The sequence below is a fragment of the Falco peregrinus genome, chromosome 3, assembly GCF_023634155.1.
Source record: "Falco peregrinus isolate bFalPer1 chromosome 3, bFalPer1.pri, whole genome shotgun sequence".
In the NCBI taxonomy this organism is placed as follows: domain Eukaryota; kingdom Metazoa; phylum Chordata; class Aves; order Falconiformes; family Falconidae; genus Falco; species Falco peregrinus.
The window spans coordinates 118017784-118087264 of record NC_073723.1 but is presented as its reverse complement, the minus strand read 5'-3'; the positions used below and the strand labels follow the sequence as shown (position 1 = coordinate 118087264).

General features: G+C 53.1%; 2 protein-coding genes across 2 annotated transcripts; one reads left to right on the top strand and one right to left on the bottom strand.

Annotated features, from left to right (window-relative positions):
- Positions 1–24962: 24962 nt before the first annotated feature.
- Positions 24963–39673, bottom strand: COL9A2 (collagen type IX alpha 2 chain). Its single transcript, XM_005239800.3, is given in 33 exon segments — positions 24963–25764; positions 26391–26468; positions 26662–26850; positions 26928–26982; positions 27563–27709; positions 28027–28059; positions 28284–28328; positions 28555–28590; positions 28684–28755; positions 29400–29453; positions 29532–29585; positions 29962–30015; positions 30190–30234; positions 30414–30467; positions 30735–30788; positions 31001–31054; positions 31240–31293; positions 31381–31434; positions 31665–31718; positions 32416–32469; positions 32778–32831; positions 33349–33405; positions 33704–33751; positions 33959–33982; positions 33984–34013; positions 34346–34399; positions 34546–34569; positions 34799–34834; positions 35085–35138; positions 36510–36572; positions 36667–36702; positions 37529–37603; positions 39495–39673. Coding segments are annotated over 33 exon segments (2073 nt in total). The 5' UTR covers positions 39567–39673; the 3' UTR covers positions 24963–25558.
- Positions 39674–42970: 3297 nt separating this feature from the next.
- Positions 42971–62203, top strand: SMAP2 (small ArfGAP2). The gene is made up of 10 exons (XM_055799484.1): positions 42971–43150; positions 56476–56609; positions 57189–57274; positions 58140–58218; positions 58589–58675; positions 59135–59216; positions 59712–59812; positions 59930–60095; positions 60357–60679; positions 61066–62203. Exons 1-10 carry the CDS (start codon positions 43048–43050, stop codon positions 61189–61191), a joined length of 1287 nt encoding a protein of 428 aa, XP_055655459.1. The 5' UTR covers positions 42971–43047; the 3' UTR covers positions 61192–62203.
- The last annotated feature ends 7278 nt before the right edge of the window (positions 62204–69481 follow it).

Sequence of the window (69481 nt, the reverse complement as noted above, 5' to 3'; positions counted from 1 at the left end):
TTTGGGGGGTGAGTGTCCCCCCACAAGTGAACGACTGGAGCCTCGGAATAAGCTGAAGGTTGTGTTGCTGGGGCATTATTGATGAGCCTCCCTGGAGGAGCTGGGACCGCTTCCCTGGCTCAGTGTCTGGGCACTGCAGCGCAGAAATGATTGAGCATCCCAAAGTCCAACCTGCAAGGGAATAACTCTCTTTTAGTTCAGACCCTAAAGAGACTTAATAACTAACTGAGCTTCTGCAGAGGAGGTGCCCTGCCTGCCTTGCCTCGCTGCATTATCAGATGCCCCGTCCCGCTGTACCTCAGTGCCCAGGGAGAGCCCACAGCACCTTGATTACACAGTCATTACTAATGAACAGTTTTGCTCGTGCTTGAATGCTGTGATGGAGGCACGGCTCATGCACACAGCTAGGTATTGCCCTTCTCCAGAGGAGCCACGCTTTAAACAGGCAAGATAGAGCAAGAAGGGAAACTGAGGCACAGAGCTATGAAAAGGGTAACCTAAACCAGCAGCAGCGCTAACTTATCTTCCGAAGCCGATGCCTCTCCAAGAAGCCAGCGTGACCTTCGAGGAGTCTTCCTGCCTCGCTCTTTGCCTTTGCACCGCCGCGCAGGGCAGGAGGTGATGCCCTGCTCATCACCATGCTGACAAGAGGAAGAATCACCCCTTCCCCGTGAAGAGCAAGGCATCGCCGTCTGCGACAGCTCTGCTGCAGATCTAGTTAGACCCCAAACTTTCCTCTGAGTTGGTAAATCTCCTGCTCTCGCTGCCCATAATCTTCCTGCTGATTACTCGAGCGGCACCACTGCTGAGGAGTGAGGGAAGGCTTAAGCAGGCAGGGACTGCAGCCCTACACATTTAATCAGATTGTTTTGACCAGATTTGCTTTTTAAAGCCTCAGAACTTCAGTGGGGCTTTTTTATGTTGAACCTCTCCCTGTGCAGACACCGGATTGTTTCTGGCCAGCTGAAAACCTTCTGCTACATGAAGTAATTTTCTGTTAGAGAAGCTTTTGCAGTGGAAAACGTGGCTCATCGGTAAAATCAAGCCAACGGGATTGTAGCTATTGATTTTTTCCCCACTTCTACCACTATTCAGCTGCCTAGAAAACATTGCTGTAGCAAATGATAGTCACTTTGGGGCAGCCTTGTAATTGCAGGAGCTCAGCAGACAGTGTACCTGCATGTAACCTTGCTGTCCTACCAGCAAAATTTTCAAAAAATTGAAAGAAACTGTTTAAAATCTGTGTACAGACACCACAAAAAAAGAGCCAACTAGCCACGCACAGGCCTGCACTCTGGCCGAGGCTGTACGGGTCAAGAACGATGAAGTCTCCTTCCTTGTGGTTTTTAAACAAGAAGTTGCCAAACACAGCCGTCCTGGGGAGTCAGGACTATAATCCCGGGGGATGCATCTGTACGGCCAGGAAGGGATGTAATTGCACTGCAGACAGGGTTGAGCTTGCTTTAACCTGGAGTGCTGGGGGCTGGGACACAGGGTCAGCTGAGCGGGGGGCTTCGTAAGCTGCCAAGGTCAGCTCTTCCATGGGCGCATGCTCCATGACCCACCCGCGCAAGGCGAAAGGGGCTAAGGCACACGGGGAAAGCGCATGAGCACACGCATTAACGCCACTGTGCCACACTGCCAGCAGCTGAAGCGCTGCGGTGGGCAGCCGTGCAACATGTTGCAGCTTGACCTTGGCTCTGACCTGCCCGGTCCCGCTGGGAAACAGCTACCGCTGAAATCCCACAAGGTCCTGCCTTCGGAAAGCTGCTCTCTGCTGTTTCATCATCTCCTTCTCCACGCTCCTCAGCAGCAGCACGGGCTCCCCTCTGCCGGCAGCTCGCCCCATGCCAGCCCTGCCTGGCACACCAGTGAGCCAAGGTGTGTCAAGCAGGGACCGCTGGAAAAAAAGCATCTACATCCCAAAGTGCCGGCTCCCTCCAGCAGCGTTCCTCAGAGCGAAGCCATGAGCTCTGCCCAGCCTGAGCATTTGGCGCGGGACGCCCGATGAGCGCAGCACCTAACGACGCTGCGCCGAACTAATGGGGAGAGATGGTTTTGGAGCAGGATTGTGCTGCCAAATTGGAGCTGGGCTGTGGTGACCTCCTTCGGAAAGCCCCTGCTAAACAGATGGGAGCAAAATTATGTTGGCAGCATAGGATGATTTAAAGATAACTGCATTCAGATTTTGTCTCCAGCCCAAAGAGATGACAACAGTGAGTGACAGAGCTGCCAGGATTTGAGGTCGATGCAGGGTAAATGGCAACCAAGGCCCAGAAATCCTGTACCCTGGGAACTGGGTTTCTTGTGAACCCCTCCCCAGTGCCGGGCTGCCTCGCAGCATCCCGGACCCTCCTCTGCCCCCTCCCCTCATCAGTGCAACAGCTGCCCCGCTGGGATAAGCCCCTTCCAGCATCTGCTGAGTCTCAGCGTCTGGTAGCTAATTAGCTCTACAGCAAGCCATCATTAGGAGGCCCAATCAACGTTATTTCATTTATAAACAGGAAACAGCTGTCCCTTTCTTTGCCATACAGAGCTAATTTTAAAGTGCATTAACCCCTTTGGGGAGAGGGGCTCCTGCAATCTGACCTTGGGTGCTGTGGGGCTGCGTTACGCTCGTACTTGTCCGGTGCCTCCGAAAGCTTTTGGACGCAGCACATCCCCACAGCACATCCTCGTTTCAGCACAGACGTCACCACCTGGGTCCACGTGAGCTGCGGCCAGGGGGACAGAGAGGAACTCTGGAACCTTCCCCCGCGCTGGAGCCCCACAGGAGGGTTACACAGCAGAGGATGTTTTCCTAACCCTTGGAAACATCTCCACATTGCGGTTTAGAGAGACCTTTGGGTAAGAATTACCCAGGGCGTGGGCACTGGCTTCCCAGGGAAAACAGATAACGAATTTTGCAGCTGGGTCAGAGGGGAAGAGTCTGACCCTGCAGCCAAGCTGTCCCAGAGTTAACTCCGACGGGCCCCGCGCAGCCAGGAGAGCAGCAGCAGAGGCACGGCGTGAGCTGCAACGAGCCATCCATCACCGTCTCCAGCAATTTGTCCTGTGTCTTGGAGCTGTCACGGACCTCATCGGCTCCTGCAGCTCACCAGCCCACGTGCTGCTGGTGCCTGCCAAGCAGAAAGGACATCAGGAATAAGCCTGCCATGGCTTTCCAGGGCACATTACAGATGCCCCAGAAGGGCAAAGATCCCGGTTTTCTTTGCACGCCGTGGCATCACGGCTGATTTTGCCTTCATTTAGGATCTGCTGCCCACAGAGGTGGAAACATCTCCTGCAGCACTTTGCCCTGCGCTGAGCCTAGCTGCAGGAGGGATGGAGCCGGCTGGATGCACAGCGCTGTGACCATCCTTGGAGCTGCCTGGGTGGAATCCTTGCGACCTTGCGATGGAGATGGCTCACACCGCTCAGACATCCCTCCTCTGGCAAGTCAGCACCTCCCAGATGACAGGGAAGGTGAGTTGTGCAGAGGAGGTGGCTGGACCGTGGCATTTTGCCTTCTAAATGGAAAAGAATTGATTGTTGTCCCACTGCAGCTCAGCTGGAAGCTTCACCAGCCTCCTCAGTGCCTGATTTTCTGTACCCCGTGCTTAAAGCAGAGAGAAATTGGCTTCATCATATAGTTTCTACCCACCACCCTCAGTGGTTGGTCCAGTTTAAGGCACCTGAAGACTATCATAGCCTTGCAATGAGCTGTTTAAAACAAACTCCTGGACTGTCCTTCTGCTCTGGGAGCTTGTTTCCCCTCCGCCTTCACAGAGCCAGCCGGGAGCGAGCAGCGCTGCAGGGACCCACACTGCTGGGGGGGCTCAGCGCGGGGCACGGTGGAGCCGATGCACATGGTGAGAGTGGGGGTGAGCCCGATGTCGGGGTGCCTGGCCGAGGCAGGTGAAACCCTGGGTGTGCTGCACCCATCAGCCGCTCTGGGCAGGAGCGATGGGAACGCACCTCGGCTGCTTTCCAGGTGAGATGGAGCATGGATCCCATGTGGGAAAATTCGGCAGTTTGCCGGTGCGGAGATTAACATTCAGCAGCGCAGGCAGCGGCAGTGAGCTGGGGTTATTCCTAACGCATAAACACCATCTGCACCCTCGGAGCGGGGCCCAGCGCCTCTCGCAGCGGCACAGGTTGCGGCACCTGCTTGGAGAAGCTCGCAACGTGGGTGATGCCCTTGAAATCCTGCCCTGCCACCCCCAGGTCTGCCCAGAGCAGAGGAGAAACCAGCTGGATAAAAGAGAGAAACAGGGAGTGAGTGGAGGGGAAGGATGAGCTGGGAGCCCATCAGCCCCTGGAGATGCTGTCATGGGGGCCGGTGTGCTGGACCACGCCAGGCACTGGTGTTCCTCCATTGCTGGTGTCGGGGGGGCTGCGCAGGCTCAGCTGAAAGGCTTTGGCATTAGTGTCCAGCCCAAGAAAGTCCATTTTTACATCCCATTTGAGGTATTCTCCCAGGTTCCCAAAGGGCCTTTCTGAGAAAAATTTTAAAAAATTTATGTATTTACAGGGAATATCAGACAGGACAAATTTTTCTGCCTTTTTCCCATTTATCACCCTGAAGATAAAAGCTTGTGGCCTCCTTAGCCTACATTCACATGCCGGGATCTTTTACTTTTCTTTTTTTTTTCTTCTAACCTAGTTACATTCCCATAAATGTAGTCTGGCCTGGAGGTATTAAAGATGTAGTGAGCGGCAATGCAGCCCGCGCGCTCCCAGCTTGGCGGCGGGGGCTGGGCTTTGGGAAGAGCCTGGTGGATGGCGGGAAGCCGGTATACTGGGATTCAATGGGAAAAAACAGGGGGATTCAATGACGAAGCCAGAGGGGACAGGGATGTTTTATTTGAATGTCTGAGAACAAAAATGAAATGCAACGATGATTTGCAGAATGGAGAAATTAGGAATGGGGAAGGGAAAAACTAAGAGAGTGGATGGAGGCGGTGGGCATCGCTGTCTGGGGGCTTTGGCAGAGCCTTAATTAAATTAGGGCTCTTTATAATATAATAACCAACTTTCTTCCCGATCACTCGTAGTTTATTCATGCGTTGCTCATTATTTTTGGAAACCCTCCACTTTTCCCCCCTCAAAAGGCGCTTTGCTTGAAATGTTAATTATCACCTGAGCTCCGGGTGCCGGCTGGGGCTCTGATCCCTGTAGCGAGGCTGTTCGAACTCTGCCACCGCCGCCTTCCAAGGCTTTGGTATTACACGGAACTTCTTCCATCGCCATTAGCATATGCAGTAATTTATACAGGGTTTTTAATTGAATACTCAGACCTCGGGGTCACGTAGGGAAATCGAACACTACCAGGAGTGGCTTCAGCTCCTGAAATGCCTGGGGGTGGGTGCAGCATGGAGGGTGGCAGGGGGTGAGCTCAACCCAAGGAAGATGCTGATGGCTTTAGGAAGGAGAATGGTACCCGTGGGGGTCAGGAGGGTCCCCACTGCCCATGATGGGGCAGTTCCTGGCCAAGAAGGGGAAAGAGGAGAGCGAGCATCTCCAGCTGCATTGGGGAAACTGAGGCATGGAAAAAATTTAAAGCAGCTTAACACAGGCTACCTGTCTGTGGCTGTTCTGTTTTTCCCTAAAGACCCCCGAGTGCTGGCTCTGATTTGTTTCCATGGTGTGTTTAGCATCATTCTGGGAAACGCGGAAATAATAATAACTATTAAAGGTAATAATATGCAATGATCTGATGACTCATGGGTTAACTCTCACTCACAGACAATTATTCCCAGAATGTAAAACATTTTAACAATATTAATGGTGAAAAAGAAATGGTGGCCCTTTTGTAGGGATTTTTTTGTTTTAAACTTCCATTAATTCTTTGTTCAATTTGATGCATATTCAAAATGGTGTAAGAGGGGCCCTCACTGTTTCAATTAGCATTAATGCACAATTATTTTTCTCCATATTTATGCTGCTCTTGCAGGGCATGGTTTTGGTTGTTTCTGGGAAGGGGGGGGGGTGTTGATATTTGTATGTTAATTCAGCATTTAGAATATCCTTCTCCCCAAACTGTTTGCATGGTGATAACGTATAATGAGAGGGAGAGAGATTTATGGCTAAAAGACTAGAGGAAGAAAAGGGCTGCCTATCAAAGCAGGAGATAAATCCTGGCTTTTACCAGATCATAAGATATAATTGCATCTAACACAGAGATTGCACAGAATCAATTCATTCCTCAGCACTGTTTACTGCCGGGAATTTGCAGCAAATAAACCAGCCTTAAAAATGTCTCGACCCTGCGGCACGGTGGCGTTTCCTCGCCGTGCTGGGGCTGGGATGAGCGCCCTGGCCACGGGCTGTGCCGCCCTGCCCTGCCGCTGCCGGGGGTCTCACCCCCATCCCGCACCCGTGGGTGCCGCACTGCTCTGCTCTGAGATGCGTGATGGGGACAAACTGGCTGCCAAAGAGCTCCTTGGGAGCTTGGGGGTTTGTGACACCTCTGCGCGCTGGGATGGGAATGGGGGGATCTCCGTGCACAGTTGTTTTGCCTGGAGGAGATATTAAATTTTGAAGTGCTGGTAGTCACCTCCCTCCCACGCAGCGGGGCGAGTGGGAGACTGAAACGAGCTTCCCCCATCCCTTATCTTTAGAGATACAAAACCTTGATTTTGAAACACCTCTTTTTTTTCTTTATTCCTTTGAAATATTTTTTTCTTTATTCTTTTACAACACTTTTTAAATTTTATTCTTTTTTAAAACTTCTTATTTCTTTATTCTTTTTGAATGCTTCTTTTCCTCTATTCCTTTAAAGTACTACTTACTTTTTAAAATGTGGGTTTTTTTCCTTAGCCCTTCTGCATCCCAACGTAAGGACATCGGGGTACAGAGGAGGGTGCCTCGGTGGCAAAGCCAAGTGTCCAGCCCTCGGTCCACAGCAGGGTACCAGCGCAGAGCGAGGGGCTGGTGCAGGATCCCACCCGCAGCTCAGCACCGTGAGGCTTCCCAGGCTTCAGCAGTGATGAACCTCCCCCCCATTCCCTTCCCATCAGCTGCTAAAGAAGTCTTTTACTTTTTTTGAGCAAAGAGACAGACGAAGGCTCTGGGGAGTGGCACAGGCGAGCGCGGTGCATCAATCTTCCCACGGCCCCTTTGCAGCGGTGCTGGCTGGGCGGGAGGGAGCTGAGCCCAATTGATGCTTGTTAGCCATGCTTTAAAAGGAAAATAGTTTACAGCTTCCACTCGGGGAGGGAGATGAGCCTGCTGTTCTCTTCTCTAGAGGTGGGAAAAGGGCTGGTGTGGAGATGGGGAAAAGCTTGTGCTAGCGGGGCTGCAGCCGAGGGACAAGCTGCTGGCACCCGGGGTCCGTGTGCTCTGCTCCTCGGTAGGGAGGCTGCTGCAGGTCTTGCGGGTCTGGGGGAGAGGGGCTGGGATCTGCTCCCCGCTGCCTTCCACTCGCCTCTCCTTTCTGCTCCAGAGAAGGGGGGATTGCGAACCATCGGGCCGTTTCACCCGGGCAGGAGCCGAGGATGCTCCCACGGAGGGGCTGCACAGCATCCCTGTGGTCCACCAGTGCACGGCTCTTGGTGAGCCCGTCGCCAGGCTCAGGGATGCTCCAGCCTTTGCCTCTCCTCCTGCGCTGAGCCCACCCCAGCACCCAGCAAGGACTGGGGATGGGACCAAGCAGGAAGAGTTGCAGAGGGGTCTGGTTTATTCCCCAGTTTAGGGGCTGAACGTGCTGCAGAATTCCCTGAACGGAGCCATAAAAGCAAGCCAGAAAACCCCTCCCTTTCCCACTCGGTTCCATAAATCACACGTTGATTCAGGGCCCTCTCAGCCATGAGCTGGCGGCTGGGAAAGCCTGACCTGTAATAAATGCAGCAGCAGCGATCCCTCTCCCTGCGGCGCGGGTTTATGGAGGCACGTGTTGGGGAGGGGGATGCTTGGGTGACCTGGTTACTTTGGGTGAACTCCTCATCTGCCTCACCGAAACCATCACGAAATCTGCTCAAGGAGCTGGTGCTCCACATACCCCTTAATTCCCTGCGAGTCACCCGTTGCCTCTGGTGTAGGCTGCATTTTAATTGCGGTTTCAGTCCCTTACAGTTAACTCCTATTTGTACACCAGGGGGAACAAGCCTCGGTACAAACCTTGGCTTGCTGTTGAGGGTGCTGCCATAATTAGCACCACTGAAATATTTCTGCTGGGCTCCAGTTCACCTCAGCTGCTGCATGGTTCTGAGTAAGTACATGAATCCAACTGGGCAGCTGTTCTCTGGGTCTCAAAGCTGGAAAAAAGGAGGAAAGAAGGAAAAGCCGAGTGGCAGCATCTGCCTGTGGCTGGGGAACCTCCCGACGAGCTGCAGACAGTGCTAATGAAAGGGAAATAATTACAAAATTATACCTTTCTGGCAGATATTTAGGGCTTGTGAACGATGATGGTAAATGGAGCGGGTAATGTCCCATCCACTGAGTCTGGAGCCAGCAGCTCCGACTGCGGTTATGGCAAGGGTGGGTAAAAAGCAGAGCCAGGATTCTCCAAGGAAGGTGCCAACGTGCAGAAACGCTGAGTCCTGATCCTGCACTTGGCCTTGGGCCAAACCGTTGCCGAACTTCAGAGAGGGCTCCTGCAGCCAGCAAGGAGATGGAGGATTTAAGACCTAATTTCCCATTAAATGCGTACAAGCTAAAAAGGGCCAAGGGGATTTCTAATGCCAAAGAACATCTGCAACGGCGAGATGAAGAGTTAGGGACAAAGATATTTATAGATTAATTTATTTTGGCTCCTTTTAAGAGCTTCGGAGGCATCCTTTTGTCCCCTAAGAGCTGGTTTCTGTCAAAGGCAAAAAGCTCCAGCAAGGCAGGGGCAAGAGCGGAGCTGAGCAAGGACCCGGCTGCGCTGGGGAGCCCGGGGTGTCCTGGGCTGCTCTCCTGGGGCTCAGGGAACGTTATTTAAACTGAAGAGCGCGAACCAGCACTGAAAAAGCACCAAGACAGACCCTGGGGTGCAAACACAGAAGGTTTCAGCCTAACCTCCAGACCATGGTCCCAGCAACCAATATTTGCCCTCTAATTGCTGATTTTTCCCTTCCCAAGAGCCAAGCGATGACATTATTCCTTCAGGCGAGCAGCAGGAGCTCATGGCTCGAGCTCTGAAGAGCTGGAGGTTCAAACCTCATCCTTAGCTCATTAGAGTCCCTCAAGCAGAAGATATTTAAATATTGGGACCCTACTGTTCCAAGCTTACAGGGAGGTGTATATTAAAGCTTCCCTTATTCCCTAACCTGCCGTTGTAAGTCGCATCAGCTCAGCTCAATTTCCTTGCACCTTGTGTTATGATGGGGAGTAAAACACACCCTGGAGAGAGCGTGTCCAGCACTGGGGACACCGCACAAGGGCAAGTCACCAACCCAGCTGCAGGCACGGGGGATACACAGCTCGGTCTGAAAGCAAACATGAAAATACAGCAATTTTAGGAAGTAGCCAACAATCTTTTAGTAAGTTAAAAACGCAGTTGTGAGTGTTCTTCTGGTTCTGAATTTTGTCGAACATCTCTCATCGCTTGGGAAAGATCCTGATGACAAGAGCTCATGCGCCTGCCATGCGGGCTCCTAATTTCATAGTTCACTGTATTAGAAAATAGGAGGAGGATTTGAAAAAAAGGAAGAAGTAGTTTAAAACACCTCACAGCTCTTTATGGCAGAGCAGACCTGGGTCCTGAGTCGCAGCAGATGTGGGAGCGAGACGTGCATGCAGAGATACATGCCACAGATGCATTTATTTTAGGATACGCTTAGCATTAATGCACACACGTATGTTTGGGGGCTGAATACAGTTGTAGGAAAACTGAATACAGTTGTAGGGCACCGTCAGGTTAGGAAGGGGGTTACTGTCCCCGCAGCCCCCATTCCAGGTCACGGAGCTGCAGGGCACACGTGTGCACACACATCCCCTGTGCGAGCCTGACTGATGGTGCCCAGCTGCTGCTCTTTGATGCCTTTTCCAACAAGCCTGCCCCACATTGGCAAACCTTGGCCATCATCATCATCACCCAGACCCTGCCCGAAAAATTCCTTGGCTGTGACGGCTACGGGGCAGCGCACAGTCCCTGCATTTGCTGATGAACCGTTGTATAAAGCGTCGTGTTGCCCTGCACATCAAGCATCTCCCACAGCACCTACCAGAGCAGGATCCCAGATGCCGTGCTCATCCTTGCCACGCAATGATGCACAGCCGGCAAACACCAATCCATATTCATGTCTATTCATGCATATGGATATATAAGCAGCTATGTCCTAAATGCATGCAGGGGTGTATATAGGGGTCGGTCTGCGTGTTTCCCAGGGATCTGTAGGCTTGTGTGAGTGCGCAGCTGAGAAAAGCTGCTGCAGTCACAGGTGCGCATTTGCAAAGCTGTCCATACCTATATACCTACATGCACATTTTTAACGTCTACAGGGACTCGAGGCTTACAGCTCTTACACAGGCAAGTTACAACGTTCTGGGCTGCTTTTGTAAGATGAAGAGACTAAGAAATAGTGCTCCTCACCAAAGCCCATTGAAAATCCCACATCTTTGGGAGATATCCATTCCTTTCTGCCTTGCTCTCTCCGCAGTGTTTGAATTTCACAGGCACCTGAAGAGGCACTGTAAGCGGATGGGGAAAAATAAAGTAAAGCAAGATCGATACAGAGCAGTCGGTGCAATTCATGTACATAAGAATGGACTCTGCATCTCTCTCATTCTGTATATTTTTCTGACAAGTCCCACAATATGAAGGAGACGGGTATTTCCCACCTGTTCAGTGACTTGCTGTGAGCAGTATCGTAATGGCACCCAAAGGGCTTTGGCTCAGACCGTTGTGTCTTACCAGGGAGGGGGAACGGGGAGCAGGGGCTGTAAATCCCTCCTGTGATGGGGATCTGGGGACAGGCTGGAGCCCTCCATGGTGGCAGGCTGGGGTGCTGGTCAGCTGCAAGCACCTGCTTACCTCCATTGCTACTATTTCTCCTAAATAAAAAGAGGTGCTGAGCCAGCTCTCCCATCTCCATACCAATGTCCGAGGAAAACTGGGGGGTGAGAGGGCTATTTAGCTCAAAGCAGGGAGGCAAGAGACCTAAAGGGCTGCTGCAAAGACCAGAGGGAGCTGCTGTTCCCCACCCCCATGCTGGGATGGGAAGAAATCACAACAAAGGGAGGATAGTAAGAAAACCCTGGCTGTGGGAAGAGTGAAGATGCTCTGAAGGCTTCCCCAGGGTGCCAGACAGCATCTCAGGGCTTGTCTACGCAGCAACAGCAGGAGCATGCATCTCAAAAAAGCCGTGTGATTTTTAAGGCAGATGAATTCAGCTGGGTTTTGGCTGGAAGCTGGAGGAGGTGGAGAGAGAAATTCCTTTGCAAAGGAATTCCAACCTTTAAGCTCGCCAGCGCTGAAGGGTGCCAGCCCAGGGTACACAGCCCCACGCGTGGCTGCTCCACACCGCCCGTCCCAGCCCCACCGCCGGCCTCGGCTGCATAGAATCATAAAATCGTTGAGGTTGGAAAAGACCTTTGAAATGATCAAGTCCAACCGTTAAGTAGGCTTGGTCCCCCCCCTAGTGTCAGAGCGACGGGGGAGCCCGGGCACACGCTGGCACCAGCTCTGCCTGCAGCAGCAAGGGTGATCACAGGATCGCAGAATCGTTTCGGCTGGAAAAGATCTTTCAGATCATCGAGTCCAACCGTTAACCCAGTTGGTTAACTGCCAAGCCCACCACTAAACCCTGTCCCTAAGTGCAACATCTGCACGTCTTTTAAACACCTCCAGGGATGGTGACTCCACCACATCCCTGGGCAGCCTGTTCCAGCACTTGACAACACTTTTGGTGAAGAAATTTTTCTTAATATCCCACCTAAACCTCCCCTGGTGCAACTTGAGGCCGTTTTCTCTCAGCCTAAATATCAGCAGATGAGCCTCAAGTGCCATTTTCAAGTTACTTGAAATACAATGTTCAATCATAAACAGACCACAGACCTTTTCCTCTAATAAACAGCAGGAAATTTCCAAGGGATTGGTTGTGCCGTAGCTCCAGCCGCCTATAAAAATCTACAGGAGCAAGTAGTTTGTTGCAGTGCTACTAGATCAGTAAGTTGAAGTAGTGAGTACACAAGCTCCTATTTCTGCCCTGAGTGTGCTTTGGGGCTCTATTTTAGACCAGACTCTTAGACCTAATGGCTCTTTACACGCATGGATCGAAGGGGCACTCGTTAGTTCAGACCCAGCTGCCCCCAGGTCATGCTCCAGGCTTCATCCCTTCCAGCTGTCCATCATCTGCAGCATCAGAAATAGAAGAGGAGGGGGTTGCTCAGCTGTGTTTGCAGCGTCTGAGAGCTTGGCGGGGGAAGGAAAAGCAAGCCAGAAAACTCCTGCGACCAGAAAATACCCTTTTTCTCCTCTTTTTCCCCTCCCAAACTGATAACATGCCCACCCAGCCCTGGAAGGAAGGTGTAGGTGAGCTCCCTGCAGGGGGAATCCGGCCACCAGCCAGATCGGTGCAGCGTGCCGGGCTGCCCTGGGCAGACAATAGGGAATTTAGTCCGGTTTTCCACAGCTTGCAGGAGGACGGATGATACCTGATCTAGCATAAAGCTGTCATACACACATAGCCTATCAAAACTGCCTGAGCAAATATGAACTGGCAGAGTGAATTTATACTGGATCAGTGTGTTATGTCATATAGCCACAGAGGCTTTTTATCTGGTGCTAGAAGCCCTGAAGCTGGATTTACAGTGCCATGAAACCCTGTGCCTGCTCTCTAGAGATAGGGAGTCAGTTTATCCCAGGAGGAGCAGAGCACCTTTCAATCCATCTTTATGCAAAGATGGATTTTTATGGGAAGTATTATATTTCTCCTTTCTTATAATGCTGTTGACACAGTTTGTTTCGATTTTGACTTGCCTCACCCACGCCAACGTGCAGCGGCGCAGACACAGGCACGACAAGTGCTGAGTTTGCACCAGTATTTATGTACATGCAAATCTCTTCACTTTGAGGCAAGCCGTGAAAATCCGTCTCTATCTTGAGCCAAATCCTTAGAAAAAAAAAAAATTCTTACGTATCCCGGGGTCGCCCCAAGCACCTTTGGCCGTTGTGTGTCTGAAATGTGGGCTTTGCGGATGATGCATCCAAGATTTAATGCCATGCAAGCAGTAAATAAATAAATAAAGGAAGGGGAGTTAATGCAAAATGTTAGTGTTTCTCAGACTACAAAGTGGAAAATACCGACTTGAAATAAGCAAGAGATTTGCGGAGCTAGGCTTGGAAGGAAAGCTGGCTGAAGAGCCGGCAGAGATGACGTGGTGCCTTTGAAGATGCTCCCTTGGCAATAGGAGCTCAGCAACCTGCAGGAACGCACATGTCAGGCCAGAGGTGATGGAGAAATGGACCGATGGAGCGGTGAGCTGCCATCAGCAGACAGACAAGAATAAACAAGGAGAGGTGCCTGTTCGTTTGGACTTCCCTAATATTTTGTGCCTTTTGGTCTTGACCACTGCAATCAAGCTTTTTGCAGCATCCCTGGGTACTCACTACTCCTTCTGCCAGCACACACACACGTCTTTTCTCCCAGCACAGCCTGTAGCAGACCCTGGGGTTTCAAAGTGACCCCCTGGGCCACAAAGAAGGAAGAAGCGAGACAATCGGATGTGATTGCAACCCCTGGGAGAATCTAGGCTCTTGACGCAGAACTCATCCAGGGAAAGCAAGGCTAAAGCATCCTTCCTTCTTTTTAATGGGAGAATCTATGGGAGTTTCCAACAGCCCATGAACTCCAGAGCTGCCACAAAGGTTGCAGGCAGGACCAAGCCCCTGGATGCTGCAGATGACCCAGCGTTACGTGCTCCCTGGTCCTCTGATTTCTCAGCAGCCAGCAGGAAGCTGGTGAGCACCGGGCTGGGGTGGGAAGGCTCCAGCTTAGGAATTTCTTTCTGCCAAGGATATTTCCATGGTGGTCTCAGAGTCTTGGTGGGTGGCAGCAAGTCCCTGGGTGTATCTGCAGCAGGATGCTGGGTCTGGGGAGCTGCTCCCACCCCACCAGCAGGCACTGCCTCTATAGCTTGCTTTAACAGCATCACGGGGAGGGTTTCTCCCAGCAGACAGAGACCAAGGCAGCAGCTTTAGCAATCAGCAACAGGGGTCTCCTTGCAGGAGTAGAGCTGCAGGACCTTGCTTTTGACATGAGCAGGGAACACAGGGTTTCTTGGTGCTTCGAGAGCTGCTGTTGCCTTGAAAAGAGAGAGAAAAAGGGGAATTGCTGGCACTATTTGCAGCTTGAGCAGTTTTTCTCTTGCAAATCATAATTACCCTCATTAAATCCATCACTACAGGAATGGAGACACAAGATGAGTAATACAGACGAAAAGATTCAAGCCCAGATTCAGGGCCTCATAAAGCCCAGGCAATGGCAGGGCCCTGATGCGAGGGAGGATCGGGGTCATCAGCAGAACAGCCTTTAAGAGGACCCCTGCCACCCCGAGACCTTCCAGCAGAACCAGAGGCAAAGCCGCTGCCTACAGACTGAGCTGCTCGTTCTCCTCCCTAATCCCACCATTGCGCAGGAAAACCTGGGGGCAGCCTGCCTGTGTACCACAGGGAAGGGGCTCTCCCATTGCACCCCTATTATTATTGCACTTCTATTATTATTATTTATTATTATTATTGCGTTCCTGTTATTGCTCACCTGCTATTGCACCTGCAGTAAAGCCGGGGCTGTCACTTGCAAAGCTCCCGCAGAGAGATTTTAGTGGAAGGTGTTTCCAAACCCCAGTAAACAGGTCCCTAATAACTTCCCAACACACTCTTAACAGACCATAATTCTGTTTTTAAACTGCAATCAAATCCTTTCGTTCAGGCAGCAGTTTCAAATGTGGCTGGTAAATACAGCATAGTGGGTTTGCGTGGCAAGGGTTTGGTAGCCGGGAGGGATACGGGGGTGGCTTCTGTCAGAAGTTGCTAGAAGCTTCTCCCATGCCCGATGAAGCCCGTGCCAGCTGGCTCCTGGCCGGACCTACCGCTGGCCAAGGCTGAGCCCATCAGCAACTCTGGGATAATGGATTTAAGAAGGGGGGAAAAAACCTGTGCAACTGCAGCAGGAGGGAGGAGTGGGAATAAGTGAGGGCACAGCCCTGCAGACCCCCGGGCCAGGGCAGGAGGGGGCAGGGGGGCTCCTGGCCCTGGAGCAGAGGTTCCCTGGCAGCCTGCGGGAAGCCCCCAGCGAGGCAGGCTGTGCCCCCAGCCCACAGGGGAGCAGACATCCCCCCCCAGCCCATGCAGGACCCCACGCCGGGACAGGGGGTGCCTAAAGGAGCTGTGACCCATGGGCAGCCTGTGCTGGAGCAGCTGCTGGCAGGACCCATGGCCCGTGGGGAGAGGGTGCTGGGCTGGGGCAGGGATGGGGACCCCGTGGGGACCCGTGCGGGAACAGGCTGTGCCTGGGGGGCTGCGCCCATGGGAGGGACCCACGCTGGGGCAGGGGGAGAGGATGAGGAGGAAGGAGCGGCAGAGACAGCGTGTGGGGGACTGAGCACAGCCCCAGCCCCAGCACCACTCAGCGGGAAGAGGGAGAGACATCGGGGTGAAGTGAAGCCTGGGAAGAAGGGAAGGGCAGGGGGGAGGTGGTTTTAAGATTTAGTTTTATTTCTCATTATTCTACTCTGATTTGATTGGAAATCAACTAATTTCCCCAAGTCGAGCCTGTTTTGCCCGTGACAGGAATTGGTGAGTGATGTCTCCTGGTCCTCATCTCGACGCACACACCTTTCGGGACACCTTCCCTCCCCTCTCCAGCCGAGGAGGGTGGTGATAGCACAGCCTTGGGGGGCACCCACCACCCAGCCAGGGTCAGCCCACCACATGCCAGGATTCTCCGAGGCATCACACCTCTGAGGCTTGAGCTGCTTGCAGCTGCTCTTTGCAGCTTTGAGATGTAATGACCGTTTCATCTGATAGTCCCGCGCTTCCATAATACCCTCTCTCTGCTGATAGCTGCTCTCAACCAGTGACATCTCCTTCCCCGGGGAAAAGTCACCATCCCAGCTGGTCCTGGGGCTCCAGCACAGCTCCAGGCTGCAGAAAGCACTGGTCTGTGGGATGCAGAGGGCCAGGACTTGCCGCTCCCCAGCAGAAAGGCAGCATGAGAAGCAAGAGAAAAATTTACTAGTGAGGACAATTTGGAAATCTGGGTGTGTTTGGGATGGAAATACATTGTGAAGGGCAACAGAGGCTGTTGAGAGACATCCAAAGGGCGTTCTATCAACTGTGCAGTCATTAGCTCTCTGCCCATCAGTGATATTTCTAAGCCAGTCCTCACCGGGGGACCTAAACTGCTTCGGCATGGAGGTGACAAAGGATGCCTGCCGTGGCTGCCCGACGTTCCTGCATCCGACAGGTGATGCCTCCCGATTTATTGCTGAGCTCAGCAAGGCTGCTGCGGGTCCCACCGCCCGATATCACCCCAGTCCTCACCTCGAAGCAGCAGCTGGGTAAAAGCTAGGTGGTGCCTTTCCTTCTTGGTGTTAGAAATGTGTTTCTTTTGGAAAACATACAGAGGGAAATGAAAGCTGACATGACCTTGATGGAATTATTAAGGCTATTGATCGGGCTGGGAGTTCAGCGTTGCTAATTCCATCAATAATAAATATGATATTGCAACAGTCAGGCCCCATGATTGATGGTTCGTCTATGGGTTTAATAACGTTTGCCTCTCTACAGCACCCTTCATTTGTGGATCTCAAAGTGCTTTGGGAACGTTAATGAATGGGTGCTTGCAATCACAAGGTGATGTGCCCAGCATCGGTCCTGAAGGATGTTGATGGATCTACTCCCATGGGCACCGCTCCTGCTAGAGACCAGACCAAGAGGCAGTTAAAAGCTGCTTTCGCCTGTCATAAGCCGGTGACTGGTGAGAATTGTTCCCATTTAATGAAAATCCCCCTTTGTTGGTGTAATTCACAGTTGTACCCATTGCATTGATTGCTGTCTTGTACAGCATGTGCAGCTGGAGCAAAGCCAGCACGTGGCTTTGAGTCCTCTGCAAGCGTGACTCCACCGATGACATCTCTGCAGGAGCTTTTGGTGGGGACCGACTTCAAAGAAGCAAAATCTGATTCTGCCAAGCGCCTGTACCAAAAGCTCAGGTCCAGCCACCTTTGCATGTGGTGGATGCCAGCAGCCCCACACCAAACCCCGTGCCAGCTCCAGCCACCCCAGGTCTCAAAGCATTCAAGGAGCACGGGGAGCCCTCACATGCCTGCATGCCCACAAGAGATTTGGGCACAGAGCATAAAGCAGCTCAGCAGCAGCACCCAGGACCCCTGTCACTCCTGGCCAGGCAGCTTTGCTCCCCTCAAAGTGTGTCCTGACCCCAGCCAGGCTCAGTCCTGCCCTTTCCCCCCTGTCCTCACCTCTGTGTCCCCATTCCCCTCACCAAAATTCCCTGTCGGAGCATACAAGCTGCAGGATGACGCCTCCAGCCTGGCCGAAATTGCCTGTGACCCCAAGCCACAGAATATAGCACTGGTGGGAAGAGAGACGAGAAATTTAGAGCTGTAATTAACCCCTGCAAAGAGATATTTTGGTTTCATTTCAGGCTGCGATCCAAAGGGTACCTGAACATGACAGGCACCTGGCTAAATTGCCTTGTTTATTCAAGGCCCAGAATCACACCGTGAAGTTTGTTGTATTGATTTCCTCGTGTTGAACACGACTCTATAAACAACAAATCTGCTGGGGATTTTTCTCTCCTTTTCCTGCAAGACAGGGAATAAAGGGCAGAAGAGAAAGGAAGGGATGGAGCAGGCACAGAAAAGGCATTTTCAGTGGGCCATAAAAATGGATCTGACACCAGGCTGCCTCCTGACGGGAGCAAAGTTATTGCAATGGAAATCATCTTTTAAGGGAAATGCAAATGGTGCTCAGGAGCCAGAGCCAGAGCCGGGGTGAGCCAGCACCACCGGGGTGAACACAGCACCGCCGCGGGGCTCCCCAGCCTCCCACAAGCCAGCACCCCAGCCCCGCCAGGGCTGAGTCACTTTTTCCTCTGCTTTTCTCCATTTACCACCTTTATCGTACTCCTGAGTCCAGGAAGGCAGATTCTACCCTGAGTCACACCGGAGCAAATCCCACCGGAGCCAGGGAAGGCAGCAGCACCAGCACCAGCATCATCCCCCAGCCCTGCAGCCCCGCAGCAGCGGCAGGGAGGGCAGGATGATGCTCCGTGTGATGCAGATCCAAACAGACGCAGTTTTTGGAGCCAGCACCGCAGCTGTGTCTCCGAGGATTTTTTTCCCTTTGCCGTGCAAGCCCACATCCCGGCAGCATCCCGGTGGAGTAGGCAGGAGCACGGGGATGGGCAGGAGTCCTCGTCTGCGCGCTGCTGGGCTCTGTGGGAGGACGAGCGCAGGAAGGGGCTGAGTGGGCTCGTACCCAGCGATTTGCATTCGCCCAGCAGCAGGCTGTTTACCCAGACTGCGCTTGCATAAATAGAGGCTTCTGCAGCCCATACGTCTGGATATTAAAATACGTATGTTCTACATAAGGGGATTAAATGTTTATGAGCCATTATAAATTTGTGCTTTTCATATTTCATTCGTAGATGCTTTACTGAGCTCGAGCTGGGCTAATAGACCTGTTTCTGATGTGTTTCCCCCTTTTCCTTTCATGGGGCCGGTTTGTCGCTCACACATGGAGTTCTTCTCCTGCCACACACCGTGTGGAGGATGGTATATTCATGTAACTCCGACGTCGCAGGCGGAATACGAGGAAACACAGAGAAAACCTCTTCCAGAGAAGAGGGACTTTGGGTTTTCTCCTTGACTTTCCCTTTCCTGGGAGGACACGCTCCCCATTTAGAAAGCAAGCATGAGAAAGCCCAGGGAATGACCAGCCTGAAGCTAATTACCGGGACTGACGAGTTTCCCTGTGGCACCTGCCAGGGTGGGCAGCACCCACTGCTGCTGCCTCCCCTCCCCAGCTGCATGCACAAGGCTGCTCTGCTATAAATGCAGGTGCTGTGGCTCTGTCCTGTGGTTGGCAGCTTGCACTGGGGACCTGCAGCATCTTTGTGGAAAAGTTGTGGGTGTTTGGTGCCTGGAAAGCCTGAGAGCTGGGTCCCCCAGATGCTGAGGGGATGCGGTCGATGCAGCGAGGTGGAGACTTCTCTGTGAGCAGGTAGTGCAGCATGAGGGCACAAAGGGGGGCTGGGGATGGAGGTGGCTGGCCAGAAGCCACCTAAGCACTGAGTGCTAGGGCAGGAGGGAGAGGAAAAGCAGGAGAGAAGTGTGTTTTCCTGCTCTCTGCTGTTTGCTCAGTCAGAGCCAGGGTAGCCTGGCAGCTTGGCCCCATCCCTGGAGCGGGGCTTGGTGTGGTGGCAAGCGGAAGTGCCAGTTTCTCAGCTGAGAGGAGAATGAGGTTGAGAATTAATCCTGCTAATGAGATGTCAGGATTAGTTTGTATGCCCTTGTCACCAGGGCAGGGTGACAGCATGTGAGAGGTACTGAAGGGTCCCCGAGGCAGGCAGCTACTTGATTTTTCCTGGAAGGAACCCAAGTTGCTCACCACCAGTGCTGCTGGGGGCTGTGAGACACCTCTGAGCTCATCCTTGAAGGTTCCCAGGGATGAGGGAGCCGAGGGCTGCAGGCAGGACCTCCACCCATCAGTAGCAGGGTCTCCTCTTGTTTTGCCTGTCAAGACCCAGAGCCCAGTGTCCTGGGACAGCAGTGCTTGGACAAGGATTAGCATCCTGCATCCATCCATCCCCCTGGCCATCCACGCAGCCGGTGGCTTGGGCTGTCCTGCAGCCCCCAGAGGCAGTGCATTTCCAGGTCCCCCAGTGAGACCTTGCCATCAGCAGGTACTAAACAAATTCTTGGGTTTTTCTCTGCTGAACGGAGACTCTTGAACCTTAGGAGACCTGGATGGAAAGCTAGTGCCCTGTGTTTGCTGGCTGCTTCAGGAGGATGAGTAAAAACAGGATTGGTGGCATGTCACAGAGCAAGCAAAAGGCTGAAGCACTAATCCTGACTCTGTGCCTTGGCTGAGGCTTGCAGGTGCTGTTTAGGGGCTGAGGTCATGAGTACACGTGTGGACAAGGGCCAAACATCTAGGAAGGGAGCTGAGGGGCCCTACATCATGGGGTATCCCAGGCAAGCCCCAGACCCAGCTCCCCCCCCAAGGCATCGCCCCGCTCCATCCTTCCAGTTGCTTTCTATCAGCATGAAGTAATTAAGTTCATAAGGCATCAGACAATCAGCTAGCAGCCCACAAGACGTTGTGTTTAATCATGTACTAATGGCATGTTCTTGGCAATAATTACAAGATAACAGTGTTTGCAGGCTGTAATCAGAACAATTCTAGTAATTAAATCAGCCTTTTGTCAGCATGCTCCTTCCCCCTTTGCCGGGTGTGGGAGAGCCGTGGCAGGACCCCTCCAAAGGAGGAGGGTGCACCCCAGTGAGCACTGGCCGTGCTGGTGGCCCGTTGGCACCGCTGATTGGAGCCAGAGAGAAATGGGGCTGCTCACGTGGAGCTGGCTGCAGCAGAACCTGTTACCAGCCCCAACCCCCCCCCCCCCAGGGAGGGCTCGGGGGCTGTGCACCCCTTCTGAGGGCAGGTGGCCATGCCCTGCTCTACCCAAACGTGCCCCTCGGCTGGCCTCAGTTATGTGCAGGGTGGCCCCTCTGCCCCTAAGGGGTCAGTGGCACAGCACCCCCAGCCCCTTCCTCCCCCACCTGCTTGGGGATGCTGCAGGCATCCGCCGCAGGACAGGCATGGAGCGATGGCAGCGGTAAGGGCAGGAATTAATCCCGTGTGTCTTGCCTTCAGCATCCATCCAGCCCCCAACCCACCCTTCCCTCCTGTGCTGTACAGCTGAGCGTTTGCATTCTGTCCAGGTGTGAACCCATGTGCTTCTCCCCCCAGGAAGCCCCTCTCTCACATTCAGGCCCACTCCTGCACCCGCTCACCCACAAACCTTTAATTTGGTCCCTAATAAGATTTCGCAGCCTCATTATACCAGCCAGGCTCACCATTTACATTTAAATGAATGGGCTATTAACAAAGTTAATTCCCTGTGACACCCTATAGCTGTGTCCCTGATCTGGAAGAGTCTTGTCACTTTTTTTGGGTAAAGCCAGTATCCAAATTTGACCTTTTCCTTGGAGAAACAGGATCAGCTTCTCCAGCTGCCTGCATGCCCCTTGGGCATCCTGCTTGTCCTGGCTTGGGGCATCCTGCCCACAAGGCATGGATGGGGCTGGCAGCACCATTCCCTGCAGTGGAGGAGAAATTCATTCCCCCAGGATATTGCTGATGGAGCATGACCTTCATTTTCCCCCACACGTCCCGGCTGGTCCAACTCCATATCGCACTCTGGGACACAAGCAGCAGAACAAGCCATTTTAAAAATAACTCCCTCATTTTAAGAGGCAAAAACATCAAACAATAAACCAAGAATAAAAATAAGCAGTTTTATGGCTCCTCCAATAATTAACTTAGTTCTCAGCTGTTAATTTACGTACCCAAAGTCCTCTGTTTAATATTCTAATTTGTGGTTAATCATCTATCAAGAGAGAACAAACGGTGATTAGCTCATTTTTACCTCCTTGAGGGTGAGGGAGGCAATTTGGTCTAATCAATGCATTAGCTTGCTCAAGGAAACTTTTCTCCCATTTCCCTGAATTATTCATCTGGCAGCGCTGCCCCTTGCCACGGGCACATGCAGTGGCCTTGTGCCACAGAAATGTTGCTGGGGTGGGATGCGAGGATGATGCCGAGAGGTGGCCGTGGGTAACCAAGCAGGAGGCAATGCCTCCCCTGGGCAACACTCTGCTAGGGATGCCCGGGGGTACAAGGGTGGTCCATGAGATGCTGGATGTCCCCTCTCCCAGCCGCTCGCTGCCGGGGTTCTCTGGCTGCCCGGAGCTGGGCAGGTGGGTTTCTCTCCTCCCGCAGCACACGTGGGCAGGGTCCAGCCAGGATGGAAGGCAGCCGTTCCGCTGCCTCCTGCCAGGGCTGCGCCCCAGCGCTAATAGCACATTCAGCTGCAGCAATGGTGCACGTGGCCCCGGAGTGGAACTAGTGGTGCTTGTCCAAATGCAAACTGCAGCCAGCACTGCCGGCCTCATCAGCCTTGAATGGTAGTAATCAGAGGCTCCCTAATTACTCCAGGCTACAGAAATTGGACTTCCTTCCCCCCACACACACCCCCACCCCCACCCACCACCACCCCATGGCTTTCAAAGCAGAAGGGAAGAGAATGAAAGCTGTGACTCCCGCAGGATGTCTCAGCAGGCTTGATGGGGCAAGCGGTGTGAGCCCAAAGGGATCTGCCTTCATCTCTTTTCATTTCTTCCCTTTTGTCTTTCCCGTCACATGAAAGCCATGCGATGATGCTTGACTCCACACCTTCATGTTTCTGGAGCCTTTTGTAGCTGCAGGGATGAGCTCGGGAGCAGGTTCTTAAACCCCTTGAAATAATTTTAGAAGATTCCACACATTTTTGCTTTGACAAGAAGTCATGAGTGGCCATGGCCTGGTCCCTGATAGTTGAGTGACTACAGACGGTGAATAGACTGGGCTGCTCTCAGCTGCTGTGGTTTTTGAGCCCCAAGTCCCTTTGCCTGTCACCACAGGGACAGAGGTGACGGGGCCCTGGGCTGGCTCCCCATGGTCCCATCCACAGGAGAATCCATGATGTCAAATTCAGGCAGGAGCAGGTGGAAGAGAAAAAAGGAAGAGCTCCAGACAGCTGCTTCTTTAGCACTTTTAATTAAAACCTGAGCTTAATCTTCCCAGACACTGGCCTTGCCAGCCTCCGACTCCGAGGCTGCGCAGAGCCCGGCTGTGGCTGCGCTGCCTTGCAGCATCTGCAGGGCAGGGGAGCAGGGATGTGCTGAAGGTCACAGCTGCCCCTTGCTGAGGGGGACCTCGGCCACCACGGCAGCTGGCACCTTTGGGGAGGCTCTGAACACCAGTGGGCTCAGCCAGACCAGTGTCCCTGGCTGTGCTGGAGCACTTGCTCCATCCCATCCCCGTGTTGCCTGGGGATGTGTGTGCTCAGGTGCAAGAGCAAGGAGCCCCTGGGCTTCTTGCAAAGCATCCTGCACCCCCGCACACCCCGCCCGGGCAGCCCAGGACCCTCTGCAGGCACAGCGGCAGCTTCGTCCGCCACAGCCTCTCCTTGCTCCGGGACCACAGCTCAGCTTCCAGCCCTCCTCCTGTCCCATCCCTGCAGCAAACTTCGGCGCCCCTGGTTCCCCCCCTTCTCCTCGTTTCCCCCCCTTCTCCTCTGCGCCCCTCGTTTCCCCCCTTCTCCTCCACGCCCCTGGTTCCCTTCCCCTCTGCATCTTCCCACCCTGCTGTGCTCATCCCAGAGGTGGGGGGGGTAGGGGGTGGGTTTCTCCCTTTCCCCTAATGGCGAGGGGGAGAGCACAGCCCTGTGCGGGGATGGGGGGACCGCCAGGGGTGACAGCCGGGTTTGGTGGCAGTAGCCCGGGGGTGGCTCCCTGGGAATGGAGGATTCAGCGGGCTGCAGCGCCCTCCTGTGGCGGACAAAAATACGGACATGGGTGTGATTCGGGCTGCGCAGCCGGGATGTGGCCCCAGATGTGCTGCACAGCTGGAGGCAGGGGTAAGCCCGGCCCCTGGCTGTCCCCGAAAGGGTTTAATAATCTGAATTCCTCCCTGAAAAGAATGATGATGAATCTCCCCATTTGTCCAGAAATGGAGACAAGTGCTCAACAAGGCTATTCCTTCACCCCTCCTAATAATGATTTGTTATTATTTGGGGCAGAGATTGGACGCTTTCCAGCTGTTTCATTTCCACAGATACTTGGGTTTCAATCTCTCTTGTCTCTGTAATAGCATCCAATCTGCTATTTATTGGATGAATATTTATGAGGGCTCTGATGAAGAGGCAGATTCAGAGCGCGTTTGCCACTCGTTGGAAGCAACTAGTCTGGCCCCTAATTAGTATGCAGCCTTCTTAATTCCTTGATTAAATTCCAGCTTGCAAATAAAACATTTGCAATTCACTTCCAAACTTACTTTTTTTTTTTTTAATGAAGGACTGTCCCCTCAAAGTTAACTGATTGCACGTTAAGTGACAAGGCAGGGGGTTGCAAAGGACACAGAGAAGGTAATTTAAATGGAGGAGGAGTGGAGGATACTTCTGAAGAGTCTGGGGACATGGGGACAGATATAGATCCATGTGGGAAAGCGCTTTGCTACGCAGCGAGGTGTGTAAGGGAAGAGTAGACGGTGCTGGGTCTGCCTGGGCTGGGAGCTGGTCCTTGCCAGGATTAGCCCCCTCCTGCTGAAGCGTGCCCGGTGGGGCTGCGACCTGCGGGTGGTCCCAGGGCTGGTGGCAGCGATGCTCAGTGCCACGGGAGGAACACAGCCAGCCTTTCCCACCGCCACTCCCTGGGATTTGTTACCCTGCCAAGCCGAACATGCTTTGCTAATAAACAAAAATTGATTTTTATTTATCTTACAAAGCGAAGCCCCATTGCTCCCGCCACACAGCTTTAATCCTTTCTGCTGTCGATGGCAATAATGAGAAAGACACCTGCGGATCCTCTTAGAGCCGCAGGCTTCCTTTTTAACTATTAAAAGATCAATACCCTTTGCAAGGCTGCTAATAGTTTTCTGGCCCATTTGATTGCGAGGGGCCTTGGGCCGACTTGGTCTAACTTGAAGGTGCCCGATGCATTTCTGGTAACTTTACCCAGTCTCCAACCCAGGGAGTTCAGGGGCAACAAATTCCTCTGCACATTTGCAGTGGTGCAAGAAGAAGAAAAAAAAAATAATGAGTTTTTGCTTAAGCAACCTATGGAGCAGTTGAAATCATCCTCGAGGATGGGAATGAGCAATTGAGACACCCAATAAGAGCCTTAAAGCAAGAGAAAAGGGAATTTCAGCCCTCAGATAATCCCCCTTCCCAGTATAGTCCTGGTTTAATGCAAAGAAATCAACACATCAGTTCATTGACAATTCATCTAATTTTTATTGTCCATTTTTTAAAAAGTTGGTGGGTCTCTGTTCATAGTTATAAAATAATCCTATTTTACAAAGATTTACAGCTCTGTGAGTGCCCAGCAGTGAAGAAGGCTGGATCTGGTAAGTCTTTTAAATTATCAAAACACAATTTTTGGTTGTTCTTTTTTCTTAAAAAAAAAAAAAAAGGAGGGGGGGAAAAAGGAAATGAGCAATGAGCCGATTCAGCACCAAGCAGGACATAACAGTGAGAGGGTTTGTATAAAAGAGAATTTATTTCTTTGGGAAGGGGCACAGGGAGCGGAGGGCGGGCAGGTAATGAACCCCAGCAATGAGGACAGGACTTGGCGTGACCTTTCTTTATTCCTCCCCGTCCCCCCAGCTGTGGCAGGGGGGTGATGCCTACACCAAATTAAATTCCCGAGGCTGCGTTTCCCCTCTGGCAGCTGCCCCAAGCCCAGCACCCTCCCACAGCCGGGATGGGCAGAGGTCGCTCCCTATGGATTTGCAGTTTTCTGGTCTTTTTGCTGCCAGCCCTGGCATGGGTTTGCCAGCCAGGTCTGCTGCAGTGCTGGTGCCTCTTCAGTAGATGGGTCCTTTGACGGCCCCGGGCTCGGTCAGGCGTGCAGCGGCGTACGCCGAGGCTCCCAGGCAGGCGGCCGGCTCGCAGAAGCCCGGCAAGCCAGTGGGACCCGGCAAGCCCGGCCGGCCAGCCTCTCCCGGGGAGCCCGGCAAGCCCCGCTCACCAGCCTTGCCATCCAGCGCGTGGCCAGGGATGCCGGGGAGACCTGCAATGGGAGCGTGGTCCTCAGCAGGTGAGTGGGTGCTGAGCCCAGGCTGTGCCGGGGCAGAGCAGGGGCTGGGATGCAGGGAACGCTGCCAGTGAGGATGGGGATGCGTTAGCGGAGCAGCACGGCAAGTGCTCTTCTCCCAGGCAACAAGCAACAGGACAAGAGGAAAGAGCCTCAAGTCGCACCGTGAGAGATTTAGAATATTAAGAAAAAATTCTTCACTGGAAGGGTAGTGAACAGGCTGCTCAGGGATGGGGTGGGGTCTCCATCCCTGCAGATGTTTAAAAAACATGTAGACGAGGTGCTTAGGGACGTGGTCTATTGATGGACTTGGCAGTGCTGGGGTAATGGTTGGACTTGATGATCTCAAAGGTCTTTTCCAACCTAAATGATTCTAAGTGAGCAATGCCGAGGGGCCAGGAGAGCAGCTGGCAGAGCTGTGGGCAGCGAGGAGGCAGCAAAGGGCGCTGCAGGTCAGGGATGTGCGGGATGAACCCATGCAGGTTTGCAGGGATGGGCCAGAAGCTCCCGAACCACTGCTGGGTTCCTCATCCCACCAAGGGGCGCAGGGCTGTGCTGCCCAGCAGGGACCCGTGGTCCATGCTGGGGGCAGGGGGGCTTACCTGGGATCCCCGGAGGTCCTGGCATGCCTGGGTGGCCACGGCCGGTGTCTCCCCGCTCACCCTTCTCGCCTCGCTTCCCTGCAGGGAAAGAAACCAGGAGGGAAGGACTTGCAGGAGCTGCAGATTGAAACACAGACCCTGCAGAGCTGGGGAGGGGGCTGCCCATGCTCAGGGACTGGGGTGGGGGTCAAGTGTGGCAGGAGGAAGCAGTATCAGCCCCAGGGAGGGTATTTTGTCCGGCATGGTGTGGGTACGACCACCCCCCACCTACCTTTAGGTCCTACGTTGCCGATCTGCCCAGCAGCACCCAGGATGCCGGGGACACCTCGAGGTCCCATGGGTCCATGTGGGCCTTGCTCACCAGGTGGCCCTGGGGGACCGGGGGGTCCAGGGGGTCCCATGGCACCGACTCCACCCAGGGCAGCTCTCTTGGCACTGACTGCCACCTCTGCCAGCTGCTCTGTAGGGCAGAGAGAGGATGCGGGATGGGACACGGAGGCAGCCACCAGGCCAGCGGTGCCCCACTTGCCCCCTCACCTTGCAGCATCTTCAGGACCACGTCGACGATGTGCTGGTCCCCGGCATCCCGACCCTGCCAGCAGTGAAAGGAGGGACATGCCGTAAAGGGAGATGGCTCCTTCTGTCCCCATCTGCACCCGCAGAGCTGGTCCCATCCTGACCCTCCAGCTCAGAGCACCCCCCTGCACCCAGTGCCACCTTCCCACCCTTCTTCTTTTCCTGCTTGGTCCCAGGACAAGTGCTCCAGCCCCAGCTCACACCATGCCTGGCCACGCTACAACCTGCTCCCAGCGTTAACTTTCTGCAGTCCCATTTTGCAAGTCTAAAAGGAGGGTTCTATGGAAAAATTCTGTCCCCAGGCAGGCTGCAAAGGCACATGTTGGAGGTAAGCCTGCTGCTGGTGCTGTATGCAGTGAGAAATAATTAATTCTTCTTTTCCAGAAAGGCAGGATCGCAGCTCAGCCCTCCTGGAGAGCTCATGGGGGAGCACTGGCAGCTCCTGAGCCAAAGGGCAGCCTTTTCCCAGAGGAATGGGTTGGTAAGAAAAGGTGGGAGGCAATTCACCTGCAGCGCTGAACAAGCCGATGGCAGAGGGGCACTACCTGCGTGGTGCGGGAGGCGCGGAGGGGATGCGGGGTGCTGGGCGTACTCACCGCTATGCCCCGCTGGCCTGGCATCCCCGGCACACCACGCTCCCCAACGAGTCCTCGTGGGCCAGGGGGTCCCGGGTAGCCTCGTAAGCCGGGTGCTCCTGCATCCCCCGAGGGGCCGGGGAAGCCGAGCTCGCCCTGGATGCCTTGCTGCAGTGGGGATGAAGAGCGGCATCAGGAGTGGGGAGCTCAGACCTGCCCTGAGACCCACAAGGCTTCCAGTACCAATCACCGCAGCCAGGCTCTGAACCCCAAAGAGGGTCTGAACCCACATCCAGGGCTGAACGTGGTCACTGAAGCCCTTCTCCAGAGAAAATACTCTCTGAGGCCACCAGTGTGCAGCATGCACCAGCTCCATGGATCACCACTGCCTTGGTCAGGAGGATCACCTCCAGCTGCAGCTCCTGCAGAGCCACCCAGCACAAAGGTATGGGGAGCCCCTCGCCCTCAAGCCCCCCGTCACTCACCTGTCCCTTCGGCCCTGGCTCGCCCGATTCACCCTGGGGACAGAGGACACGAGAAATGCAATGGGGAGACGGCATTAATTTAGAGGTGCAGGTGGGGGGAGGCACAAAGACAAGCCAGGAGTGCAACCGCAGCTGCACTGGGGTGCAGTGCTGCAGTGCCTGGGGCCGTGCTGGGCAGGAGACCCCAGCGTGGGCAGGGACCCCTGTCCAGCCCATGTCCCTCCACCCCAGCCCAGGAACCACCGACAGGGACCCACCTTCTCTCCCTTCAGCCCCGCCAGGCCATGAACACCGGGGTCTCCCTAGAGGCAAGGCAATGAGAAATGAGAACCTTCGCTGCCAGCACCCACCTCCCCCACAGCCGCTTTAACCCCCTTCCCACCCGCTGTGCCCCACCGGGATGCCAGGGGGATTGATGGAGAGCGCATGATGTCGCTGGGTGTCAGCCCCCTGCAGAGGTGGGTGCCAGCCCTGTTAGACGTGGGTGTCAGCGATTCCCCACCAATTCACCGAGGGTGATGTACTCACAATGCTGCCTTTGGGGCCGGTTTTCCCTGGGGAGCCCTGGAGAAAGGCAAGCGGGGGTCAGCCCAGCTCAGCGCAGCTTCCCTGAGCTGGACCCCAGAGCAGCCCACCTCCTGCACCGGGAGCAGTCACCTTGTCTCCTTTGACTCCAAGCAAACCTTGGGGTCCTGGGATCCCCGGTGGACCCTGCTCACCCTTCGGCCCCTAGAAATCAAGGTAACATAGGAAAAAGAGAAAAATGAGTGAGAAGAGGCAGTGGGAAGACCCTCCTCCCCCATCAGGGCATCCTCCCCATGGCAATGAGATGGGTGAGCAGCTCCCCATTGCCTCCAGTGGTCCAGGCTGCCCCACAGCATCCCAACCTGCCCCGAATCCAGCCTCTTGGGGGGATAGCTCAGAAAATGATGAAGGAGCCTCCCCTCCAGCTGTGTCAAGGCAGGGGGCTTCGCCATGGATGGGGCCCCATCCCCCAGGAAGCCAGAGGGACAAAGGTTGCTTTTTGGCCATTTTCCACCCTGGGAAAGCCTCTGAGAGGGGCCAGGCAGCCCCTCACCGGGCTGGGAGGAAATTCCTCTCCCAGCTGGGGCTGCAAACCCAGCATGGCCCTGGGACCGCTAATCCCCATGCTACTTGCCCCATCGGCTAATCCCTCACCCCGGCAGCCAGGCACAGCGGGACGGGCGCGTGACTGACCCCGGCCACGATCAAAGCAAGAGGTCCGTGCAGGCGGTGCCAGCCATGCCCCACTGTCCCCATCCCTCCTCCCCAGCCGCACGCCCGGGGCTGAGCATCCCTGAGCCGTGCCAAGGCGAAGCCCGTTTCCCAGCCCGGCTGCGGGCACAACTCACCGCTTTTCCCTGCTCGCCGGGGGGGCCCACGAGGCCACGCTCGCCCCGGTCACCCTGTGGAGACCCGGGAAGAGAGCAGAGTCAGGGGCAGCTCCTGGCAGTGCCACAAACCCTGCGGTGCCCCGGACTCACCTTCATCCCAGGGACACCCGGCGGTCCCTGCTCACCCCGAGGTCCAGGCTCACCCTAAGAGGGGAGGAAAAAACAAAGAACAACTAAAGCCCCCAGACCAGCTGCTTCTCTTGGATTTGCATGCCGTCATCTGCCCTTCATCCTTCCCCAAGGAACGTGTGGCCCTGTCCTTGTCCCCTGCAGCCACGCCAAGGGCTGCCACTGCACCGCATGGCCAAGGAGGTGCTGGATGCAGGGCTGGATGTGGCCCCAAGGGCTTCCCCCGTGAGGAAGCTGCTGGGGGGGCAGAGGGAGAAGAAAGGGCAGGGGGGTTGAGGGGGAGGATAAAATGCCCAAATCTGCTTTCTGTTTGACAGCAAATAGAGGGGAAAGAGAGAGAGCAACCCCCAGACCGTGCCCCGGAGGAACATGGTGACCCCTCTGTACTTACAATCTGCCCTGGGGCACCGGTGACGCCAGGATGGCCCCGAGCACCCGCTTCACCCTGCAATGAGGAAACAGGGGGTTCAGGGACAGCAAGGACAGGGAGGGGACAGCATGCAGACAAGGCTGTGGGCTTAGGGATGGAGCGTGGAAGCTGCCGCAGCACCGTGTAGGGTGAACAGGGCTGCAGGACGCTGGGAGGTGGTCACTCTGGTCCTGGCTGCCCCAGACCCACCTTGTCTCCTGGGCCACCTTTGCTTCCCGGCTGCCCTGGCAAGCCCTGTAGAAATAAAACTGGGATCAAACCTTGAGCACAGCACCGGAGGCAGCACTCTGCCCTGCGGCAGCATCTGTGCTGGGTGCTGGCCCCACACCCTGGCATCACCCGCAGCTGGGGGTGCACCCCACTGGTAATGGGGTACCTGCCTGGGTGGGGGGATCCCACCCTCCCATACTCACAGCTTGTCCCCGGTGTCCCGGTGTTCCTGGGCGGCCGGCTTGTCCCATGCCACCCTGCAAGGGACAGGGAGGGTGTTACCATGTGATGGAGAAAGATGCAGAAATGAGGTGTCCATGGGTGGGACAAGGGACTCCTGGTTAAAGGGGGACTCTGCCCTTTACCCCTTGGGGACAGCCACACTCCGCTAGTCAGGAGATGCCACGTCAAGGGTGGGGACCTTATGCCACTTGCCATCCCAGTTATTTCCAGCAAGTGCTGGTACAAGGAACACGCCCATTCCCCATTCCCGGTGCAGGCAGCCCCTGCCCGCAGCAGCTCACCTTCGTGCCTGGGATACCTGGGGTCCCATCTTTGCCATCAATGCCCGGGAGACCCTGCAAAAGGGGGAAGAATTGCTCAGTCTGACACCTCCGAGAGGGATTGAAAGGGTCATGGTGGGTGCAAAAAGCTCGTGGTGGGGACACTCCAGCCCTCTGCTGAGCCAGGGTGCAAGGAGGCAGGATGGCCCCAAACAGGACAGAGTGATTTTCCCCTTGCAAGGGGCTCAGCCCTAGATGTGGGTGGGGGTGCTGCTGGCTGTACTTACATTCTCCCCCTTGGGGCCGATGTCTCCTTGGGGGCCCCTGATGCCACGACCACCCTAGAACAGGAGAGAGCCAGCGTTATTATTCCAGCTGCCTTCTTGGTGCAGGATACGGAGCTGGGAGAGGGAGGAGATGCCCACCAAGGGTACCCCAGCAGAGCCCCGCTCCGTGCCAGGGAGTGGGGCAAAAGGGGGCATTGGCATCACACAGCGCTGCCCTCCCCATGGGGTAGGTTACCTACCAGATCTCCCTTCTCACCGGGGTCCCCGGGTGGTCCTCTGGGGCCTTCCCTGCCCTGCAGAGGAGAAAGACAGGGGCTGAGCAGTGAAGTGTGGGGTCCCCCACCTGCCCCACAGCCCCTGGGATGAGGGAGGGCACTCACCGGCCGCCCAGCCGCTCCAATGGTCCCAACCATCCCCTTGTAACCAGCAGGACCCTGCAAAGAAAGCATGGGGTGGGGGTGAATTTGTCCCATCCCAACCTCAGCCCCCAGCCAGGTCTGACCCCACTAGCAAAAGGCAGCATCCAGCTCCCCGGGACGGCCAAACAGCCGCGTTAGTGATGCTCCTGGGAAGCAGCCGCCAGGCTGGGAAGAATCGCCACGGCAGCTGGTCCCCCTGCCCCCAGAGCCAGGCACAGCTGCCCCTGCATCCCACCGGCACTCACCGTCTCGCCCTTGGGTCCCGCCATCCCAGGGTAACCCCTCAAGCCCTGCGGTCCCTGCGGGGAAGGAAACAACAGCCAGTTCAGCTGGAAACAGCCCCAGGAGCAGCCCAGGGGGAAGCCGCAATTAGAGGAAAAGCCGGTACTGGCAATCAGCCGGTTTTGCCAAATGCCAGGTATTGCAGTCCCGCCGCTCGCTCCTAATTCTGCAGCCCCCCACCAGGTGCCTTTCCAGCTGTCGGTTCGATAACAGCAACGGGCCCAAACTGGTGCTGCTTCCCCCACCAAAGCTCTTGGCTTCAAAGCAGTTTTGCCCTTTCCCAGACCGGAGGGGCTCAGCCCCTTAATTGCTTTTCATCTTCTAAACGCTCAGCGAGCTCAAACAGCTTTAATCCCCACACCCCCGCGGTGCGCTGGACACTGCACCCCCCGTTCAGGTGGGGTCAGGGGGGCTCAGTGTACATGAGCAATTTGTCCCTGGCCGATGTGTTATCCATGTTAACATGTGCCAACGACCGAGGTGCTCAGGGATCCATCAGGATGCAGCTTTGCCACCCTCCTGGTGCCAGCTCCATGGCTGGGAGGAGGAAGATGGATGGGATGAAGGTTTCTCTCTGGTCCCAGCAGTGGGTCCCCAGGAGCAGAGACACGCTGGGGTCATATCCCCAAGTGTCTGGGGCCAAGCACAAACTGGCTGCCCCCAGCCCCTGGGGCACGCGGAGGGCAGAGCAGCCAAGAGAAATAAGTATGTTACCGGAGGGCCAGGGATGCCTTGTTCTCCAGAAACGCCAACATCACCCTTGGGGCCCTGGGGAGGGATGGAGATAAGAGAGGTGAGTGTCGGGGTGGAGCAGGGGTACAAACCACCCTGGGCACCCAAGACCCCCTCAACTGGACTTGGCAGATGGGGACAAGTGTCCCTCCCAGGGAGCCACTGTGGAAAGACCACCCTGCCCACCCTCTGTCTCCCAGCCTTAGAACTCCCTCCTCTCTCCCACCCCTTTCCTTCCTTCCCCCTTTCTCTTCCCAAAGCCCCATGCCCTCCGGTCCAGCCCCACTCCCCCAGAGGCAGGCACACCTGGCTCCTGCCGGGAAGCTGCCGGAGAGGTCACTCACCTGCTTGCCCTGCCTGCCGGGCTCCCCGAGGGCACCGGGGCGGCCTCTGTGTCCCTAGGGACAAAGAGGAAGATCGTGAGCATCCCTGGGCAGAGCAGCAGGGCTGAGGCAGTTCCCTGATGGCCACATCACCCAGAGTCACCCTGCCCACGACGTCCCACCCTGGGGTGCCTGCTGGTGATATGGCAGGGCTCAGCATCCCACCAGTGACGTGGTAGGGCTCAGCATCCCACAGCTTTAAGGCAGTGCAGTGGGGATGCTCACCGGGTTTAATCCTCCAGGCTTTGCAGCACAGGGAGCCTGGCAGTGGCACGGCAGGGGCTGGGGCTTTGGCACAGGGTCTCGCTCCCCAGGAAGGGGCTGCCAGGAGCTGGGGAGCTGCAGGGAACCTCTCCCATAGCACCTTTGTCCCCAGGGCTCTCTGTGCACACATGTCCTCGTGCTCCCAGGGGAGCACAGCAGCTCCTGAGCTCCCTGTGCCTCCTGGCTGGGGAAGGCTCCTCCACTGAGGCACAGCCCACTGGAGGTGACAGTCCCTGTTGACTCCCTGGCAGCCCCAAGGCTCCCTTACCTTCAGCCCCTGCAGTCCCTGGGGGCCCTTGGGACCTGGTGGGCAGCTGGTCGGGCACTGGTGGGGAAGAAGAACACAGACTGAGTTGGAAAAGGACCCAGAGGCTGCGGAGAAGCCATGCTGGGAGGGACAGGCTCCCACACCACGCAGTGAAGCCGGACTGTGCGGTGACACAAGGGGACCCACTGCTCACAGCACAGTATCGGCTGGGGACCCTGCTCCTCCCCACCCCATCAAGCCCCCAGTTACCAAATGACACTGGTGGCTGCATTTCAGGCCAGGGCAGCACACGTCCTTCCAGTGGCCATTACCCTGCAAAAGCCTGCGGAAGGGACAAGGTAATGGCAGCTCTCACCAAGAAATCAGCGCTGCCTTCCACTCCCTGGATGTGTCCCGCGGGGCCCTGGAGGGAAGGAGACCATCAGCATCCAGGGGTTAATACCAGCAGTATTTTACAGGAGGGGTGAATGTTACACCTGGGAGGGAAGGGAGCAAGGCACGGGGCAGGAGGTGGGTGCCAGAGCCTGAGTCCCAGCCCCAGCCCGGGGCTGAGCCAGGGTGGAAGCTTCTCCCTCCCACAGAAAATGCTGGTGACTGCGGAGATACTCACAGGTTTCCCTGGAGGGCCTGGGGGGACCCCGTGGGCCATCGGGTCCGGGGTCACCCTAAAAAAGAACAATCCCAGAAAAGGAGATTTAGCAGGCAGGAAGGTGGCAGTTACTGCCAGAGCTGGGGTGGAGAAGGGTGACGAAGCACCAGAGACCCAGGCTGTCACAGCAGGAACTGGGGCATCCCCCAGCCATGAGCTAGGAGGGGATGGATGGCATGAGGGGACCTGGCTGCAGGCACAGAGTCCATTGGCCCTGTGTCGCCACTGTAGGACCCCACTCCAACATTATGGGGTCATCCCTGTTTACCCCAGGAGCCCTGAAGTGCGGAGAAGCGGATGCTGGTGTAAGGAGCAGGGGGTTTCCCATGCCCCCTCCTGGCCCCTCACCTTGGGTCCCAGCACTCCAATCTCTCCAGGAAGGCCAACCTGGCCTGGAAGCCCCTTAAAGAGAAGAGAGACATTGACCAGGTGAGAGAGTTCAAGCCCTGAGACCCCCCCTTTGGGGCTGCTGAGATTTGAACTTTTCCAGTGCAACTCCAGGCACGGTCCCTGGCCACCCACCCCAGCCCCACAATCATGGCACTTACGGGTGGTCCTGGCAGCGAAGGACCCTGCAACAAGAAGAAAGACACGGTTGGTCCAAATTGTCCAACTCCCCCAAAACCACCAGCATTCCTGCCCCAAGCAGGGCAATGTCCATGCCACCACCAAGGATGCAGCTTGGGGGGATGGGGTTGGATCCCCACTCCGCTCCCACCCCACTCGTGGGTGCTGAGGGAGTGGGTGCTGGAACCAGGAGCAGGCGCATTACTGGTGCCCACAGGAAAGGCAAATACTCACGGGGAGCCCTGGTGGCCCTGGGAGTCCGGGCTGGCCCTGCCAGGACAGAAGGCGAGAGTCAAGAGCCGAAACAGGAAGGTCTGGCTCTGCCAAGCCCTGATCCGCTGCGAAAATTCATCCCTCCCTGGCCCCAGCCCCAGTGCCCCGCGTTGCCAAACACTCCATCACCCAATTCCTGCATCCGTGCATCCCCTCCAGGGTGGCGGGGCTGGTCCCAGCCTGGCCAGGCTCTGGGCAGGGAAGGTGGGAGCCCGGAGCGGCTGCCCCGGAGCAGCCCCTCACTCACTTTAACTCCTGGCCCACCGATGGGCCCTGGCTCCCCTTTCGCTCCCGTCAGGCCCTGCAAGAGGAGAGATGGCAGGAGGTTATCGCCAGCCCTTCTGCTCTCCAGCCAGGCGTTTTTGCTGGGGCTCTTTCCATCATGAGGGGTCAAGGGTTATTAGCGGGGAATTTGTGCGTATCGCTGCTGCGCACATCAGGCAGCAAACCTGGAGATGAAGCCTGTGCCTGGACCCCAGCCCCGATGGCACAGAACCTCGCAGCAATGCTCTGCAGCCCCTGGGAGCTGCCCTGCGCTGAGACCCCACACCGGGGCTCAGCAGGGACCCTGGCACTGCTGGGCACATCCCGCACAGCTGCCCCAGCCCCAGCACGGAGCTTGGCCCATCCGTGACCTCGATTATATCAACTCCAAGTCACTCCCTGGCTCCCCTGTCCCTTGCTCCAGCCAGGCGAGGGCTGCACTCCTGCCAGGTTGGGATCCCTGTGCCTGACGGCTTGAGCATCACTCACGGGCTAACATCTGCACGCTGCCGGGCATGGCACGGGTGGAGAGCCCCCCAGCCCCGCTCTGCTCTGCATCCACATTCAAGGGAGCCAACCTCTTTTGCAGGAAGATTAGCCTGGATGAATAATGCATGCTTGTAATGATAGTTATTATTCTATTCATTTATTATTGAAGGATAATTAAACCCCCAAAGATTTATGAAGTGCTGCCCAGAGACTCAAAAGAGGACTCTGTATTTTGGGTTTCCTTTTGATGAGCACCTTCTGGTGCTCACAGGTGCTCACCCGTGCAACACTGCACTGGGGATGGGGGACAGGCACCCAAACCTCCCCAGGCACCCATCACACAGCCCTGCGTACCCCGGGGGGGGGGAGCGTGGGGCCATGAGCTGGCCCAGCACTGCATCAAGGCAGGGCAAGGGGGCAGCTCAGCCCCCTTTCTACCCACCACCTCTGCCCTGGGCTCTGCTGCTGCTGGGGAAGGGACAGTGGGGAAGTCACTGATGCCACCAATGTGGGTGCCAAGGGGGTGGCTCCGGGGAGGGGAGTGGGACACGGGGTTGCTCCAGATTTATTCTGGGAGAAACAAGAGCTGAACCAGGGCTCAGGGCAGCAGTTGCTGTAAAGGACAAGGAAAAGCTTTTTTGTGCTCAGGGGTGTCGGTGCCGTGCTGTAGCTCTCCTGGCACAGGTCTCACCAGCGTGGGGTGGAGGGGGGGGACACTTTCGGAGCCTGGGCAGTGGGAGAGGGTGGCAGCAGCCCTTTGCGTGCTCTGCCTGTGTTTGCTGTGATTCAGAGGGTGCTTTCAGCTCCCACACCAAAGGATTTTGGCACTTTCTTATGTGCAACAGAAAAGGACCCTGCTGTGACCCGGGGGCTGTGGCCAGGGATGCTGGGGTGGGCGTGGGGGGGGGGTGGTACTTACGTCAATGCCCGGCTTCCCTGGGGATCCATCTGGACCGGGGGCTCCAGGCTCCCCCTTGACACCCTTTAAAAGAGGAGAGGTGTAGGGGCAGATTGGAAGTTGCTCCTTGAGAAGGAAAGAGACCACTGGGGAGCTGTGGGCAGGCATGGGTACTTACCGGGGACCCAGGGGCTCCAGCAGGGCCTTTGTCACCCTGGGGAAAGAGAAGAAGGCTGTAAAAAGGGGTCTGTCACCCCACAGAGCCAGGCCCGGCAGCACAGAGGGCTCAGGACCCATGTCCCCCCATCCACCTCCCCAAGCCAGAGCAAGATGCTGGATCCCCCAACGTGGCAGCCAGGTCAGGATGGGGCCGGCATTGAGAAGAGAGGGTTGTGCTGGGGTTGTGGGAGGGCTGTGGCTGTTCTGGGTATAAATAACACTAAAATAACACCCTGGGCGCAAGTCTCAGAGAAAGGGCACTTTCTGCTGGCTCACAGATCTCCCCTCTGTTCAGGCTCCCTCCCCACAGCCCGGGGAGGGTCCGGAGCCACATCGCTGCTCTAAGGACTCCTCACCTGGGTGTCCTGCTCCCCGCCAGCCCCCGGATCCCCCTCCTCACTGGGCATCTCTGGGCTGATCCCTGCACCTAACCCCTCCAGGCATCTCCACTGCCCAGCCACGGGTGCCCCGAGCACCCTGCACCGAAACCTCCCGGTCACTGTGCTCCTCAAAAACCACTTCAGGCCCCATTTCCCAAGGTGGCCAGGAGGCCACGGGCTGCCATGCTGGGGAGGTGGATGGAGGGCGGTGCAGGAGCTACACTCCCCAGTGCCATCACTCTGCCATCACTTTGCCACTGGCAAAGCCAGGGATGCTCCATCTGCCCCAGCCCAGGAGCAGCACAGTGCGGGAACCGCACGGCATCGGCATCCTCTGCCCTGTGCCGAGCCTCTGCCCCGACACAATGTCCCTCTTTGTGCTGCAGGTCCCCTCCCTCCCCCCCTCCAGCCCGCACAGGTTCCCAGCTGCGCCATACTCACGTCAATGCCATCAGCTCCCGGCACTCCTGGGGGACCAGGGGGCCCTCGCGGGCCGGGCTCTCCCGGTGGCCCTCGCTAAGGGGAAAAAGGGATGGGTCCCACGTTCAGGAAGGAGCAGCAGGACCCCAAGAGATGCTGGGGGTCAAGGGGAGCCCAGGGCGCAGCACTTGCCACCAGCACGTGCTTGGGGACCTGCCTCCAGAGAGCTGGGATGGAATGAGCACCCCAAGGCATCAGAGCTCTGCCCCTCCCCACAGGTCGTGCCCCACAGCAAGGGCATGGATGCAGAAATCCAGGATATCTTCCCCCACGCTGCCATAACCAGCACCCCATCCCCTGCCCGGTTTCTACCCCATCGTTCCCCCCTCCTGCCCCAACGGAGCAGGGTCTCGATGGGGCGATGGCAGCGCTTGCAAAGGCCCCTCTCGTCTTGGGGGTACAACCCAGCCCTGGGATTTCGAAGAACACCAGCAGGATTTAGGTGCCTGAAGCTCCAGCACGAAACGGGGACCCTCGAGCCCCTCCGTGAGAGCAGTGCTCCTGCACTGGGCTGGCTCGCTGCCCACAGCACCACTCCACAGCATCACACAAAAGCACCATTCAGCCGGCGGCAGCGGAGCTCCCCGAGCAGCCTGGCCCCAGCTTTGAGGTTTGCTCAGGGCTCCGCAGGAGCGACTTTGCAAAGAAATCTCTGTTATCCTAACGGTGTGTTTGGGGGGAAGAGACTCCAGTCCCAGAGACCGAACCCCTGGTGTTCCTGGAAATGAAAACCAGACAGGCTGGCTGGGGCTGCATGCCTGCGACTCCTCTGTCACTTATTTATTTTAAAGTGAAATATATAAGCATGAGAGGTGTTGCTGGTTTGGTCACAGGACCAGGAAAGCCCCGGCTGCACCTTGGAAGCGAAACCAGTGGTTGGGGTGGGAGCGAGCACCGGTCCCTGGGAGCACCCATGAATGACACCTTTGTGCTGCCCCAATGATTTCCAAATGGTTCCAAATAGTTCCAAGAGCTCCCACGTCCCTCTTGCTCCGACCCGAGCCCACTGCCCCGGCCAGACCCTGCCACCACAAGCCCATGGGCATCCCGGGGGGCTGCTTTAGGAAGGGAGCTGCCCCCCCCCCACCCCAGCTCTCCACAACAAGGCTGTTTGTGCCGGCAGGCAGCTCAGGAGCCACATGAGAAGATTTTTCCAAAAATCTTTCCTGAAAATCTGATTTTTGCAGTTTGCAAGGCAGGGAGATTTTTCCTCTTTACAAATGCGATCCCAGGAGGAGCACCGCCTGCCCCACTCGCATCACTCACCCCAGGAGCAGGGGGACACCTTGCCTTCACTTCTTTCTGATACACCTTCTCCTGCCCCTGGGTGAGTCCCGAGAGCCCACCAGGACCCCCAGCCCCTCTGCCGCTGGTGTTCCTCCCTGCTGCCCCTCAGCAAGCCCCCACAGAGCCCCAGGGCAGTCCCTGGAGGGTCAGAACCCCCCTTAGTACTGCTCAGCCCCCCTCAGCCCAGCTCCGCAGCGTGTCCCAGCAAAGCAGAAGAAAGTAAGCGTTTTCCTGGTGGTGGGAGGCAGAAGATCTGGCAGCCGCTGGGGAGGGAAGCACCAGAGAGACCCCCATCATTACCCCAAGGGGAAAATAAAGCTCAACTTGTTTAGCTAATAACTCCCAAATTTCAAGGCATGCAGCCCAGCCCTGTCCTTATCCCATGGGACTGGAGGCAGCTTTCGGCACAGAGAGGTCCCCAGTGGGTTGGGGCTGTGGGTCCCGGCTGGGGGCTGCTCCCACCCCCCACATTCCTGGGAAAAGTGAAGGAAAGGTGCTGGGGAAATAAGCAGAAAGTCCCAGGGATGCTCAGCACTGCAAGCGAGCATCTGCGACGGGGGAGATGGCGACCATTCCCTCTCCATCCCCTCTCCGTCCCCCAGCCCAGCCCGGCGCAGGGGGGTCCAAGCAGAAGACTTACAATCTGGGCCAGGCAAAGGCAGGCGGCATGGAGCAAGAGCCCGAGCTGGAGGATGGGGGAGCAGCCGGCCATGGCGAGGGCGGCTGGCACCGAGCGCCGGTGGCCTCCTCTCGCTGCGCTCAGGTACGGCAGCAGCCCCGACTGCAGAGCCGGGCACGGGAGGAGGAGGAGGGGGCTCATTAATATGGAGCAGTGGGATGAGGGCAGGCAAGCAGCCCCAGCCCCCCCGCCCCTGCTCAGGTGAGCCCGTGGCTATTTTGGGCTGGATGGTGCTGGAGGATTTGGCACGTCGGTGGCGGAGGATTTGGCACGTCGGTGGCGGAGGATTTGGCACGACGGCAGCGGGGGATTTGGCACGAGTGGCACAAAGGGGCTTTAATGTAGGCAAGGGGCTGAGAGAAGAGGGGGACAAGCTGGGGGGCTGCTGCTGGACCTGCACAGTGAGACCCCAGCCAGGATGTCTGTGCAGGCACCCCAGGGGCACCAGGGTGTCCCCTGGGATGTCCCCCATCGTGATGCCCACACCAGTGCCATGGGGCATCGTGCTGCCCGGGGCTGGGGCTGCGGTTGCCCCCACACCCTGTGATGGGGTGGGCACTGGGAGCTGGTTCCTGCCACCCCAGGGAGGGTCCAGGGGGGGGCGGTTCTGACGTGTCTGACCCAATCTCTGCCCTGTGAGCCCCCACGCAGCCCCAGGCAGGGCAGCTGCCCCACTGTGGGTGCTGGGGCACCCCTGAGAAATGGCCCCATGGCCCCAGCGTGGCACGGGGAGGGGAGGGGGGCTACACCAGGGGGTCACCCGGCTGCTCCCCACAGCCCTGGCAGGGCATGAGGCCCCCGTCCATGGGGGGACGGATGCCCCACTCACCACCCCCCAAGCCCAGCTCCCCCCACCTGGCTCAGCCTTTGCTGGCAGCTGCCCCCCCCAGCTCGCCGCCCCCCGACTCCCACTCCCGGGGATGGTGGGGATGATTCATCTTGGCGATTTCTTCCTCCTCCTCACAGAGGGCTTGAAGGCTCCATGATGAGATGCTGAAGTCTGATTCATTGGTATTGGGGGGGGGGGGGAGGGGGGGGGCAGTGGCCCCCAGGAGCCAGCAGGCTGCCACCTGTACCCCAGTGCAGGTCAGGGGTGGCAGAACAGTGGTCTGCGCCCCATCCAGTGGGCACGGGGCCATCCCAGCACATGGACCAGTTGGGGCTAATGATGCACCGCTCTGGGCTAGTACCCTCTCTCCAGTTCTTCCTCCCACGTGCCAGGTGGGCACAGGGAAGGCCGGGGGGCTCCTGCCCTCCCCACGCCTCCGAGAGGTGGCAGAAGCCCTTCTGAGCTGCGCTTACACCAAAACCTGCTGTTATGAGACAAAAATCCTTATGGCTCGAGGCTGAATGCACCTTCTTTTCAGAGCATCTAAATTTGGATTCCTCAAATTTAGGAATCTGAGACCTCCTTGGAGCTGCTGGGGTGTTTCTGCTGGTGCCTGAGGCGGGCGCATCCCAGCGCTGCCACCGAGCCCAGCACCTTTCTGGGACACGAGTGTCACTTTTTGGAGGAATTATGTAATTTTGAGCGCTGCTTAGATTACTACACAGTGACATTTATTTTTTTTTCCTCCTTTTGATGCCATTGCTCATTTGATTGCAGCTTTTCATGCGTCGCCGTTGCTCAAATTCTCCCCCCAGCACCCCAGCACGGCAGCACCAGGGTTTGGCTTGTCACCTCCGTCTTTTTTCTCCCCCACTAATTTTACCGTGGGATCCAACTGGAACATTTGCCCTTGACCAGTACTGTGTCCCCCTCCCCGAGCTGCAGGGTCTGCCCCGCTGCCCCCAGGGTCCCCCTCCTGGGAGGATGGGAGCCCTGGTGGCCTGGTGGCGGGCGGTAGGCGCAGAGCTGTGGGGCAGCCCCCGTGCCGCTGTGGGGCCAAGGTGTGGGGCTGAGCCTGGCCTGGGTCCTGATGAAGGTGCAGAGCAGGGACGTCCCCCTATGCCTCCTCCAGGGAGCACCCGCTGCACAGCCCCCCCAAACCCCCTGCACCCCACAGCCCCCCTCCATCCTGAAGCCAGCACCCCAAGCCACCAGCCAGCCAGCACCCCAAAACACCCCAGCAACCTGAACCCCCCCACAGTCCCCCCAGACACACAGCCAGCACTTCCAGGCCCCCCAGGCCCCCCAAGCCCCCAGCAGCCCACCCAAGTCTCTCATCCAGCATCCCCAAACCCCCCGCACTTCCAGGCCCCCCCAGTCCCCCCAAGCCCCCAGCAGCCCACCCAAGTCTCTCATCCAGCATCCCTAAACCCCCCAGCCAGCACCCCTGCACCCCCAGCCAGCATCTCCAGACCCCCAGTCCCCCAGCAGCCCCCCCAAGTCCCCCAGCCATCACCTCATACCCCCATCCAGCACCTCTGTATCTCCACCCTGCACCCCTAAATCCCCTATCCCCCCAAACTGCCCCAGCCAGCACCCCTGGACACCCAGCCAGCACCTCCAGACCCCCGATCCCCCAGCAGTCCCCCCAAACCCCCCAGCCAGCACCCCATACCCCCACCAGCACCCTCAAACCCCCAAGCACCCTGAACTCCCCACCCGCCACCCCTGCACCCCCACCGAGCACCTCCATGCCCCCCAGTCCCCCAAGCCTTCAGAAGACCTCCCAAACTCCCAGGCAGCATCCCAGCACTCCCAGCTAGCCCCCCCAAATCCCCTAGTACCCCAAACCACCATCCAGCCCCCCAAATCTCCCAGCTAGTCCCACCAAGTCCCCCAGCACCCCCACCCAGCACCCCCAAAACACCCCAACTCCCCCAGCCACCCCTCCAAATCCCCCAGCACCCTGAACCCTCACCCAGCACCCCCACCCCCCCAGTACCCAGCATTCTCCCAGCATCCCCAAAGCCCAACCCCCCAGCCAGTCTTCCAAACCTCCCAGCACCCCAAACCCTCACCCAGCACCCCCACCCCGCACCCCACCCCTCCAGTACCCAGCACCCCCAAAGCCCCCCCAACTCTCCCAGCCACCCCTCCAAACCCCCAGCACCCCAAACCCCCACCCAGTACCCCCAAAGCCCCCCTGCTCCCCCAGCCAGCCCTCCAACCCCCCCCCAGCACGCCCACCCCCTAGTATCCAGCACCCCCACCTAGCACCCCCAAATACGCCCCAACCCCCCAGCCAGCCCTCCAAATCCCGCAGCACCCCAAACCCCTCCCCGCACCCCAAGCCCCCCTCGCACCCCTGCACCGCTCAGCCCCCGCCCCGCCCCGCCCCCGCACTGCCCAGGCTCCGCCCCAACCGTGCTCGTCACGTGACCATGCCCATTCATGCCTCCCCTGCCACCGCCCCTCGTCCTCCGATTGGTTCCCGCGGGCGCTGAGGCTTCTAAGCGAATCAACGGCGAGGGGGAGCGGCGGGGGGAAGGTGTTAAACCGCGTGCGCTGCAGCCTATTGGCTCATTCCCCCTATTGCCCCGCCTCCGCCGCCGGCCGGAAGCAGGAAGCGGCGGGTGCCCGGGACGGCGGCGCCGTGACCCGCGGGCGGGCTGCGCCGGCCGCGCCATGACGGGCAAGTCGGTGCGCGACGTGGACCGGTACCAGGCGGTACTGGCCAGCCTGTTGGTGGAGGAGGAGAACAAGTACTGCGCCGACTGCCAGGCCAAAGGTACCGGCGGCCTCCCCGCGGGCCGCGCCGGCTGAGGGGGGGCGGCGGGGCCTGGTGGGGCCAGTGGGGCCGGCGCGGTTGTGTCCCCCCCCGTGCCGGCCTGTGGCGGGGCGCTGCCCCCCCCCCCGTCCTTCTCCTTACCGCTTGCCGCCGGGGCGAGGAGCTCTCGGCGCCCTCCGGTGTCCCCCCTCCCGGGGGAGCTGCTGCTGCGGCGGGAGGGGAGGGCGCCCGCTCCGGGAGGGCAGGCCTGGCTGGGCCCTGGGGGGCAACGGCTCCGCGCTCTGGCCTCCCCCGTGAGGGGGCAGAGAAGGCTTCGGCCGTGCTGTCGAGGGCTGCTGCGGCGGGGCCGGGTGCTTCCAGGGTAGATGTTTCCCCGCTGCTGGAGCAGGCGCTTGGTATTTGGCCGAAAATACGTAAATAAATAAAAAACCGCCCAGATTTGCCTTATTTAATTCGCTGTTAGTCGCAGCAGCAGTGCTGCAGCAGGCTGGGCAGTGCTCCTGGCAGAGAAACCTCTCCGGGTGCCTCTGACCCCGCTCCTGCAGCTCGGCTGTGCCTATCCCTCAGCCAGTGAGTGGGAACTGCCCGGGATTTGCTGCTGGCAACTCATCTATCACCTCTCTGCCTGTGCTGGGATGTCGGTATCAAAACACAGAATCGCATCTGGGGACCGCTCTTCTGCAGGAGTCTTGTGTTAAGAGAAACCTGGAAAGCTGGCGTTGCGTAATATTGGAGGGCATTCCTGCCGGAGGAGTAATATCCTGTAATTTAGAGCTGCAATGTGGGCAGCAGATCACGGTTAAAGGATCAGGTAGGAGCAGTATTAGAAGGTGCAGTGTGTAAGGAGAAGAAAGGAACTGGAGCACGCGCCACTGAAAGGATTTCGGGTCCTTGTCCTGTGCTTCCTTTTCTACTTCGTGTTGATTTCAAGGCATGTTGTGATCCTTACCTTTCTTAGAAAGGAGTGGGAGAGGGGTAGAGAGGAAGTCAGGTGTAAATGTTTGCATTCCAGAAGACAAAACAATTTAACAAAACAACTGTTACTTGTTCCAGGGTGATGCAGATATATTTCTGTAGTTTCCTACTGTGAAATGCTTTGCTTTCCTGTAGCACAAGAGTTGAGGTTGGGCCCATGCCTACCTAAAATCCTATTTTAATGTGCAGTTATGATTTGGAGAGATCTGAACTTGAGGCTTGTTTCCCAATAGCTGCATTAAATGACCTCAGAGCAAGGGCTGTCTTTCTGTGCCCGATAGTAAGTGGGAGTCTTGGTCACCTCAGTATGACCTCTAAAAACTGCAGAGAGCACTGCTGAACAACATTAAAAAGGGTGCTATTAAGATTTGCTTTCAGCTCTGCCCTAAAAAACCCCAAAATGTAGTCACCTTATTGTAACAACCTGTCTTGGAGATGGTGTGTTTTGAGGCATGGTTCACAACTTGCTTTGGTTGACCATGTAGATTGAACATTGTGATGTTGGCAGAGAGCAGAATGTGCCTCTTGCTTTGCAAATACCTTATCTCTTGGTGCCCAATGCCAGCACCAAGGGCAAAAATAGCTGTCTTTACTGTCTCGTGCCTCAAAAGACAAGATACGTACAAAATATGGAAACAAATTCTCCTCACAGTTCCAGGTTCCTTGTTTTGATGTGATTATGTAGCTTCTCCCGTTCACAGTACCTCCTGGAAATGTGGTATTCTGGTTAATACTGCATAAAAAAAAAAATCAAAGTGTGCAGTTCAGCATTCCCACAAAAGCTGGAAGCTGCTTGTGTCTGGGAAGATAGATTCCTTCAGTCATGAAGTGTAGGCTTCTGTTGCACTGAGTTATCTGACAAAATAATTATCCATTATACTAATGAGATTCGTGGAGATGTGAAATCTCATTCTTGAGGGCAATGTACAGAGATTGTGGCCACGGGAGGTTGTATGAGATAAGCTCTCGAGCCCGGGATCTGACTGATAGTTGGTGCCAGTCAAAGCGTGATACTGGGCTGTGTTTTGGTTATTGTGGCTTGACGTGGTGTGCTCCCAGCAAGGCACTGGAACTGGTTTGCAATGGCAGGAAGGGCCTGGTGTTCTTAACCGCTGCTGTAACTGCAACCTTCAGCTTTGCTTATGGAAATGAGCCCCAGGTGTACTTGTGCAGAGTAAAGAGCACATTTTATTTGATATATGGCTTCTTAATAACTAAAACCTCTGCAAGTCTGTGCTAATGAGAGGCCACGTGGTATTTGCTAGCTCCAGGTGGCTTCCCTCAGTGTTTCTAGCACTGCCTGAGAGGATAGCTGCTTTTCTGTACAGCTGATTGTCGCTCTGTTTTAACCGATTGCAAGTCTGGCTATGCTAGTTGAGACGCACAAAGAATGTGCTCGCGTAAAGTCCTGTGAGTAGTAGTTTGCCAAGGTCACGGCTGAAATCTGGTTGCTGTAGCAAATGACGCTGGGGGGGTTAGCTGGTAGCGGCAGGTCTTTATTTCTTATGCCAGCTCCCTCCTTTGTCAGCTCACATTCAGTATCCTAAGGGTTTTTGCATGAGTTTCAGCAAAGTTGAAGGCGGAGTAAGAACCTGGCAGCTCATACAGCACCTATCGAGACAGCTTTACACTAAACCACTGCCCTTTGACCATCTGGGTTTATGTTGAAGTGACTGAATTCTGTAGTGGTTTGCTGCTTGATCTGAGCGTTTCAAAGCTAGCATGACACATAGGCAGAGGCTGTTCAGATGCCACCCACACTTCCATTATGCCTGTTCCCAATGACCTAACTACTTGCTGGGTTTCATTACTGTATTTTTTCTACTTCTATATACAGAACTAAACGAGATCACCGTACCTGTTAGTGTGAGCCGCAGCGCTAGTATGTACCTGCTTGATTTCATCCTCTACAGGAATTCTCAGTGTTGGGGGAAAAGTCTGCTTTTCAGGAACATCAGCTCTCTGCTGTTGGCTGCTGGTTGGACTCAGCACTCTGGGACCAGTGTAGTGAACGTGCTCTTGTTTATTATGCCATGCTGGTGAACAGTTGGGTATCTTCCATTTCTTCTGCCCTCAAAGTGATTGCTTACGGAGAAGGTGGCCTTCTGTGTTCGTGTTATTATTTGCATTCCATCAGGCAGTGTGTACAAGTGATTCCTAATCCAGCTCGTGCCTTTAAGTGTGATAAGGGAGGAAGACTAGGTTTCTCCAATATATTTTCCTTCCCTCATATAGCTGGGATTCAAGTAGCTTCTGTGGGGCACATCATTCTTCGCAAGGTGTTTCTTCTGACAGGCTGTTGGAGACACTGGTGGCTTCACGTGCTTTCTGTGCGTAGCTTTTCTGGAAGAGCTACACAGAGGAGCCTGAAAGAGCTGCAGAAGCACGAGCCTGATGGCCTCCCTGGACAGCTGTTAATGTCCTGGGTCTGAGCTGCTGGAGGAGGGGGAAAAAAGGACGACGTGGAAACTGGGAAAGAAAGCTCGGGGTGGTTTTTGCTTCTGCAGCAATAAACGCTGCAGTGGTTAGAGGCTTTTGTTTTGGAGGAAGCTGGGTGAGATCTCTCCCCTGCTTCTTCCTCTTTGTATTGCAGAGTTTCTGTTCAAAGTGTGGGTAAGTGGGGTGATCTGATCAAAAGCGGCTGGACGCGTACCAAGCGGTACATCCTGTGCTGAAGCAGAGTGTGGCTAGACTGCTGCAGTGGAGCTTAGGGGTGAAAACCTGTGTGTCTGAGAGGGGTCTTCATTACATGATCAAAATGGGACTCGGGAGCTCAGTGGCAGCCTTTAGGACATAATCTACCCATGTTGGGCACAAACAGAACAGCAGATTTTTCCCCTTGCAAGCACAGCCAATGGTTTCTTGTCTCAGTGGGTTTCACATGCAGCTCTGAATACTGTCACAATATTGTTATTAATGATCAAAAGCAGCGATCCAGCATGGAGTCCTAGCACCACATGCAGTGATGCAGCTCTCCCCTTGGCACTGCCCAGCATGGCTAAGGTGGTAGCATGGCTGTCTGCTAACAGCTGGAGAGGTAATTAGCATAATCCTCTTTTTGACAGCCTTTGCTGTACAAATTGCTTGAACAAAACACCTTAAAAGAGAAGCTGTTGATGGGGGGGACCTCTTCTACCAGTGCATGGCGAAGGGCTTTCTGAGGGTGGTTGTGGTTTCGTGTGTGAGGTAGCATGACTGTCAGGCAGTCTGACTGTACTGAGTGTCCATCAGAAGATTCACTGCTGAACATCAGAATTGAGTCTGGAGGCTGAAATTGCAACGTAGCTGGAGGGATGTGGTGTAATTGGTGCAAGTCGGACTTGACCTAAGCATTCAGGTACCTTCCAGGAGATGGGAAATGTCTTGTGTTGAGTAACACTTATGTTAACTGGATTCTTCTCTGCGTTTCTGACTCTAAAGCTCTGTGCTGAACTTGTGTGAGATACAGCTAATTCTATTTGATTCTCTCCTTCTCCCAAACTCTTCCCCTCTGCTCTTCCAGTCCTATCTATCCAACAGGCTCCTTGGATCCGGTTCCATTGACGTCGGAATGGCAGGTTCCTCCACAGGGAGCACCAGCGAGGACCGCGGTATCTGTCCATCAGTTAAGGTTGCCCTGTGCTCCTCCTGGTTTGTCTGACTCTTCCCTTCATCCTTGTGTCTTGTGAGAACTGTGGGTTCCGTGCTGAAATCAACCCCTTCTTCTAACTTCAGTGGTTAGATGGGAAACCCTTTGTTAAACACAACACCAAGCCAGATCTGATTCTTCAGGCAGTCTTTTCTGAAACAGGGTAGAACTTTGGAAAAAAAAAAAAACCAACAACAAACCCAAACTGTAAAGAGGTGGTTAAATATTGGATGGGGAGCAGAAGGAGCAGGTTGAAAATCCTGGGGCTGGGGTAGGTGCAGTTAAGGAGGGATGATTTCCAGTGGAATGGGAGAGCTGGCTTATTACATTTGGTTTAGTCCAGCCAAATGAGTATTAATATAAAACATGTTGTTAATATTCAACAAAAATCTGTTGACTCAACTCTTCCATCAGCAGACTATTGAATTGCAGCTGAGTTTCCTCTTCAGCAAAAGCAATTTCAAGACTTAACTTTTTAAATAGCTGCCTAGAACAACTGCATGTGATGAAGAAATGCTCGTTATGGGAAAACAGAGCAGTGGGTAGTGATGCATAGTTTGCCTGCAGTGGGCTTCAAAAACCAAAGTGGTGGGACTAAAGCTTCTCAGCTTGCCTTAGAAAATCCTGTATTAGGAGAAAGCTCAGGCTTATGTAATGGAAGCTTGCCAGAGCGGGTGCATATGTGCTTGTGTACTTGTTTTAATTCTTAGCTGCAGTCACAATATTCTGCCGTTATCTTAATGAGCCCTGCATTTTTTCTTCTGCTTTCGAACTGTTCTACTCTTCTATCAGGTCTGAAAGGACTATCTTGTGCATAAAGCAGTATTAATTTCAGGTGGGTGTAAATGTTCAGAAACTAGCTTTGTCTGTGAGACTGGCTCATCCCTTAGTGACCTTCATCTGAGAAGCCTGAGCAGTGCTGCCGTGGTCCAGGGCTCTGGCAGGGCGGGAGCGCAGCTCTGTCTAGCTGTGAGCCTGACCCTACCTATACCTGCCTGAAGTAAGTTGTAGGTTCCCACTCAAGCCACAAAGCAAGGGAGGGGGGGTGCAGAAAAAGCATCAGCCTTTCCAGTGGGGGACTTATTCTGGAAGTGGTTTGTGCTTGGGAGAGCTGTAGGAAGATACCCTTTAAGGAAGGAGAGGCAGAGCTCTGAGTCATATAACATGGATGCGTGTCTCTACATCTGCCAGAAATAGGTAACAAAGATAATCCTCTGAGCGGGAGGCATCTCGGCAAACCATGTCAGCTTTAATGGCGTTGTTCTTCTGTACCAGCTCGGTTGACCCACCTGTGGAATGGAGAGCCTGTGTGGCCAGTGGCTGTATAGCAGAGGGTGTAAATTAAGGGTCCAGAGATGCCATGTGATTCTCGGAGCATAGCTGCAACTTTTAGTAAAAGTTTGTTCCTATAGTAACTGCCAGAGGAATTACATAAGGTATCAAACATGTTCAGGAGCTCGTGTGCCAGCCTCTTCAGAAAATGCCTCTGCAGTTTAAAGGTAATTCATCTTTCAAAATGCAAGTAGGTTATCAAAGCCAACTAGAGAATCAAGAATAGCTTTGGTCTCCTTCAGTTGATCCAGAATAGTGATTACTTCATGTGTCCTCGGAAATCTAGGACAAAGTTTGAGCTTTTAAGAGAAACTGTCTTAAGAGCAAAGCTTCATCTGACTGCGAAGCTGGATTTACCTGTGCTACGGTTAGACCTACAATGCCTTGTTAAACTGCTTACCTCTATTTTTGGCAAAACATGTCAGTCCTTCTTGGCCAGGTTACACCCTTATGAATGTCAAGTCATTTTTGGTAACTGATAGTGGAAACCAGTTTACGCCTAGCTCTAGACTGAAGAGATGATCAGTCAAGCAAAAAAGTGGCCCAGGAGCTGAGACTCCTTCCTCTGTTAGGAGCTGTTTTAAGGATTTAGTGACTTCTGCATATCTCCCCAACTCAAATGAGACTGGCAGGCAGAGTCTAAATGCTTTTAACACATGGTGAAGAATTAAAGACATAAGGGATTTGATGGCAGGGAAACTAAGTTGAATTTTGATGGTGTAAAATAGTAGTGCTAGTGGGAGTTTCCATCCTGCTGCTCTGTTTACATGTGCATTTGGGCACGAGGATGGTGTTTACAAACTACCAAAATTTTTTGCATTTCATGGAATTTCAGGCCGCCTTGAAATCTGCTGCCTTTCCCCTAGTAACTTCCAGGACTGACTAGTGTGTAATTTTGGTCAAAACCTAGTGACCACAGGGAATACATGGATTGTGAAACCTGACTGATTTTTTTTATCTCTCTAGACTGTGTTGCCATCGGTATTGGTAATGTTAACGAGCCCCCTTGCATGGATTGTCACTATAGCATCTCCTTGAAATTGTCACTTTCACAGTTTATTTGCTGAAGTAATAAGCATCACTTTCTTAAACAGCAGGAAGGATCCACCTTGCTGTTTGCAGCATCTGTTTTAATTTCCTCCACCTTGCTCCATCTGCGTTTGTACAATCGCAGTGCTGCTTCAAAGAACAAGATGGTCGCAGTGATAAGAGGTGCACTGAAGGCTGCAATTCTTCTGTGAGCTTACTGCTACTCAAAGTTAGATCAAATGCTGCTGCGTAGCTTCCTTCGAGGCCACGAGACGCTCAGTGTTACGCGTTTCTGGTAAACTGTAGAAGATTCAAAGCCTGTTCCTGAGAGGAAACAGAGCCAGCATCAGTCAGCTTGGTCTGACTTGGCCAGTAAGGTACCTGTAGCAAACATTATGGTTTGGGGAGAATATACTGGTTGCTACTAATGCAGCCAAGAAGATTTTTTAAGGCAAAGCTCCAAGCTGTTGTTGGAGTCTATATTCTCAACCCCCATAGATGCCTCTGGCTCTTCCTTTTTCTTGCTAAGAGTGGTTAAAACCTATAATTAATGCAGCAGTCTTTTACTGGGGGGGGGGGAAGGGGAAGGCAAAGAAATTCTGAAAGCAGCCCTTGCGTCTTTCGGAGCAGAATGAAGTTGAATTTTTGAACCGCTGAACTACTTGACTAGGTATATATCCTCATCAGACTCCCTTGGAGAGCTTTTTGGCTTTAGCAGCTGTTCCAATGGCTTCCTGAAAACTAATCAAATAGCTTAGCCTGGTACTAAATCTGGGGGTACAGCGGGTGTTAGCACTTCACAAATCTCAGTGGTAGGTCCGTGAGCCCTGTGTCAGTATGGCCCTGCTCAGGCCATACTCACTAGCCTGTGTTAGTGAGTAAACAGCATAATTTAGAGATCTTGATGCTGAGTTTAACTGTGCTTTTTACTTACTAGCAGAGTTTGCCTCGTTTCCCCAAGCTGTTCTGAATGCTTGACTGTAGAGCACATCTCTGCAGTAAAGAGCAGAGGAAGTTCTTTTGTAAGACAGCCTTTGTCATAGCTTTTCTACGAGTGGAATGAATTTCAGTAAGTCATTAAGCAATCTCTTTCCAGAATAAGGAAGCCACAAGTCAAAGGAAGCTCTTGGATACTTGACTATTTCTTCATTTGGCTCTGGAAAAAATTAGGGCTTTTCAACTTTGACTGGATGAGAAATTTCTAAGTACTGGTGAAGGCTTGTACGAGAGGATGTGCATGTCATCTCGCAGCGATTATCTGGCTCCAGGGAGGATTTCCCACATCCCCTTCCCCTGTGAGTGCTGAGGGGGTGGCTGTGCGGTGCCGTAGTCCCACACATGGAGCAGTGTTAGGGGGGATCAATGGGCTGAGCAGGCACATTTCCCTCTTACAGCTGGGCTTTTGCTGGAGTGCTTGCAGGCAGGGAGCCTGCGAGGCAAACGATTGTTTGCACTAAGAATATTTCATTAGGCTTTGAATAGCCATGCTCTCTCCTTCCTGCCTATGAAAGCATCTATTTTTTCCTGAACTCCCCCCCTTCTCAAAAGAGCACTGGCTTTGCAGCCAACTTCTGTTTTATTTTTAAATGCCTTTTGGAGGGTTATTACCAAAGAAACTCGTGTGAGTAGCTTGAGACAAAATTTTAATGCCTGAATAAAGGGTGAGGAGTGAATCCCCTTGGGATTCCTTGATTAAAAATGCCGAGGGTGTGAACTTTCAGCAAAGTGACTGAAGACATGATGTGAAGGGGAACAGCCAGGCTGTGCTGGGGTTGCGAAGGGAACTGGGAGCCTCTCCAGTAAGGGCAGATCATTCAGGCAGTCCTTGCAGGCATTAATGATTCTGGCTTAGATGCTAGCTGAAGCTGCTATGACCAGCTTGGTATGCAGTGTTTATTTTGACAGGCTGGGATATAAAACAGGCTGTGAAACTGTCTCATGGAAGCACTGCCCAGGCAGCTCGGTTTTTCGCACATAGCTTTCTAGTCTCTGCTGGATGGTGGCGCATCCTCACTTGGGAATATGCTCAAATATTCAATGCAGCTTTCTGAAATGAAAACTGACTGAGCAATAGATGCTTTTAAGCTCATGATCTTCCTGCAACCGCTGCCAGGCTAGGAATATATCCCAGGGTGGTCTCATCTAGCCTTAATATTGTGCCAGAACCAAGTGTATAGCTGGGCTTTCAAATCTGTTTTGATTCTTACTCAAAACTGGTGTTTTCTTTAATCTCACTGTCACCTGCAGATGGTTGGCATTCTCCAGAAAGGATTTGGGCACGTATGAGGTGATGTACAGGGGCATGAGATGCTTAATCAGATCAGAACAAGCTATGCCCAGCTAAGGTTAGTGCCATGTAACTTACTGCGGAAGTTTAAAATTAGTCAAAATACTGAAACCAAAGTGACTGCAGCATTAGGCTTGCACGTCTGATACTGGCTGTCATTGCAGCAAACCCCCAGTTTTGCATATGGGAAGCAAGTTTTCATTTAGCCCTTAAACTCTATAGCAGTCTGGTGGCTTTTAGAACATTAGCAAGAGCATTCATGCGAGGACCACTTTCTTTTATGCCGCTTTCTAGCGGGTTAACAAGCAAAATGCTTCTGTTAGCCTTGTCCTAAAATCTTTTGCATGTGAGTCTCCATGATTAGGTGAAGCCAGAGGGTACTGTGGTCCCTGTGGCATGGCATGCCCTCCTGGGAGCAGTTCGTGGTGTCAGGGTGTGCACAGAGGCTGCAAGGGAAGATAGTGCTCTGCTGCAGCCCTAGCAATGCTGATAAGCACCGCTGTGGTATTCTTTAAAGCAACTTACCCACATAAAAACATTTCACCCTTAACTTCCGCGAAGGTGTTTTGCCCCTTCTGTCATCGCTCAGTCGCTGTAGTTTCTGTATACAGTCTTCAGCTTGGCTTAGTTTTGGGGAAGTTAAATGCTGCAACATGTGACCGAACTCTCATCTGTAAATACCACCTGGGTCTTTCTGCAAGTCAGTCACCTTGAAAATAGCATGTGAAACTGTGGGGGAAGCAACTCTATGAAGTTCTCCCCAGCCAGAGCTTCACTGGGCACTTCCTCCTGTGATTTCTAGCGAGAGCTGCTTCGTCGTGCCCTCAAAAGAGGGAAGTGGGAGGCTTGTGTACATTTACATGATAACCCATCCCCCCCTTGCCCACAAAACGAAGTCCTTCATCATAAATAAAATCATAAAAATGCCGTTTTATCTTAAGAGTTGGGTGCACTGGATACTAGCAAAGCTGAAGGTCAAAACAGAATGTGCTTGGGCTGGTGCTTCTGCATGTTATGTCCAACCTAACCAGGACATCTGAGCTTTGTCCTGCTGCTTCCTTGCTGGCAGCCTGCTTAGGCCAGGCTGTCTTGCTTGGGATACCCTTGCTTTCAGCGAAAGAAACCCTTGTAGTGTTCCTCACCGCCCAAGGCACCAAATGATAATTTTAACGAGCGTGATGTTATTTGGAGTTTGATTCGGGGAGGCAAAACGGATTGCCTCGCACCGCTGCCGACAGGCTGCCGTGCTGCTCAGCACTGATTATTCGAGCAGCAGCTCTTCCCTGTTGTGTTGCGTCTTGCTGTGTCAACCTCTCGCTGCTGTTGAGGCAAGTGGTTCTCTTCTGCAGCTGCTTATCTTAAAGCAGCTTTTCACTCTCGAGGGGTGTAGCTGTATCTTGTTCCTCTTTTTATCACAGTGTGGCTAGAATACAAGGCTGTGTAACTAGGCTAAAAGAATTGCTAGTTATATCCAAAGTATGGAGTGCTTGGATCTGGAATTCAAAATCATACGCCTTGCAGAGCTGCAGAGCTTTGGGCAATATTTTGGAGAACCATCCCAAGTATTGCTCTTGAGTGGCTCTAGAGTCACCACTGTGTCAGAGAACAGACTGCTGAAATTCTGCCATCGGTCTTCTCCCTGGCTCCAAACAAAAACGACCCCCCATCCCCAAACTTCTGGCAAAAACAGCCCCACGTCCCCAGACCTCTGGCGTTTCCTCGAGGCTGCAGACCTGAACATGGCAAGGACACCCAAACCCTGGCTGGAATAAGGGTCAGTGGAGAGAACTACCCTTGGTTGTGTAACAGTGTTATCTCTAAACCAAATGCTAGCTGCTAGGAGGATTTTTGAAAGCCTACGTATTTTTTTTAAAAAAAAATATTCACAGGCGTAACGAAGCTGCTTCAGTGTTGGAGTCATCCAGAGCTGGGATCTAAGAGTTGCAGCAGTGGTCAGCTGTTACTCCTGCACTCAGCCCTTCCTATTTCAGATCCTGCATCACAAATAAAGGAACACTAAAGCAGCGTGGCTATAACAGCCTGTACCACTGAGTCATTCTCTTATGTGGCATCGCAGGGTAGGAGGAGGTTGCAGGGGCTTGAGCTAGCACATGTGACAAACCAGTGAGCTGATTACTATAGCCCTGATGTAGTATCTAGCTGACTATTAATCCTTTTAGTCCTATAAAGGCTAAATATATCTAGAGTTTACATCTAACCTTGAATCTCATGCTTAATCCTGCTGGCAGTCTCACGTTATAGCCTTCAGGGTGCATCTTGGGGAGAAGGGCACAAATAAATGAAATGAAGGAGCAGAGTTTTCTGGCTTCAACCTTGGTGTGCTACAGGCGTAACACTGAACAAGCCTTTTTGTCCCCACGTCTCACTTTGTCACTGGTGTACTCAGGTGCTGCTGAAAGTACAGGCCCCCGCTTTGCTGCGTTCAGCCCTTGATATTGACAGGTATGGTAAAGGAACCAAGGTATAGGCAGCAGTATGCTCCTGTTAAGGTCTTCACCAAGAGCTGTTCCTAAGCTGGGAAGTGACTTTCACCAGCTTCATTGAATTAGTACCATTCTCCAAGGCCACTCTTCAAGTGAAAAAGCAGAATGCAATGGCAGGCCAGGTGACTTTTTTCTTTTTTTTTTTTTTTTTTAAAAAAAATCATAACATGAGTTAGCTGGAATAGGTACTTGGAGGTAAGTTAGAGGTTCCATGCCTTTGCCCTGGAAGGGACCATGAGCCACTGATAGCATGAGCGGCACCAAATCCCTTGGGATACTCTAGGCTTCCCCAGTAAATAGGAGTTAAACTGTTAACAACAATCTAGCATATCTAGGAGAGTCAAATACAGCGCTGCTTTTTTAGGGCTTTGAAATTACACTTTCCCCCTCTTCCCCCTCCCACCTCAGCCTCATTAGCTTTGAGGCTTGCTATTTTAGTTATGGCAAGAAAAGACAGAATAACTCTTCATCTGCCACAATGCCTGTAACGCTTAGAAAAAGGGCTAGAAAAAAAGAAAAAATTAGTTTACTGGAGGCTCTTGGGTCCCTTACTCAGGGTGTGGCTGTGCAGTGGCTGCCTGGGCAGCATGGACAGGGATATCTAACCCATGGCGGAAGCTGCCACGGATGATTTGGTTTTAAAACCTGCCTGTCTTGTACTGCAGAGGACTACTTCCAAAGCTGCCTTTCCTTCAGCAGGACTGAGGGTTTCCATGGCCAGGGTCTGTTGGCCCTGGCTGGGAGGGGGGCTGCGCGTGGTGGCAGTGCCTGTGGACCTCCTCGGTAATGCATTTGCTGGGTTTCCTTCAGAGACCTGTTTGCAGTGAGTAAAACTAAGCTTGTTAATCTTTCCCCTGTGGATTGTTTGGGTTTTTTTGACCCTGGCATGATCTCCCTTCTACACCTCGGAGCTGTCCTGCCTGTCTGAAAGCCGCATGCAAGCTGTGAACCTGAGCTGAGCTGTAGAAACTGCGGAGTGAACTGTCCATCGGTCTTGGGCCAGGATTGCAACCTGGGTTCTGCCCCTGGCTCTAGGTTTTTGGTGGCCAAAGTACCGGGTTTTGCTCTGCTCTCCTTACTCAGCTGTAGCCCCCTGCAGAAGACTTGATGTCTTCTTCTGGTCCGTATGTCAAATGCTGAGTATTTTATGCTGCTTTTCCTAGAGCAGTAGTGAATATTCTGGAACAGATTCCACTGCAGTAAGGTTATCTGAGAAAGATTCTCCATTGCTAAAGCAGGAACATGGGCTTATATTGACATGGCTGTTACATGGGTTTAAGCAAGGTGAAATCGGGGGTTTATAGTGTCTTGAGTGTTTGCCTATTCTTCCCTCTTCTTCTTAGACTTGTCTTGCATAGAGCTCTCAAAATGGAAGAGGGAGGCAATGAAATACTAGCTTTAAGTCTAATGATTGGGAGACAATATTTAGACATCCTGCTGATGTCTAATTCCAGTGGCTAATCTGGATGAAAATCTAAAGGCCTCAGTCCCAGTTCACTTGGTACAGTTTCTCAGTTGCTCAAGGCAACTACAGGTTGACTTGATGTGAAACACTTGTGTTTCTTCGCAGGGCCACGATGGGCATCCTGGAATATCGGTGTATTCATCTGCATTCGTTGTGCTGGGATCCACAGGAACCTAGGAGTTCACATATCCAGGGTAAAGTCCGTCAATCTTGACCAGTGGACACAAGAACAGATACAGGTAATGTGAGCAAAACGTGAACAGGGTTGTTCTGTTAGCGGGGCTTGGTAAACTTGGAAGTCAACAAAGTCTGAATAGGCCAAAGGTGCAGGAAGATGACGCCAAGTTAGGTTAGATCGGGAGGGAAAATGTCATCATTTCAGGCTCTGCAAACATCAGGGTAAAGACAAATGCTCGGCAAGTTTCTGTAAAAACGCCAGTGGCTGCTACTGTCTGGAGCAGGAGCTGCTGCCCACCTGCTCTCCATGAGGTTTCCAGAAATCAAATCCTGGACTTACAGGGTGACTTCAGGTTCCTGATGTGCTGTTTATCTTATCTCTGACTATATATTATGCTGTGGTGCTTAGGACTGGCTGATTGTAAGGGGAGGGGGGATCATGACGACTGCATCAAGGATTCCCAGCTAGAAGGTTTGTACCAAAGGCCTGAAGAGTGGCTTTCAGGTACAGAACAGACTTCAAAAGTCTACACATGTCTTCTAGTTAACACAGACTCTTGCTTGGTAACCTGGCATGCTAGTATGTGTAAGGGCTTTAATGTCTGTAAAACAAACAGCTCAAGGATTCTTTTGAATTGCAGTGCATGCAAGAGATGGGAAATGGAAAAGCAAATCGTCTTTACGAAGCCTACCTGCCAGAGAACTTCAGGCGACCTCAAACAGATCAGTATCCTTTCTTCCTCTGCTGCTGGGGAAACGTGGAGTCTTTTCATCTTGTGGCTTTGTAGCTGCTCCTCTTGCACAGGAGGCTTAACTTCACGTGCTGGGGCATCAGCTGTGAGAATGAGCTCCTAGCTAGGCACCCTCTGAGTGTTGCTTCACTTGCAGGCTGCTTGCTTACAGAGTGAGGCAGAAGAGGGCTAAAAGGGTCATTTCTGAGCTGTAGGGGTGGAGAAGGGCAGTGCAAATGTTACAACCTGAAACTGTTGTGTGAGATGCACTGTAGAGTCTGTGGTGAATAGGAGGGTTGACTTTCAGAAGTGCTGAGCATTTAAAATTCTCAGTGGAGACAGATTACAAAGGTGTAACACTTCTGAAAATTTAAGCTGGAACTTTTACCTTTCAGGAGGGTTTCTAGATGCTGGGTGCAATGGGGGTGGTGACATGAATCTAAAGAAACACAGGAGAACCTCTCCGACATTTTTTTGTTTTGTCTTGAGCTGGTGGCTGAGGTGCTTTTGTATGCACAGGATTCATTTCTCCAACCGCTGTGTGATTTGTGTTAATGATATGTATGCTCTGAAGTGATTGCTAAAGTAAATATAAATCAGTGAAGAAAATACACCAGGAATTTAAGCCCTGATTTAATATACCTTTTATAGCACTGCCATGCTTGGAATAACCCAAGGGCAAAAACTGAGTAGCTAAAGTAGTTGGATCCAACACTAAATTATTTTAAGAAAGTTACTGCTGGAAATGCTCTTTAAACAGTCATTAGTTTAGTTACAGCCTGTACCTTGTATCCACATGTCAAATACTACTACGTAAGTCTTCTATTCTTGAATTATTTGTCTTTAACAAGCTGCTTGCAGAGCTGTGGAGAGCTTCATTCGGGATAAATATGAAAAGAAGAAATACATGGACCGAAGTATTGACATCAACGCATTTAGGGTTTGTTTCTAATCACTTCTACAGAAGCTTGAATACATGTTGAGATGCAAGTGTGTGTCTGCCTTATGAGTAAGCGGTGACACTATGAAAATAGACAGTTTAAATGTTTCCTGTATTAGTGACTAAGCTCTTCTCTGAAGCTGATTGCATTCAGTCATTCTGTCAAAAGAATTTAAATTGGAGGGAACCTTTGAAGGCCGTCTTGTCCAACTCCTCAAAGCAGGGCTGTCTTCAAACAGAGGTCTTCAGCTGTATCTTTGAGGTTTTCTTAGATTAGTAACAGCATCATGTAAAGCTCTACATGAACTTTCTCTTTATGTAATGACATGAGTTTTGACCCTCATGTCAGTGGGGTGTTTTTTCCTTACAGAAGGAAAAAGATGACAAATGGAAAAGGAGTAATGAGCCAGTATCGGAAAGAAAACTGGAACCTATCGTCTTTGAGAAGGTGAAAATGGTAAGACCAAAAGACATGGTCATGGATCAATTGTAAAGACTTCTCTCAAGCAGATCAGAGGTAATCCAGCTTGATATGGAAGCATTTTTTCTGGCCTCGGTCATAGCAGTGGATGCATTCGGTCACACTAATGGTAGTAGCTTGTTTTCCTCTGCTCAACCAGATACTAAGCAGATGTGTTCTGCCGTGCAGCTCTGAGCAGGTTGGAATCCAGCTACTCCCTGCTTAGCTTTCCAGCTTGAGCAGTTACTTTCTTGCTAGTTTAGAGCATGCTTGAACTTGACGGTGGGTTCCAACATAATGGGACAATAAAACTGTGTAATACTCTGCAGTTGTTTGCTTTGGAAGCACTTATGGCCCCTGGAAAAAGAATTTTAAGGGTTAATCTCATTAAAGCCTCTAAAGTAGCAGAGCAAAATCAGAATTTGAACAAGGCTTCTGATGTTCTTTTTTCCCTAGCCTCAAAAGAAAGAAGAAACGCAGCAGTCTAGAAAAAGTTCCCCTAAATCTACCGAACCAGTAATGGACTTGCTGGGACTTGGTAAGAGCCTTTCCAGCCTCACCACACTGTTACCCTGACCCTGTCCATCTTTGAGCTTGTGAATTTGATGAGCTCTTAGTACTTATTTTCCATCTCAGGTGAAGAATAACTGATAGGAGCCGTAGAGCATTTTGCTTAATTACTCCAGTGCAACTCGAGCATGGTGCTTGACACTGCAGCAGAAAGTTTTCCTTATGTTTTCCTTTATGCTGGTGCAGTGATTGCGCCTGTAGCGTTACAGGAGCGGCTGTGGTGGGCTCCAGACAGCATGGCTCCCAGCTGCTCTGAGGTTAACAGGGCAGTTGTGGCGCAGTACACTTCTTGGTCCCCAGCCAGTTCCTTCTCAGCACCATCAGGATGAGCAAAGAGCTGGCAGTGTGTGGCTGCAGCAGGTTAGGGGTCAGGTCACTGGGTTGAGTGGCATGTTGGCAGGGAGGCTGCCCCTCAGCCTGAGGCCATCTGGGTGAGCATCCATCGCGGCTTTGTTTCTCCCAGATGCTCCTGTGACAACCACGGTTACAAACGGCCGGCCTAGCAGCCTGGAGAAGGATCTTGATCTTTTTGCATCGGTGGGATCAAACTCCGACTCCAGGAAGGTAAGAAGGGAATAACAGTGCTCGACAAAGCCTCGTTAGATGCTGGAATGAGATGATGATCTGTGTCTTCCCCTAGTGCTGAGTGCAGCTGTTGCACTTGTGCTGCCTCTGTCTCAGGTCACTGGCTCTATGCCAACATCTGGAAGTGCTGGTTCTGTTCCCGAAAACCTGAATCTCTTCCCTGAGCCAGGAGGCAAAGGAGAGGAAGCGGGGAAGAAGCAACTCTCTAAGGACTCTATCCTCTCCTTGTACGGCTCTCAGACACCTCAGCTGCCTGCGCAAGGTAACAGCTCTCAGAATAGAGCTGCTGACTGGCAGCGCACTAATTCGGAGTGGGTGGGGTGTCCTGGTAGCTGACAAGCGGAGAAGTGGGAATGTAGGTGGTCCTTCTTGAGAACTGGTGAGTCGCATAATAAGCAGCTTAGTCTGGATGTTTCGGGACCAAGAGAATGTTGTGATAGTCCCAGAGTTAAAGGTTGGCATTTCAGCCCCTGGCAATGAGTGTAGCGGTTCTTGCCTTCATTGCTTCTCTGCCTTTTTCCAGGAGCCATGTTCATGGCCCCAGCTCAGATGGCTTATCCCGCAGCGGCGTATCCTAGCTTTCCAGGAGTAGCCCCCTCCAGCAGCATGATGGGAAGCATGATGGCACCATCGGTGGGAATGATGGCCCAGCCTGGAGCTGCCGGGATGGTGACTCCCATGGCCATACCAGCTGGATACGTGGGTAACGTGCAGGCTGCTGTCATCGGTGTCCCCAATGGGATGATGGCAGCGCAGCAGGCTGGCTACGTGGCTGGCATGGCAGCAGTTCCCCAACCAGTCTATGGTGTGCAGCCAGCACAGCAGCTTCAGTGGAACATCGCTCAGGTGAGGTGTCATCTGCTGGTGACCCGAGGGTGGGGGAGGCACATGTGACTAATCCAACCCTGTTACCTGGAGATTTCAGTGATTCCACAGCCTGGCTCCTGGGGCTGGGTGAGGTTCTGCTGATGCCACAGGCAAACCGAAGGATCACCAAGGGGTGACTTGGTCAGAGGTCTTGGTGCTTGGTGGAGAACAAACATCAGGGCAACGTTAGCTGAAGTGAAAACTTCCTCAGCTGAGCATGCACCTGAGGAGCCAGTGGCTTCACGATAACCCTTCTAAAGAACCTGCTTAAGCCTGGGATGTGGTGGGGATCGTGAGTTTTGCCTCTGCTGTGGGCTGGCGGTGTCCTCGACGTAGCCTTGACTTCCCTCCTCTCCCCTTTGCAGATGACCCAGCAGATGGCTGGGATGAACTTCTATGGAGCTAACGGCGTGATGGGATATGGACAGTCAATGGGTGGAGGAGGTGCCCAGGGAAGCAATCAGTCCCTCAGCACTCAGATGTGGAAATGATCCCTTGCGTTGTGACCATTTTTGCCTTCTGTTCTGTTCTTCAAAACTGCTCCATGAGACATTCAGGGCTTTTTCTTTCTGGCTGGCTGCCCAGCCTGAACCTCCTTCCATCCCCGAGACCCATCTCTGCCTTTTCACTGTCAGACACGGTGAAAACCTCAAGTCATCAGAACGTGAGCTCCCCTGTATTTAGCACAGTCAATGCACTCTTCTGGGGTGGACCCCCTCCTTGCACAAACCTCCACTAATGCTTCTGGGTAGCACTTGGTGTCCTGCTGGGTATCTTAGCAGAGGTGTGACTGAGCGAGTTGGGAAAGCCGTACTTAATACTGCCTGTGGCATCAGGCTGTTTAAAAATCACTTAAACTCTAGTATTAGTAGGGGGTTTGGTTAGCAGAGGGGTGAAAACCTTGTTTGGTGCTGAGGAACTGGATTTTAACCCAAGCCCAGGGGCAAGCAAGCCTTGCTACCTCCTCCCTTGAGTGGAGTTCTCCGGAGCTGAGGCCTCGCTGTGCTTGGCTCGCCAACCCTCATTGGAACCAAAGTCATTTTGAAGACCCCTCTCCCTCCCCCCGTGAGCAAGCAGGATTCTCGCACAGTGTGGGGGCAAGGTGTTTGGAATGTGAAACTTGCACTTCAGAGTGGCTTTTCTGTCTAATATGTGGTATTGATGTATTTAACTTTTAACAATCTAACTGAGAGTTAACTTATCAAGGGGCTGAGAGCCCACTGCAAGTTTTATTACAATTTTAAAATGACTATGGCATCCTAATTTATACTTTTTTCATGGTTTTTTTGTTTTGTTCCTGTGTAATCCTGGTACATCTTCCTGGCTAGCTTTTGACATTTGAATTCTAGGCATAAGAAGTGGGTGGGTCAGATTTCTTTTCACATCTTCAGTAGAACACAACTGCTTAAACTCATCGGCGTGAGCAAGAAGTCAAGACTTCTGTGGTCTACTTTATCCTGTGTATATGTAAATTCCCAAATAAAATATTGCAGTGAAACCTCAGCTGACTTCTCTTGTTTTTAAACAGCGTAACAGATTGTGTTAAACACTGTCACGGGTGCGAGTTGTTCACTTCAGGTGCCTTTTTGGAGCCTTTCATCCAAATCAGACCTACTCCATCTGCTTTGTAGCAGGGCTGCGTCCCAAATGTCAGGTGAGAACAGTGTTTGCCTGAAAGCGAAGGACTATCAGCATGCAAAGAACCAGGCTCAGCAGAGGCAGAATCAGGTCAGTTGACACTTTTATATACAAGAGAGACTCACGGCTTAGGGGGGTGGGTAAACGCAGCATTCCTGCAGCTCGGGCTGCGGGGATGACTTCAATTATTAACTTCAATTATTAGGGCTGCAGCTTCACACTTGTGTCCAACAAAACCTGACTGAGGCCGATCCAAAAAGGTAAATGTTAAGCTTTAACAAAAAGTGGTAACAGTGAGAACAGGAAAGGCTTGGGGGGGGGCGGTTAGGAGTCACCGAAGGGACAGACACAGAGGCCAGTTTTCCTTCGGCTTGTGGGTGGCTGTGTGCAGCTGCAGGGGAGAGGGCTCAGCTGTTTGCGTGAGCCTTGCTCGGATGGTGCTCCACTTGCATATTGATGATGGTATTTCTTTCCTCAAGTCCAAACCTGCTCTTTTCAGAAAAAGAGGGTTTCATTCTCCTCCCTTCTTCCCCAGCATATCTGTTTGGCATGGGGAGGGTTGGCTTTTTTTTTTTAAGCTACACATGGTTTTAGGCTGGGTGTGTTGAGAAGCTCAACTCAAGCACAGGAAAAAGTTTTCAAGCTGGCTTTAATCATCTTCACTTGCTGCCCCAATACTGTACATGCAGGTACAAGCCAATGAAAATGTGAGTAATTCAGGTTTTTTCCTCCTTGGGAAAACTGGCTAAGAATATTTTACAAAATAGCGTGCACCCTCACAGCCATCAGTCCTGCTGCATATAAACCACAAAAATACAAGAGTTTTACATTAAGAAAGACCACACACATATAAAACATCACATAACACAGGTATAAAATTGCCATTTGCTTTTTTTTTTAAATATTACCATTCTCAAGTATCTATCACAAGCCCATCCCCTTGTCTTGAACATGGAACTGGGGCTTAAAGGACCCCCCTAGTTCACCCCTCTGCCGCTTTGATTTTAAGGTGGGGTTTGTTAAACTTATGAATCTGTCATCAAAGCAAAGTTTATCACAACGTAAGTGTGGGCTGGTGAAGGCAGCCAAACGTGTTCACTAATGCAATTACATCCTGGCTTCCAGGAGCGTGGAGCTCCCCGGGGTGAGCGTGGTGGTCCTGCACGAGTTCTGCACCTAACTCTCCTTTTCCCCGTAGGTAACGGGCGCACACAGAAAGGCGTCAGGTTGACATGTGCCACTCAAACGGTGAGATACTTGCTACCTTTTTCATTAGAGATGGAAGGCTGGGCTTGTAGTAGCAATTAACTCGTGGAGTTCCGGCAACTTCCCAATCTAATGGGACCCTCTCGGTTTAGGGAATTCTTTTCAATGCAACTTGTTGGGGACTTCAGGGTGGGAAATGTGAAGTAGCGTAGAATTCTGTGTCCTTGCTTGCTGTATTGCTTTTGTATGATGCACCTCTGTCAAGATACTCGTTTCAGCCTTCTGAAGCATCTGTCTGGAGAAGGGCTATGGTTAAAAGTGGCTGGCTGAGTTGTTCTGGGTGCATCTCTCATCACCTTATACCTTTAAATATCTTGGACCCTTTTATGCTCCCTCATAATTTTTAGAGGGCTGATGCAATTTAAAAGGTATAGGCTGCGTTTAAAGATTTGTAAGGTATAGTTAAAATCCCTCGTGTGTCTTGTTTGGGAGTATAAATTCTGATATTTGGGGGTTTTTTTGATAGGACAAATGCTTCCGTTTAGGTGCTGCTGAAAAATTCATTGGTGCTTTTCTCTGTGTGCTTATGTAGGTTTAGTTTTGTTGGGTTTTTTTTCCCTTGGTGTTGTTTGTAATCAAATTCAAGGACAAACTTCAGTTAAGACTTGGAGCTGCTACTTTACTAAGTGTTGTTACTAAGATGTATATGTTTTTACGTTTGAGGCATAAACTTCTGAGATTAATGACAGATTCTCAAGTCCTGGATAATATCTTAAACAGTCCAGGTGCTTGCTCATAGCTTAATTTTGAGGTGGGGAGTACGACAACATGATGGGGAAGATTAATCAGGTTTAACTGCATGAAAAGATCAAGCCCTTTTAAAAAAAACAAGGCCACCAACTTCAAAGTGCTAACGTTCACGAGGCACCCCTGGCCAGCTGGGTACAAGGAGGGGAGCGCTGCTCCGTCCGGAGGCCCCCTGACATCAGGCATTGCTTCACAGTTCTCATCACAAGCGTTAGGACAAAGTTCTTTTTTTTTTTTTTTTTTTTCTTTCTTTTTTTAGCGAGCACTGGGATCTAGCAGATATATACAGGCAGCGATCCTGTTGGGGACTGGGGTCGCTGGTCCATACGTGCCCTCCAGCTGGAGGGACGCCCTTTCGACCTCCTGCGGAGGCTCCCGCTCCATCCGTGCTACAGGCAAAAGCTTTCGTGAGGGTTTAGTGCCCTTCCAAGAGCAGCAGCGCGGTCCTCAGTGAGTCCCATGTGAGATGCTCGCCGGCCCTTTGCGGGGCGAGCAGGACTGCGACCACCACCGAAGGCAAAGGGGCAGCCTTGGGAGCGCTGTTTATCTACACGTTTTGTAACAGGATGGATGAAAGGGGGGGGTACCTACTGTCCAGCCACATCATCCCTCCCTCCAGAGAAGCACCCTGGCCCCTTGCTTCCCTTGCCCTTTAGCTCAGCAATTAATAGTGCAAGTGCTAAACGAAGCAGAGGTTGGGCTGGCAGGAGCCAGCATGGGAGCAGGTGGTAAATGCACACCCCGTGTAATTGCTCTTCATCGCACAGTTAGAACAAAAAATAACCTGAATGTGAGAAGAGTGCACAAAGCTCTGGTTCTTAAAAAAAAAAAAAAAAAAAAAAGCGGGGTGGGGGTGGGGGGGAGTGGGGGAAGAAAGAAAGAATGAGGTATACCGATAATCGGAGCTCCAGGCACAGTGGTCACACCAGCTCTTGGGTCTCGGGGGCAGCTCTAAACCAAGCTGCTTTCTCCTGAGTTCCTGGATGCTGCTGGGCTCCGCTCTGGTGTCTGTGCCCAAGGCAGATGATGAGGGTTAAACAGTGTGGCGGTTATTCAGACAGCAAGACAAACACTTAGGCCCTTTACTGTACATTTTTTCCAAGTCTACTTTTAAAACCTCCATCTTCCCCAAATACGGACCAGCTGGGTTAAGGTGAGCTTTATTGTCCCGGCTGCTCACTGAGTCCGTTTCGTCTAACGCACAGCACATCGCTACCCCTCCAGCTCCAGCCATGCTTATTGCAGACACTTCTTTTTCCATAGGAAGTCTTTTCGGCGGCCTTTCCACCTTCTTTTTTAGCTCATCAACATCATTCTTGCACCTCTAACAACCAGCCGAGGGTTGGGGTGGTTTCTATGCTTGTGAACATGAAGTAGAAGGAAGACTTCCAGTTGAAAGAGCTTTGCTAGAGAAACACTGGAAGGGGCTGTCATGCCTTTGGCACATCACAGGGTGCAAACCTTGTTTTTACTGCAGGTGATTTTCCAGATCTGTGTGGAGGCATGAAAGCCCAAAGGAAAGCAGAGCCATCTCTTAATAGCTTTTTTTTTTTTTCCATCTGTGATGCAAAACACGTTTAGACTTTGAATTCAGCCATCAAGAACGGTGCCTGCACACTGTTCCTTGACCTTTAAAATGCAGTTATTTTCCAAATCGGTACCCAAACACACACCTTTGAGGAGGTTTGCAGATGTGCGTTGTCCGAGCGTTTCACATCAATCTGGGAAAGTGTCTGAGTGAACTGGAAGAAAATAGAAGGTGGCGGGCTCTTTATGCCTGAAAAAACATCACCGGTACTGTTTTTCTAAATATTCTTGCATCACTAAAGACTCTTAAACCGTACTCAACGCTGTGGAGTGTTTGCAAGCCCACTTAAACAAGCCAAGGTATTTAAAAGTGTTAAAGTGTACAAATACAGGCTTGACTTCTCAGGTCTCGTCGCTGCTAGAGCAGTCGTGTAAGACAGTGAACAGAAGCGATTCCCTGTCAGCACAGGGAATCCTGATCTGACTCCTGTAGGAATTTCTGGTCTCGTATTTGCAATAGAGCGCTACATCCGTAACTGGTGCTGGAGAAGAGGTTTGAAGAGCTGGAAAAGGTGGCCGTGGAGGGAATGTTTCCCACCAGCTCAGTTGCTCTGTGGCATTGTCCAAAGCCACTTAATAGGTTTAGTTCTCTGATTGCTGGCTAGGTAGTTGGTTCTGTATCTCACCGGATTTCAGGAAAGCTATGTCTAAGCATCTTCTCCCTGTGCTTTCAACGTGCTATAACGTTGATGAAACAGGAGCTAATTTCTGATCGAGCCCAGAAGCCTGGTCCACCTTCTGGCGCCCTAGAAAATTTTCGCTCAACTTTGGCAAGCAAAGCCCATTCCAGGCTTGTAGAAAACCCAGGGATAACAGACCTGGGCCTGAAAACGTGTAGTGTTTTCCATGCTTCACTGCGTGGCTGTGACTTTTTTTTTTTTTTTTTAACTAGCATTTAGGGGATGTTTAAGTATCATTTCAAGGCTGTTTTGGCAAAATCCATCACTCGGGTAGGGTGCCTTGATTCTGACACCAGCATCTACTGTCAGCTGTGCTACAGTAGGGTCTTCTGTGTCTCAGGTGGGTGCTGCATGCAACTTGTTCCTTACTGCTGGGAGTGCTGGGTATAAAACGGGCTGCAAAGCTGATTTGGTTTAATATTAATTATTCATTCTAGGGGAAAATATCTAGAAGGTCCAATGGGTTGAATTTCCCTTCACGATGGAAGGTGGAGGAGAGAATCTAATGCGTAATACCTAATCAGTGCAGCCACCTTTTGCAAATCATATAGTACATTAAAAAAAATGCCCTTTGCAATAAAACATTCCCCCAGAAAAAAACCCTGGAGTCCAGAAGCTTGTGGGTTTTCTGGTGTGTCACGTGTAGGAAGCAACTGGGTGTCTTTTATTCTTTTTGGTGGAGGGAAAACGTCTGACACGTGGTCTCGTGGATTAAGAGATGAGAAGGAGCTAACGCTGCAATGTACACATGGCATGCTTCGGTCTCTTCTCCCAGTTTAGTTTTTCCACACTAGTGCAAGGTGGATCCTGCCCCAGATGCTTCCCTGGAGAATGGAGCAGCAGCTCCCCAGGGGGGACTGGAGGCGCGGTGCTGACAGTGAAGAAGTTAAGGTCTTGATGGATTTCAGTGAGGCTAGTGAGCAAGTGACACTCATTCCAAGTCGCCAGCAGGGTGGCTCCACCTTGCTGGGCTCTCAGCGAGCAGGAGGACCCGTTCCCACAAGCCCATCACATTGCCACCACCGAGAATGTGCCACGGCAAAAGAACCGGGGTGCCCTTTGTTCTGATGTCAGCTACGCGGTTATCCTCCAGTGCAGCCTCTGTCTATCGGTGGTAAAAAAATAAGCCAAAATATTGGAGTTTTCCCCGTTCCCTGGAGTACCCAGCTGTGCCTTCCAGATGATAGTGTTTTCCTCTGGATTTTCCACGTGCCACCAAGGGCAGGTTGTTCAACTGGCACAGAACTAGGGAGCCTTTCGCTAGACCTCAGGCGCCTGCTGCTGTGGGTGCGCGCCTGGCTATCCCAGCGTTCCTGCTGCTCTTCATTCCTGTCTGTTCTCTCTCCAGAAAAGCTCGTGGAGAAGGGGAGCAGTAAAGCTCTGCGACTCGCTGGAGAAATTTACAGCCAGCGAGCTCCGTGCTGGAAGGGGAAGGGGGTGGGATGCTGCATCCGCACCAGCCAGCAGAAAATACCCGCAGAGCTCCCTGCTCTGCCCACACTGCTATGTCACTTCCCTGTGGACATGATTATTGTGCCCCACAGGCAGATTTTTCATTTTTCCATTGAAACAGAGTTGGTAAAGCAAAAGTAAATAATGTTAGCTTAAAGGAGCAGAAAGCTTTTCCACTTAAGATGCCTTTCCTCACGCATATTCAATAATCTGGCACGCCGGGGCAGAGAAAGTTTAGCCTCATCCAGACATCGTTGTCCTCATATAACTGCTTCGTGCTCTGGAAGGAACATCATGTTCAAACCATTGTTTATTCCTGTTTCAGTAGTCAGGGCACCGAGTTTGCTTCCTCAAACCACTTGAGACTGTTAGCGCATCCCACAGTCCTGTACGTCGCCGTTCAGCACATCCTTGGAAATCGGCACATATCGCTCACATGAGCACTTGCTGCTTTAGGAGACAAGGATTTAATCCTGTACAAGGCGGGAGTTGGGGTCCTGAAGGAGACCCCTCTCCATCCCCCCGTCAGCAGCAGCCAGCCTGCTCTCTTCTGAGAGATCTGCTGTGATTCGGATTTGGTAAAGATCCAAAGTCCACAACAGCAGCTCAAATGCCTTGACACAACATCGCCAAAATTGTGGCAACGTCGGGTGAACCTGCTGCCAAGTGGTGGAGTTTTGCTGACCCCCACCCCGGGGTTGGGTTTGGGGAGGGGACGGCTTCATCGCAACATTTTCCTTCGCAGTTGGTTTTGTTCCATTGTGGCAACAGGTTCGAGCTGGTTCCTCCTTCCTGGCATCCCAGGAGAATCACAGGTTGGTTTTGTTGTGCTCTGTGCATTGGGAAATTCTCTGCTTTGCCAATAAATAATAGTAAAAAAAATCCCAACTGTGCTGTGGGTTGATTTCTGTTAAAGACTGAAGGTCAGAGCCATCTGGTTGGTAAAAATTCCCCATTAACCTTTTGTCCTCTTCCAGTCTCAAGACTGCTCATCTTTTGGTGTGTTGGTTTGGTTTTGGTTTTGTTTTTGGTTTTTTTTTCCTCTCTTTTGGAAAATGATCCTTCAGGACAGTCATTTAGTTAAGTATATTTTATGAAGAAACCAGAGTTTCTAGTGGTGTCTCCCCTGAGTATTTTCAGCAAATTTCATTAGGCACCTTCAAAAAAAGCTTCCGTGATTCTCGGTTTTGCTACAAGAACTGGTCCCTCGGAGGGAACCAAAATGCTGCTTTAAAAACAAACAAACAAAACATACAAACAAAAATCCCAAAACACTCATCCTGATAATAAATTCAAAGCATCTAGTCCTTTGTTCGCAACCTCTCAGTCACCCGAATTCCAGATCAGCAGAAGATGCTTTTGAGATGTTCCCCTGTAGCGTACCAACAAGTCGAGAGTTGGAGAAAGGCGC

Coding starts and splice junctions, on each gene's coding strand:
- SMAP2 (XM_055799484.1), top strand. CDS start 43,048: ATGACGGGCAAGTCGGTGCGCGACGTGGACCGGTACCAGGCGGTACTG. Junction 56,610..57,188: donor GGACACAAGAACAGATACAG/GTAATGTGAGCA, acceptor TTTGAATTGCAG/TGCATGCAAGAGATGGGAAA. Junction 58,676..59,134: donor TCTTTGAGAAGGTGAAAATG/GTAAGACCAAAA, acceptor TTTTTTCCCTAG/CCTCAAAAGAAAGAAGAAAC.